At 40.9% G+C, this 72,089-nt stretch overlaps 1 protein-coding gene and 1 pseudogene across 1 annotated transcript in view; both read right to left on the reverse strand.

Annotated features, from left to right (window-relative positions):
* The window catches only part of NKAP (NFKB activating protein), a 21,150-nt gene extending 15,098 nt beyond the window's left edge, over window positions 1-6,052 (reverse strand). The window contains exons 1-2 of the mRNA XM_037028460.1: window positions 5,518-6,052; window positions 2,651-2,731 (exon numbers count right to left, since the gene is read on the reverse strand). Of these exons, the coding sequence (XP_036884355.1) occupies window positions 2,651-2,731; window positions 5,518-5,903 (467 nt within the window). The 5' untranslated portion in view covers window positions 5,904-6,052. The remainder of the gene's footprint in view (window positions 1-2,650; window positions 2,732-5,517) is intronic.
* An 11,508-nt stretch (window positions 6,053-17,560) lies between these two features.
* Window positions 17,561-57,696, reverse strand: LOC118974890 (eukaryotic peptide chain release factor subunit 1-like; annotated as a pseudogene).
* Window positions 57,697-72,089: the final 14,393 nt, after the last annotated feature.

Consider the following 72,089-nt stretch of genomic DNA (forward strand, 5'->3'; position numbering starts at 1 on the left):
CAGGGATATAATGTATAGCATAGGGAATAATGTAATACTATATATGGTACCAGATGGGCCCTAGATTTATTAGGGTGATCACTATGTAAGTTATGTAAATGTCTAATCATGGGATTGTATACCTGAAACTAATATAATATTGTATGTCAACTGTAATTTAAAAAGAAAAGAAAGAATCAGGAAAGTGATAAAATATGAACCACAGAGTATAAAAATATAGAGTTAAAAAGTTTCAGTAATGGCCCTAGCTGGTGTAGCTCAGTGGATTGAGTGCTGGCCTGCGAACCATAAGGGTCACCAGTTTGATTCCCAGTCAGGGCACATGCCTGGGTTGTGGGCCAGGTCCCCGGTGGGGGCCGCATGAGAGGCAACCACACATTGATGTTTCTCTCTCTCTTTCTCCTTTCCTTCCTCTCTCTCTAAAAAAATGAATGAATAAAATCTTTAAAAAAAGTTTCAGTAACAAATGATTTCCAAGAACTATTAAAAGCAAGATTTGGACTGCTTTTCTAAGAGTACTGTTTAAGGATTTACCACGTTCATGGTAATATAGTAATTGTTTACACTTGCATAATGCTTTAGAGTTTACAAAGTGCTGTTCAAACTGAAATAGGCATTTAAGATTTATATATTCAGAAGAAAGCACAGGATGAAAGTAAGGCAATGGGAGCCATATGGAAAGATGAAAGAAAGTGGGGATAAGAAGGCTGTGGGAAGATGTCACAATTTTATTCTACGTGTGTAAAGGGCACACGGCAGAGCAGCAACTGTTCTGCCTCCCCAGAGCAAGAAGAGCCTCACGCACCACAGTATAAACACATCTCATTCTGTTGTAGAGAATTCCGAAAATGAGTGTTATAAAAAGTTCTGTAACAGTTTAGACAAGGAGTTCTTATACCATATAATCTTTTCTCTGCAAATCACATTTGGAATAATTTATGTATTGCTTAGAAAATTAATTTTAGGGTTCTTTCCAACTCTAATTCTTTGAGGTCAGATTCTTCAAGCATTTTCCAAAGTTATTTATAAAAACAAGTTTCAGATAATAATGCTTTATCACCCTGTCACAAATTACAAGTTTACCACTCAAGCCCACTGTTTCAACTCAACCTAAAGTAGACACAGAAACAGAGGAGAAAGAAGCAGCAGCTTATCAACAGAACCAAAGAGAAAAAAAATAAGGAAAAGGAAAAAGGATTAAACCTTCAGATACTACTTGATATAGGGGAACTAAACAAACCCATATCAGTATGTTTATTGAAAAAAATTCCTTGGGGAACAGAACAGAAAGCCCAGAAATAAACCTACACATATGAGGGGGGACTGGGAAAAAAACCCTGGAAGAAAATTATGTATTTATTCTTACATGTTTAAACTTCAGACACCTTCAAAGTACTCTCCATTTGATGCAATATACCTACTGAGACATATTTTTTTCCTCACTGCTCAAAACAGTTTTTGAACTCATTGATTTTGATGCCTTTTAGTGCTTCTGCTGTTTTTTTGTTTCACCTCTTCCACATCAGCAAAACATTTCCCTTTGAGGACTTTTTCATCCCGGGAAACAAACCCCCCCAAAGTTGCTCAGGGACAGACTGGGTGAACAGGGAGGGCGGGGCACAGGAGTCATGCCATTTTTGGTCAAGAAATGCTGAACACTCAGCGGAGGGTGGGCAGGTGTGCTGGTAAATCACCCATCATGAAATGTGCAAATGCACTGAAAGAGCCTTCAAAAAAATTGACTGAAGCTGAAGGCAGCCTCTCACAACAATGCCAGCTGGTAAAACTGATACAAATGGGTTCCTAGAACATTTGACTAGTGGGAAAAGCCTGTACTACAAGGGTCCCACTCTCCAGAAGATAATTCCAGTTTGTTGGGGGCAGGTTCCCCTCATATATGGTCAATTAATTTACAACAAAGGAGCCAAGAATATACAGGGCAAGGCAAAAGTAGGTTTACAATTGTGAGTACACGAAAATCAGTTTATTCTTGTATTATTATTTATCGTTACATTACTTTCCATATGAATAACTATAAACCTACTTTTGCCCACCCTTGTATAAAAATATCAAATCATTATGCTGTATACCTGAAACCAATATAATGTATGTCAATTATACTGTAAAAAAATCCCTTCATAATGCTAACATCTGACATGCAAACTGCTACTGGATTGAGAAAAAAAATGATCAGAAATAGTATACAAGTACCTGTTTTAACACAGAACCCTTCTATGAACAAGAAATTAGCATTCTGTGAATAACAATTTAAGAAAACTATTAGCATGCTAAAATCTGCCAGCAACAGATATGTTCGATGTCTTTAAAACTGAAGGGGTAGCCCTGGCTGGTGTGGCTCAGTGGATTGAGCACAGGACTGTGAAGCAAAGGGTCACCGATTTGATTCCCAGTCAGGGCACATGCCTGGGTTGTGGGCTGTGCCCCCAGTTGAGGGCATGTGAGAGGCAACTGACCAATGTTTATCTCCCCCTCTTCTCTCTAAAAATAAATTTAAAAAAAACTTAAGGGGTAGAATAGCATTAATCACAAGAAAGGAGAAAAATGTGAGGTGTACTGAACAAAAATTTTGACACTAGACTCTGGAGTTAAACAAATGTTACATTTAAAAATGTATTTTTTATTCACTTACTCTGGTTCTGGATTCTTTGGAGAAAGTCCCCATACTTCAGGAGCTCCCAATTCTCCAATCCTTTCTCTCTCGCTTAATCTCCTAGAAGATATAGGCATGTGAATTATAACTCCAAGGATAAACTGTTTCCTAAACATATAATGAAATTCAAAGGAGTCAAGTCCTATTTTCCCTTACATTTTAAACTTTAAATTAATAAAAACTTGGCTTAGCCTTGGCTGGTATCGCTCAGTGGACTGAACTCTGGCCTGAAGGCCGGAGGGTCGCAGGTTTGATTCCTGGTCAGGGCACATACCTGGGTTGCAGGCCAAGTCCTCAGTTGCAGGTGTGTGAGAGGCAACTGACTGATGTTTCTCTCTCTTCCTCCCTCCCTTCCCTTTTTCTAAAAATAAATAAATTTATTAAAAAATAAAAATAAAAACGGCTTAAATGTGAAGTCAACAATTACGAACTGATGTTTTGATAGTACTATCAAATGGCACAGACTACAGACAGCTTGAGAGGCTGGGCCAGAAATGTAGCCTGGGAGGTTGTCAAGTGCATCCTCTCTGCCTCACGTGTGACATAGCTCCCAACTGCTCATTTCATCTTCTGCAATGTGTGAGTGACAGAAACAGTTTTACATTTGTAAATAACTTCTTTTGTTTATGCACATTTATGAAAATAGAGAGGTCAATACTTTTGTTTGGTCAAACCTTCTGTTTGTTGACATTCAAGAATTAATTAAGAAAATAGCCCTGGCTGGTGTGGCTCAATAGGCTGGGCATCATCCCATAAGGCAAAGGATCACTGGTTCAATTCCAGGTCAGAGCCTGGGTTGCAGGTCAGGTACATGGTTGGGAGCATGTGAAAAGCAACCGACTGATGTTCCTCTCATTAATGTTCCTCCCATTAATGTTTCTTTCCCTCTCTTTCTCCCTCCCTTCCCCTCTATCTAAAAATAAATTAAAAATAAATAAAATCTTAAAGAAATGATTAATGAAGAAAATAAAAATGAAGCATTAGAAGTAGAAAATAAAGAGAGCTCTGAAAAAGAAATTTTATATGACAAAAAATTGTACTCAATGAGATACAGGGTTTTTCTTTTTCCATTTAGTTCCTTTTTAGAAAGAAAGATTATATCTCTACTCTAAGAGGGGACACAGAAAAAATTGTTTTATGTTTGTGATTTCTTCCCTTAATTTTTCTATTACTCATAAACAAACAAACAAACAAACATAAAAACCTAAGGCTCCATTCCTCAAAGTTTAGCAGCTGTGACTCCATTTGGTTAAAAAAACTTACAAAATAAATATAATTCTTTATTTAGGGGAAGAGGTATTATAATTGTGCAGAGTCAGGTTTCCCACTTGAAGAAACAGTCTAAAAAGAGACATACTTATGACTGAACTTGGAATACTTACATACAGGAGGAAGAATGCTTGACAGGCTGTAAAGAGCAAGTACTCAAATTCAACCCCTGTTGCCATCTGTCATTTTAAGATAAATTATTTATCTTCTAAATGTACAAATGCAAATTTCATCCAAAAGTTCCAACATCTTTTGGTGACAATTGTCTAGCAAGAAGCTGCTGCTTTTTGACTGACACAGCACGAGGATAACTTTCGGAAAAACTTAAGTTGGAGAGGTAGGTCTCCAACCTAACTCAGGACCATTTTTACTGTTTCTGTTCCCAGGCAGGAAAACCTAATAATTAACACTGTAAGGACTATTTATTAGGTTCCAAGCACTAAATCATTACAACTATAAAAGCAATTGTGCTAATTTCATCCCCTTTTAAATACTGAAGAAATTAAGTTCAGGATAATTTACTTGAAGGATAAGTCACTTAAAGGATAAGTAAGTAACTTGCCCAAGGTCACACAACTATTAAGCAGCAAAGCGGGGCTTTGAATTCAGGCAGTCTGATTCCGAAGCCTGTCCTCTTTCTTCACTATGCTTTACTGGCTTCCCTCTCCTGGAAGAAAACAATTCATGGGGACATCTGCTGTTGACACCTTAACCTCAATGCCTGTAATACTTTTAAATGTCTTGTTTTTAACACATAGTGCATGCAAACCACTTAGTGCAGTGCCCAACACATAATTTAACACTCATTAAGCATTAGACATTAAGGCTTAGAAATAATTATAACCTGGTTCCTTTCTACTTCTTAAACTATTTATTTTTCCACTTCAATACTCATTCTCATTAGAGACCTGATCTCACCCTGACCTGACTTTTCATGGTCAAGATTGAGAACACTTTTAACAGGACCCTTCTCAATGTAGCCTAATCTAGAGTTGAGCAGATCACTTTTCCTGCATTCATTCAATTATCTTGTCATTAGAGGTTTTTCTCTTCTCCAATTTAAACCTTTAGTCTCAACCCTTCCCAACCGGCTACAAAATATCTCCACTTAACATATTCTGTTCAAACCTGTCTGATCGTTCAACAAGCAATGGTAGCGTTCCTACAGAGTGCTAAGCACTGTGAATTTTGTAATCAATACAGTAGGGTCCCTCCTTTCCATTAGAACTGTCTAGTGGGAAATAAAAACATGCTCAGGGACGATAACTACGTAACAAAGTAAATGCTTCCTATAGGATTCCCATAGGTCGGAGGCGCTCGACCATGTCCACTAGAAGCCAAGAGACAGAAGGGTGTAGCGGCAGACCAGGGCACCGTATTAAAGGGGCCTGAGGATGAGTGAAAACTTAAGGAAATCAAAGAGCAAATAAGGCATTGTAGTGGGTGCATTGAAGGAAGGAAAGAAAATGGGCGCAAGGCAGGCGGAGAGAGAAATGCAAATAGTCAGTAGGGATGAACTAGAAAATTGGACTTGGAAGGTAGGTGGGTGTAAGAGAGGGTGCACCCATCTCACTCACTTCTGCCGCAGGCTTTCCTCCCTCTCCTTGTCCAAGAGGCTAGGCCAAGGCTTGTCGTTCCCGTAGGGGCGTGAGTAGCCGCCATAATAGGCGGACGAGGAGGCAGAAGAGAAGGGGGTGCCCCGCGTCGCAGAGGGCCGCTCTCGAGAGCGTGACCGCGAGCGGGAGCGGTAGGGCTGGTTTCGGGAGCTCGGGCCGAGGCCACTCGACTGATGGCTGAGGCCATTCCGATCCCCAGACCGAGAACAAGAGTGCGAGCGAGAGCGGCGGCCCCGCGGGGATCGGGCGGATTTGCTAGGCTTAGGGCTCCTGGATGAACTGCGACGCTTCACCCTGGAGCCCGAGGCCTCCCTCTCCGGGCTGCGCGAACCAGACACCGGAGCCATCACTGCCGTTGGGTCCCCGAAGCCGGGGAGAAGGAGGCGCTCTTGACAGCCTGGGAAGATACCGGTTGCCGTGGCTCCCTGGAGGACCTGTCACCGCGCCATATCCCGAACCGAGGAAACCTTGGAAACAGTTCCGGGTACGTCGGCAAATACCTTCCCCTGACTTAGCTTGTCGCGCCGACAGGACGTGATGTGTGTAATGGTATAAAGAAGCCGGTGGGGCAACCTGGTCCGTGCGTTCTTCCGGTTCCCAGAGAGGTTGCTGAAGTCTAAACCGGACCGGAGTCCTCTTCATCCTCGATTTGGAATACCTGAATAGAAGGACGGGATGACAGGCCACAGGACACTTTTCACTGAGCGGCCGTACGAATAACATAGCCAATATAATTTTACATATCTGTTTGTGTACGTATTCGCCCCCGCGCGCACGCGTGTATACTGCAGACACACACACACACACACACACACACACACACACACAATTTTTCTTCCCAGTCCCAAGCAAAATAAGTAAAGTTCATCTTAATTGGTGGTTAGCTATGGTGTGTAAACTCCGTGCTGTCCAATTACCTTAGAGGGCACAAATTCTATGTTAATGACTTGAGCCTGATGCACTCCACTTAAGTTTGCAGCCTACAGAAAATTGAGTATTTATTCCCCAGACATCCATCTCCACCAGGGTACTCCAGCAAAAGGAGTTTGTAACACCCACGCCTGTCCAACCCCTTAAACTAGTCCCATCATATACCAGCTCAGCAATACATGGTTAATGATCATTATTTCTGTTCTTTTTACACTGTTTTCAAGTGAAACAGCATTGGAGCACTAGTTCTACTGACTTTAATTTTTGAAAGCATGGCGAGTTTGCTGTGGAAATTCTGAACCCATTCTATTAGCAGCTAGATGGCCTCTGGACCTTTCCTCCTAAGAAGTAACTTATCAGATAGTGAAAACTAATGCCATTAATTATTGGAAACCTCCTTTTCTTTTGGAATTTAAAGGGAAGATGTATTACATAATGTTAAATGGAAAAAGTGGACCACACTATTGGATACCTTTTTTTCCCCCATTTGGTGTATGGAGGTAGAATCTTATTTGGCGATAAAATAAACCATGAATTATTTACATTGGTCCTTCCACCGAAGACTAGATATTTTATTTAACCTCAATAATCTTATATCTGTATTGACTTTTTTCATATCAAAATTCAAGCTCTCAATGTCCCCAGTGTAATTAATTACTCATTTACTTTATCCCACAAAATACATGTAGCAGTGTCAATGTAAAAATATCAACAGTACCACCAATGAAAGAAGTACTGAAAAGAGTTGAAGATTTTATTCTTTAATTACTTTTACCCTTAGGGCATACCCCCACTAAGGATTGGTGATGATATTACTGTATCTTAAACTGAGATGAAATTATTTATCTCTACCTGGTTATGCCACTTGTGTAATTTAATATACAAGTTAATTTAATTTTACTTTCAATATTTAGGGACTAATTTTACTTATTTTTGTTGTATAATTACGTTGAATATCTTTTATGTAAAAACAATTGGTCTTGAGTGAGGACCAAGAAATAAAGTAAGAGAAGTTACATTATTTAGGATGGAGATTTGGGGAAATTTCTAATGAAGTTTTGAGTGGAAAACCTACACCTAACTTTTGTGATACCAGGCTGCACACTTTTACGTCAATTGCCCCTAAAAGTGAACTTTGCAACAGTGCTTGTTCTACCTGGCCCTTATCATGCACTTTAGTTTCAATGATAAAACCCTTACCCCTGCACCTCTGATTGGCACGATACTCTTCTTGTTCAGTTTTCTTGGAGCAGCCTGTGTTTCTCAAATAGGAAGTGTGTGGGGGGGCGGGGCGGGGCGGGATCAGAGCACACAGGCAGGTACAGGCAGGCATGGGCAGTCACAAAGGTGGGGCAGAGGTTGAGTTATGTGGAAACCCAACCCAGCCAAGACAAAAAAATCATTCATACTTACATGGATCCATTCTTTATAGTAGAGTTAAATAGTTTGTGTGTTATGGGCTATGATGTATTCAGTTTCCATTAACTACTTCCCTTTGAAATCTGAGTTGCTTGAGCAGATGCATGGCTTCACTCAGAGCACCAAGGGAGGGGTCTGGGTTGTGGAAATGGAGGTTGAGAAAGTGGGAATTGGGAAGACTCATTTGTAGTTTGTGTCTGTTTCAATTTGTAGGTGCTTTCCAATTATGCCAACAATTGTTTAAGAAGTTGCAAGACTAAAACAAAGTTTTATTTATTTTTTAAATAATTTTTTTATTTAATTCTTGTTCAAGTACAGCTTTCTGTCTTATATTCCCAACCCTGCCCACCCCCCGCCCCATGCTCCCCACCTCCCTCCCATTTCCACCCCCCACCCTTAGTTATTGTCCATGTGTCCTTTATACTTGTTCATGTGAGTCCATCCCCTTTTCCCCTATGATTCTCTCCCCTCTCCCCTCTGGACCCTGTTAGCCTGTTCCCTATTTCAGTGTCTTTGGTCATATTTTGCTTGCTTGTTTGTAAAACAAAGTTTTAAATTACTAATCTGTTTTGAAGGAGTTTATGGGCTCAAAACCTGAAGTACATACGTTAAAGCATAATTTTCCTCTCAGATATTTCTTGGTTGATACAAACTTGTGCTCTCTAGTAACTCTACTGGGGTGCTGATTTTGTTGGTTCCTCCAACATCTGAATTGATGCTCCATTTATAGGAAGGAGTTTGATTATATTAGGCCTCTAGATGTATGGAAAATTCTCAAACTTTTGGATCAGCCAATGTGAATTTCATATTGGAAATACCATGCCATAAATGGACAATTATTTCTAATTTAACCTCATTGGGAGGAGTTGCATCTGTCAACAGGTAGAAATGTGGATGTAGCTTGGAATGTTCTGATGACCAAAAATAACACAGGATGAAATGGAATGATGTCACCCTTCCAGGATATATTTTAGCTAAGGAGCCTCTGTGTGGGTATACATGCACATGCACACAAAAATATAAAGAGAGGAAAGAGTGACTAATGCATCAGGCACCTAGAGGATAAGATGTTGATCAACTATACTAGTGGTGAATGTGAGGAGGCTTATCCTCAACATCTGAGGGAGTGGAGAATGCAGAAGTGGCAAAACTTGGCAAATAATCCAGATCCCAAAGCAAGCCAATGGTTGTGGTGTCACAAATTCCAAATAAAATTGAACAACTATCAATTTGCATCTATGTGTGAAGGAGGAGAAAAGGGAAAGGGTGATGAATACAGCTAAAGAAGATACAGCCCACTTTTCTGCATTGCTTAACTCCAATTCACTGACGTTCTTTATCTGTGGCACTTCAGTACAAAACTATTGTTGTGATTATATAAAAGATAAATGTGCTGCACCTTTACCTTTTGTTTAAGGGTGGATGTTAATATGGAACTGTGGCGTTTCAGTTCCTCAGGTTGTAGCCTTCCTCTCATCTTCATCTTTCTCCTTTTCTACTTCTCCTTTCCTCCTTATGCTTTAAAAATGCAAGAAAAGGAGTTCCTCAAAATGCAATTTTGCAAAAATGTAACCAACACTATACGAAGTACTTTTATATCTATTATCAGATAAAACACACCCATAAACCAAAAACCAAGAAAAGGCACATTGAAAACATCAGATTCAAGTGAGTGGATATGAGAGCAATGTTTATGCTTTGACCTTGTCTTGTGGTGGGTTTTTTTGTCTTTTTTTTTTTACAAAAAAATAATAGACCTTATTTTTAGAGCAGTTTTAAGTTTACAGAAAAGTTGAGTAGAAAGTACAGGGTTCTTATATACTCCTTCTCTTCCCCTGCCTTCCACTCCTCCCCCACAGTTTCCCCTATTATTAATATTTTATATTAGTATATTTTTGTTACAATCAATGAACCAATATTGATAAATGATAATTAACTGAAATCTATGGTTTACATTAGGGTTCACTCTTTGTGTTGTGCTTTCTATGGCTTTTGTGAAATGCATGATGTCGTGTATCTACTATTACCATATCATACAGAATAGTTTCACTGCCTTAAAAAAATCCGTTGTGCTCCACCTATTAATCCTTTCTTTTTTTGCCTTCTTCCACTTTTACTTCTCTCCAAACTCCTACTAACCACTGATATTTTTACCGTCCCTACAGTTGTTCCTTTTCCACAATGACATATAGTTGGAACCAAGCTGCCTTCTTCCACTTAGCAATATGTATTTAAGGTTCCTCCATGTCTTGTTGTGGCTTGATAGGCCATTTCTTTTTATCACTGAATAATATTCTGTTGTATGGATGCATCATAGTTTATCTCTTTATCTATTGAAGGGCCTCTTAGTTACTTACAGGTTTTGGTGATTACGAGTTACTATAAACATTCATGTGCATGTATTTGTGTAGTTGTTCCAGCACCATTTGTTGAAAAGACTGTCCTTTCTCTATTGAATTGCCTTTGCTCACTTGGCAAAGATCAGTTAACTATATTTATGTGAGTCTATTGCTGAGCTCTCTATTCTGCACCACTTACCAATTTGTTTACTCTTTAGGCAATGCCATAGTATTTTGATTACTGTAGCTTTATATTGGGTCTTGAAGTTAGGCAGTGTCAGTCTTCTGATTTTGTTCTTTTTCACTGTTAATTTGGATACTTTTGGTCTTTTGCTTTTCCATATAAACTTTAAGGTCAGTTTCTCAATTTTTACAAAGTAGCTGGCTGGAATATGATTGGGATTGTACTCAATCTATAGGTTAAATTGGAATGAACTGACATCTTGACAATATCAAGTCTTCCTATCCACTAACATAGAATTATCTTTCCATTTATTCAGATCTTCATTAATTTCTTATTTTATTTTTTTAAGATTTTATTTATTTATCTTTATAGGGGAAGGGAAGGAGAGAGGGAGAGAAACATCAATGTACAGTTGCCTCTCATGTGTCCCCTGCCGGGAACTGGCCTGCAACTCAGGCATGTGCCCTGACTGGGAATCAAACCGCAGTCTTTTGGTTCTCAGGCCTGGGCTCAATCCACTGAGCTACACCAGCCAGGGCTTAATTTCTTATATTAGAGTTTTGTAATTTTTCATATATAGACATTGGGATATTGCACATATTTTGTTAGGTTTATAACTAAGTATTTCAGTTTTTGGTGCTAACATAAATGGGGTGTTTTAAATTTCAAATTCCAGTTGCTTGTTGCTGATATATAGGAAAGTGATTGACTTTTGTGTATTTACCTATGTCCTGCAGTCTTGTCATAGTCATTTATTAGTTCTAGAAGGTTTTTTTGTCACTTCTTTGAAAATTTCTACCTAGACAATCATTTCACTGTGAACAAAGACAGATTTATTTCTTCCTTACATATCTGTATACCTTTTATTTTACTTTTTCTTATTGCATTAGCTAGGACTTCTAGTATGATGTTCAATAGGAGTGATTAGAGGGGACATCCTTGTTTTGTTCACCTAGATGGTGAAAGCATCTAGTTTCTCATCATCAAGTATGACTATAGTTGTAGGCTTTTAAATAAATGTCATTTATCATGTTGAGGAACTTCCACTCCTAGTTTGCAGTAAGTTTTTCACATGAATTAGTGTTGGATTTTGTCAAATTATTTTCTACATCTGTTGATATGCTTGTATGATTTTTCTTCTTTAACCTGTTAATGTGATAGATTACATTAATTGACTTTTGAGTGTGAACCAGCCTTGCATACTTGGGATAAATTCCAGCTGGCCATTGTGTCTAACTCTTCCATACACTATTGGATTGGATCTGCTGGTATTTTGTTGAGGATTTTTGTATCTTTGGTCATGAGAGATACTGGTCTTTGGTTTTACTTTCTTGAAAGTATTGTCTGGTTTTGGTATGAGTTTAGTGTTGACCTAATAGTATTAGTTAGGAACTGTTCTCTCTGCATTGATTTTCTAAAAAGGATTGTAAAGAATTAGTGTCATTTCTGCCCTGGCTGGTGTGGCTCAGTGGGTTGAGTGCCAGCCCGAAAACCAAAGGGTGGCCGGTTGGATTTCCAGTCACGGTGCATGCATAGGTTGTGGGCCAGGTGCCCAGTTGGGGGTGCATGGAGGCAACCACACATTAAAGTTTCTCTCCCTCTCTTTCTCCCTCCCTTCTCCTCTGTCTAAAAATAAACAAATGTATTAATTAGAAAAAAGAATTGGTGTCATTTCTTTTTTAAGTGTTTGGTAGAATTCTCCAGTGAACCCATCTATGCCTTGTGTCTTCTGTTTTAGAAGATTATTAATTATTGACCCAATTTTAAATATAGGCATAGGCCTATTCAAATAGTTCATTTCTCTGCATGAGCACTGGTAGATTATGTTTGTCAACGAATTCCTTAGAAGGAATTGCTTCTAAGTTATCAAAATTGTGTCCATAGAGTTGTTTGTAGGGGACCTGTTTGTCTTGGCCTGGCAAATGTGACTCAGCTCTGTATGGAAAACCTACCGATGCAAAGTGGTGGGCAGGAGCCAGATCTTCAAACCGAGTTTTCCCGTGGGAATCAGGCCTAGAAAATATTTACAGACTATTATGGCTTGCTCTTGTTAAAACTCCCTCACCCTGGTCTAGAGCAACAAATGTATATTGTTTATCCTCAAGGTAACTTCCAAAGCCTGTGTGAGCTCTCCCAAGGACAGAGCTAATCAGCTCATTGCCATCCCCCTCTGCATGTTTTTTTATTTCCTTGAATGTACCTAAAATGTAGACAATAATGTTCTACGTGATACATAATAAATCTTTCTCTGATGTAAGACCTGAGAAAAACAATAAAAGCCTGTCTAGGCAAGGGTCGGGGCGCTCCCCTCTTGAGGGAGTGGCCGAGGCACCCATAGGCACTCTCCCCTTGAGAGAGTAGTCATGTCTGTTCCCTTTTTCCAAACAGGATTGTTGTCACCTGTGCATTGATTCTCGTTGTCAGCCACAACAGTCAGACTCTGCTGGACAGGGTCTGCAATAGTTGTTCATGGTACTTTATTATCCTTTTAGTGTCCATGGGATTAATAGTGATGCTTCCTATTTCATTTCTGATATTAGCAATTTATGTCTTCTCTATTTTCATCTTGGTTAGCCTGCAGAGGGATTTATCACTTTTACTGATATTTTCAAAGAACCAGCTTTTGGGTTTTTTTTTTAGCTTTTTTTTCTTTTAAAGATTTTATTTATTTATCTTTAGAGAGGAAGGGAAGGAGAGAAGGAGAGAAATATCAATGTATGGTTGCCTCTCGTGAGTCCCCTGCCGGGAACTGGCCTGCAACCCAGGCATGTGCCCTGACTGGGAATCGAACCGGGGTCGTGTAGTTCGCAGGCCCGCGCTCAATCCACTGAGCTATACGAGCCAGGGCAGTTGGCTTAATCCACTTTGACTATCTGAGTCTTTTAATTGACACATTTAGACCATTCACATTTAAAATGATTATTGATATGGTTGAATTAATATCTAACATTTTGTAATTGTTTTCTATTCATTGTCATTGTTCTTGGTTTCTATATTGTCTTCCACTCCTTTTCTGCCTTCCTGGTTTTAATTGAGCTTTTTATCAGTTTTTCTCCTCTCCTAGCATATCATTGTACTTAAAAACATTTTACTAGTTGCCCTAGAGTTTGCTATATATATTTACAATAAATCTAAGTCCACTTTCAAATAATACTATCACTTTATTGGTAATACAAATACCTTATGCACAGTATCCCCAATTCCTCTCTTCTGTCCTTTATAATATTGCTGTCATTCATTCCACTTACCCATATATTATAATCACTGAATACATTTTTGCTATTATTTTAAACAAACTGCTATCTGCAAGATCAATTAAGAATATTAAAAATAAAATATTTTATTTTACCGTCATTTATTATTTCCCTAATGTCCTTCCTTTCTTTATGTAGTTCTGAATTTCTGATCTATATCATTTTCCTTTTCCTTAAAGCACATCTTTTAACATTTCTTGCAAGTCAGGTATACTGGTGATAAATTACCTCACTTTTTGTTTATCTGAGGTCTTTATTTCTCCTCATTTTTGAAGGATTTTTGATGGATGCAGAATTCTAGGTAAGCGGTATTTTTTTCCAACACGTTACATATTCCACTTCACTCTTTTCTTGCATATTTTCTGAACAGAATTCTAATGTGATTCTTATTCTTGCTCCTCCATAGGTTTTATTTTTCATCTGGCCTCTTTCCAGATTTTCTCTTTGATTTTGATTTTCTACAGTTGAATATGATATGCCCCAGTGTAGATTTTAAAAAATTATCCTGCTTGATGTTCTTTGAACATCCTAGATTTGTTGTTGGTGTCTGCCATTAATTTGGAAGAATTCTCCACCAGTGTTAGTTTAAATATTTCTTCCATTACTTTTTCTCATCCTTATCCCCCTGGTATTCCCATTACATGCATATATATTACACCTTTTGTAATTGTCTGTAGTTCTTGGACATTATGTTTTATCTTTTCATTTTGAAAAATTTCTTTTGTCATATTGGGGAATTTTATTGTCATATCTTCTAGCTCATTAATATCACCTACTTTGTCCAATCTGTTAACAAGCCCATCAAAAACATTCTTCATTTATGTTATAGTGTTTTTGATTTCTAGCATTTCCTTTTGATTCTTTCTTAGAGTTTTTATCTCTTGGTTTGCATTACTCATCTGTTCTTGCATGTTGTTCACTTTTTCATTAGAGCCCTCAGCGTATTGATCATAGTTATTTTAAATTCCAGATCAAATACCATATTTTGCTGTGTATATTGCACATTGTTCTGCCCAAATGTTTGAGGGAAAAATAAGGATGCACATTATACATGGGTAGTACTAATTCCATATCTATATAAATGGTTTTAATTCTTTTATTTATGCTTATGCATTAAAAGTGTAACTCTAGAAAGTAATAATGATATTTGTATGGAAAACAATCCCTTGGAATATGATCATCGGTTTTGTCAAACTTTTAAAATTGAATTAAAAAAATAAAACAAAATATTTTTTGCTGAAAGTTTGGGTCAAAAACATGGGTGTGCATTATATGTAGCAAAACATGGTTGTTTCAAAATGTCTGCCATATTTGAGTCTGGTTCTGATGCTTGCTTTGTCTTTACAGAATATGTTTTTTAAAAATAGATTAAGCATGCTTTATACCTTTTTTGTTGAAAGGCTGACATGCTGTATTGGGTGAAAGAACCACAGTAGATTGTTTTTAGTATGCGGTTTTATGTTTACCTGGGTAGGATTAGGCTGTGTTTACTGTTTGCCATAGTTGTACGTGCCAGAGGCTAAAATTTCCTTTAGTGTTTTTTTTTTTGCCTCTCCTATCATCTTTGAGTTTCTCTAGGTAGATGTTTGTTCTTATATAGGATCTGAGGCCTGTGTACTTCTTTTAGCTGTCACCCACTGTTATTACACAGGTCCACTATTGATGTGGTGGTACGGCTGAGGGGAAGAGAAGCATTCTATAGTCCTATGATTAGCTGTTACTCTTTTAGTGAGCTTGTCTCCCTGGGTTGTGACCTTTACAAGTGCTTCTCAGCTTCCCTACACTTCCTTTTAGCTGAGACTGAAAGCTAGAAGGGGCTAGAGTTGGGTATTTCCCTCCCCGCTGGTCAGCTAGGCTTTGGTAAAACTCAAGTCATTTAGGCTCTAGTAAACTGGTTTCCTGCCCTTCAGGACAAGTCTTGGTTGAGGAAAACAGTGCTCTGGACATATTTCAGAAAGGTTGCTTTGCCCCTCCCCCTGCTGTTAAGAAGGAGGGGTTTCCCCCCCCCAATTGTTATGGTGACGGTGATGACTTGGTTGGGCTCCTAGAGGCAAAACTCATGAAAGGGTGGAGTCCCCTTAAGGAAAGCCCTTAGTTTTAACTCTCAAAGTAGTCCATATTCAAGGTACAGCTTGTAGAAATTTGTCAGATTACAGTTTGTGTTCCTACTCATCCTGGCACCAACTGTGGGTTTCTGCTATTAGACTTCTGGTACATTGTGTTTTTCTTTATATGTCTGTCTCTCTAGTTTTCAGGGCAACAGTTTGCTCTGTGACCACATTTCTATGATGGATCAAAGGAGCTGTTTTTAGTTCATTTTATTTATTGCTGTGAAGATGAGAATGCCTTCCATACACTTTTAAAAAAGAGATTATATATATCTATGTGTGTGTATATTTAATCATCACCTGAACATATATTTATGAATGAGAAAGAGAGAGAAAAAGAGAGAGAAACATGGATGTGAGAGGGAGAGACATTGATTGGTTGTCTCCCATATGCACCCTGACTGGGGATGGAACCTGCAGCCTAGGTATGTGCTCTGACTGGGAATTGAACCCACAACACTTGGGTGCATGGGATGATATTCCAATCAGCTGAGCCACCCTGCTGGGGTGCCTCCCATACTCTTCACAAGTTGAACTGGAAACTGAAAGTCTTTGCCTTGGTTTTTAAAGTGTGAGGGTTTGATAGTCCCACAATATTGTGTGTTCACATACTGGTTACCATTCACACAGAGAAAAGGATATTGTATGTGTGTGTTTTTAAATAACAGCTTAGTTCTGACTGGTATAGCTCAGTGGATTGAGCATGAGGCTGTGAACCAAAGGGTCACTGGCTTGATTCTCAGTCAGGGCACATTCGTGGGTTGCAGACCAGGTCCCTAGTGGGGGCCACGTGAGAGGCAACTACACATTGATGTTTCTCTCCCTCTCTTTCTCCCTCCCTTCCCCTCTGTCTAAAAATAAATAAATAAAACCTTTAAAAAATAACAGCTCAATCACATTTTAAATATGTTGTTATTATTTTTGCTTCCACTTAAATTGCATGTTTTATTTCTCCCATCCCTAGCAATAGCACAGAAGCCCCATCATACCTTTCCAAAACTAGTTTTTAGTAGTCTAGGATTATGGCAACCATTGTCAAAGCAACTGATGCTAAGGGCTCCTAAATCCTGGCACAAATGTGCCTGCAAAACAGATGGAAGGAAACAGTGCACTGACCCAAATGCTTCATGTGGCAGCTTGACTTGACAATGCAATTTGCATCCTTAAAACTGACAGTCTGGAGAGGGTAAGGGTAGTGTGAGGGAGAGCGTGAAATTGAAATTGTCTATTATGAGCTCACCCTTTCCACATTAAGTAAGAGACCAAGAGAGAAGTGTTTCCAACATTTCACCACATATATTTCTTCCTATGCAGTTGAAGCTGAGAGTGCCATGTAAATGGGTCACTGCAAAATGCAGCAATTTAATTTTTTTCCAGTCAAGAAACAGACCAGCATGATCTCATTTCTATTAACTTTTGAAGATTTACAGTGGTTAAAGTATTTTTGCTCCTATATGAAGGTTTAAAAATCAGTTAGTTCATAATACAAGAGCAACCATTTTCGCCATTGAGTAAAAGTAAAAACTGAGATTCTTGTTTAAATTAGTCCAAAGTGGTATTTAGGAACTCAGTTGCAGGCTGCTGTGCTGACACCATTACAAACAAAAGTATATGGTTGGGCCAGGTTTTGTTTTGGTTCTCTTTTCAGTATCCACTGCTCATGGATGAATTTCTGGAAATGTTCCAATTGTGAGGCAGGGATCTGTTTGGATTTCACCATGGGTGCACTCCTTGGGTTGAATGCTGGAGGGGAGAGGCACATTTTGCTAGCTACCTAGTAGTCATCAAGGTAAAAAATTTGTCATCTCCTCCTTGGTATTCCATTCCCTGGAAATCTACTAGGTACTGCAAGATACCTGTAATACCACCAAATCTTTTTGTTACTGTAAAACAGTCCATTGGAGTGCCAGGGAAGTCTCTGCCCATTGGCTACAATGGAAGCGGGGGGAGAGTCTTATAACAAGCAGAAATCTAGAGATATGAATGGATAGGGCCTGAGCATGCATGGAAAGCTAAAAAGATAAATGGATAGGGCCTGAGTGCACCAAAAGCTAGAAAAATAATTGGATTTTATAAGAGCCTTCCCCTTCCTGACCCTATAAGAACTGCGAGCTTGAGCAGGAGGATTGCAATGGTCCTTGACACAGGAGTCCACCACTCTCCCAGGTTGGGTGGCATCTGAATAAACCTATTTCCTTTTGCACCAGCACCTGCCTCACAAGTTTGGCTTTTTGTGGCAACAGGCAGCTGAACCTTCATTTGTCTGCTTGGTAACACTTTCACATCTTTCTTTTTTTTATAATTTAATTTTTAAAAAATTTTATTTATTTATTTATCTTTAGAGGGGAAGGAGAGAGGGAGAGAGACATCAATGTATGGTTGCCTTTCGCGCGTCCCCTGCTGGGAGCTGGCCTGCAGGGAACTGGCGTGCAACCCAGGCATGTGCCCTGACTGGGAATTGAACCGCAATCCTCTGGTTCGCAGGCCTGTGCTCAATCCACTGAGCTACACCAGCCAGGGCCACTTTCACATCTTTCGATCCTTGTGACGTATGTGTAACAATTTCCAATGTGGCTCCAATTTTTAAATAGTTGTAAGCAAACTATTCCAGCAGGGACATTCTCTTAATTATTTTATGTTCTTGTCCTGCCTCTGTCTGTGAAGTGAGATTTATCTTTCTCTTGTTCTGGAGTTAGAAAGTTTTCTCCTCTTCTGTGCCTTGGCAATGAAGAACATATTTCATTATATCTAGATTTTCATAGACTACTAGAATTTCTACAGCTCTGATTTCTAAAGCCCTTTGTGTATCTTCAACTCCAAAACAGTGCTTGCCAGTGTCATGACTGATGTCATCAAAGTATCATCCTATTAATTTCTTCTCTTGAATGAATTTCACGTTGAAGAGGACTCCAGTAAATAACTCGATAGCTTCATTGAATCAATTTTTGTCACCATAGGATATATCAAGTAATTAAAAAATCTTTGATTGCAATATTTGAGCAAACATATCAGATTGATTTAGTTCAGTTTTAAAATCAGCTGCTCCAGCTAAAATGAGACCAGCCGCATTCACTTTGTCCCTGGAAATAAACAGCTGCAAGTTTTCCATTTTTATTTTTATTTTTTATTTTTTATTTTTTTAAAATTTTATTTATTTATCTTTAGAAGGGAAGGGAAGGAAAGGAGAGAGGGAGAGAAATATCAATGTATGGTTGCTTCTCGTGCGTGCCCTGCTGGGAACTGGTCCCTGCTGGGAACTGGCCTGCAACCCAGGCATGTTCTCTGACTGGGAATCGAACCTCGATCTTTTGGTTCACAGGCCCATGCTCAATCCACTGAGCTATACCAGCCAGGGCCAGTTTTCCATTTTTTAAAAATATTTTATTTATTTATTTTTAGAGAGAGGGTAAGGGAGGGAGAAAGAAAAGGAGAGAAACATCAGTGTGTGGTTGACTTGCACATGGCCCCTACTGGGGACCTGACCCACATCCCAGGCATGTGCCCTGACTGGGAATCAAACTGATGACCCTTTGGCTCACAGCCTGCACTTACTTTTTCATTTTTAAACTGGCAAAACACAAGGCTGTCTGACCTCATTTACCATGTTTTTTTTTTTTTTTAGATCCACAGTAGATTTGTGCAGAACTTCTCTTGTGTTTCCTTGAAGTATGCCAAAAAGTGCACCACTACCATCTATTACAGTGAAGTCAAACTTGTTATCATCTGAAAGTAGTGCTGTAAGGGCTTACATATGGAATTTGTGTTTACATAAATACAACAATATATTAATTGGTTTGAAAGGTTCAAAGTTACTGTTGACTTTCTTTTCTTGTCCTTCTTCTGTTACAATTGTACCATGGTAAACCAGGTCACTTGGAAGTACTTTGTTATAAAGTTTGAGTCTTTGTCGTACAGATATAATGGCTCCCAGGACTGAAAGGTGGTTTGCTTGTGACTTAATGTTAGATGCAGTCCCAAACTCATCTGCCAACATTTTTGCCACTTATGAAATCTGGTCTTTGGGAAAAATGATCAATGATATCTTGCTTGTGCCATTGCCATGGGCTGCCTCCAAGGTCTTAATCAGCTTCTTTTATTAGCTTTATTTTTATTGTTTACACTATTACAAGTGTCCCCATTCCCCTCCTCCTTTGCCCACTTCCCCTCTGGCCATCACCACACTGTTGTCTGTGCTTGTAGGTTATACATGTATATTCTTTAGCTAATGCCTTCACCTTATTTCATCCAGTTCCCCTCTTCCCTCTGACAGCTGTCAGTATGTTCCATATATCCATGCCTTTGTTTCCATTTTGTTCATTAGTTTATTTTGTTCATTATATTCCTTATATAAGTGAGGTCATGTGGTATTTGTCTTTCACTGACTGGCTTATTTCACTTAGCATAATCATCTCCGGGTCTATCCATGCTGTCACAAAAGGCAAGAGTTCCTTCTTTTTTTATGGCCTAGGGATATTCCATTGTGTAAATGTACCACAGCATTTTCATCCACTCATCTACTGATGGGTGCTTGAGCTGTTTTCAGATCTTACCTATTGTGTATAATGCTGCTATTGTAACAGGGAATAAAAACTTTTCCCTAGCTGGTATGACTCATTGGATTGAGCGCCAGTGTGTGAACCAAAGGGTCACAGGTTTGATTCCCAGTCAGGGCACATGCCTGGGTTGTGGGCCAGGTCCCCAGTAGGGGGGTGTGAGAAGCAACCACACGTTGATGTTTCTTTCCCTCTTTTCTTCTTCCCTTCCTCTCTCTCTAAAAATACAATAAATAAACAAAATAAACTTTATACTACTATGACTTACCACAAAATGGAATTAGAATAAAATGTACTAACAAACTGATAAAAAGAACTCACATACTGACAGTTGCCTTAATAAATGTATTGCAGGCATCAGCAGTTCCTATTCCTGCTTGTACAAGAAATCACCTTGACCACAACTTCAGGTAATACAGATTACCCAAGTACAGGAATTTGGCTGGCACTGACCAGTTCCAGTATGCTGACATTAAATATCCATATCAGGACCAGCAAGGATGCTGCCTGCACGTCCACAGATTCTCTGCTTGATCTTTTTGTTCTGCTTTTCCTCTCCCTTCCTATAAAAACCACTTCCTGCACTGAGATGTTAAGATGAGCTTTGAGATGAGAGCCCCACATCTTCCAGGTTGCTGCACCTGAATAAAACCTCTTTCCTTTTTCATCAGCACCTGTTTCATGATTTTGGCTTTTGTTGCAGGGGGCAGCCAAACCTTGGTTTCAGTTACACTGTGAACACAGGTGTGCATATGTTCTTTCCAGTTTATGTTTCAGAATTCTTAGGATATATTTCCAGGAGCAGGATCACTGGATCAAAAGGCAGTTCCATTCTTAATATTTTGAGGAAATTCCCTACTGTCTTACACAGTGGCTGCACTAGTCTGCATTTCCACCAACAGAGCATGAGGGTTCCCTTTCCTCCACAGCCTCTCCAACCCTTGTTGTTTGTTGATTTATTCATGATGGCCATTCTGACAGTTGTGAGGTGATATCTCATTGTTGTTTTAATTTACATCTCTCTAATAGCTAGAGATGTTGTGCATCTTTTCATATGTCTATGGGTCACTGTATGTCCTCTTTGGAGAAATGTCTATTCAGATCTTTTTCCAATTGTTTAAATGGATTGTCTCCCTGGTGTTGAGTTGTATAAGTTCTTTATATATTTTTAAAATAACCCATTATCAGATTATCACTGGCAAATATCTCCTCGTTCTTGTCAACAGCACTGGGTCATCTGCTATCTTGTTGCCTCCTCCTCCCTAAGGGCCCAGTCCTGGACAATAATGGCTGTTTCTCGCCAGTGGTGACTCCTTGGTGCAGCTCTGATGTAGGACACTGGCTCCCAGTCTTCCAGCAGCTGCATTTGTTGTGATCCACTCACCTAGGGCCTGTGACATCACTTAGTCCACATCTAAAAAAGATCAATCACTTTTATTTTTTCCTTTGCTTATTGTATTGTATGTATCTGATAAGTTTTACACTTGATCTTAGCCAAAAGGCCTAGAAACGATCTGTATGTATCTTACAAGTTTTATGTTGCCTTAAATCCCAAGATAGAGAATAAAAGGATGAATGAATAACAAAAAAGACAGTTTAAAGCAGAGAAAAAAGAATCCATTTAATTGGTACAGGTACAAGAATAAATGAAAAAGACTTGGTTCCTACCCAATGGTTTAGTATACTTAATTTTTATCCGGAAATATTGAATGGAGGTATGTTAAAGTGGACCCTTAGTTTAATAAAATATCCAAGATATGGGGTTATTTTGGTTAATGGAATATTATGAACTGAGAATGAACATACAACCTATGTTTTTGTTTATTTCCACCTTTTCTATTGAAGAGAAATATAAAAACATGCACTAGTATATATTTTCTCTCAAATACAAAGAATTTATTTAAGCGATTTGAATATTTGATTCAATGAATTTCATTATAGCCACTTGTCAGCTGCGTGTCTTGGGTATATTATTTAACCTCTCTCTGTTTGAGTTTCCTCATCTGCAAAAAGAATAATGGTAATTTATGCATATTGCTTAGCACAGTACTTGTTACGCAGTAAGTCCTCAGAAAATTGTAGCTGTTGTTATTGTCATTGTTCATTGTTACAAATGTAGAACTCCCAGCAGGAAACTGCAGGTACTTACTGTGAAGGTAAGGGACACAAAAATTCCATCACAAAACAGTTAGGTTTCATTGGAAGGCCATGGTTTATGACCTTTCTTGACAAATAAGTGATCCACACTTCAAGCATATAAAATTTCAGGGTGGAGGGAGACAACAACTGGGCAGGCTAAGTTGAAAAAGGAGGAGTGAAAGGAGGAAAAGACAAGAGAGAAAGAGAAAAGACCTTAATAAATTGGATAGGTGAAAAGGGGGGAACAAGAACAGAACAAGGAAAGATGTAGGGTCAGAAGTGAACATGGGAGGTTTTGGGGATCTGCTGTGAAGTTGTAGTGTCTCAGAGTTAGCATTCTGAAAATCAAGTTTCATTGTCAGAAGACTGTACTTAGAAAAGACAGACAACTGAATGTGTGCTGACCTCTGGAACTTTCTAGGAAAATAAAAAAATAAAAAGTCAACAAAAGAAGAACTCTTCCCTGGCAATTTGCCCTTTCCTAGAATAAATCTGCAATTATATGAGCCAAAATTCCTACATAGTGTGATTATATTTAATTGAGATGTGATGTATAATATTAGAAGACTACCAGTGGTGAGGGAGAATAAATCATGCTTGTACAAAGGGCCCTGAAATGTCAAAGGAATATTAAGAGTTTTTTGAAAGCCATTTGTCTATTGCCTGTGAATTAAGGTCTTCCCATGGTTCTCAGGGAAAAGAATGGTGAAAAGAAGCAAAGTGAGTCTAATGGACCTCAATTTCTTGCCTTGGATTTGGTTGCTACTCTTGGATGGTTACCTAATGACTCGTGAAGCTCTCTTTCCTTACCTCTTCACACTCCTGTCTTGATCAGGATGGCGGTCAGCTTTTTTGTTTCTTGTTTTGAGTCAATGGACAGAACATTCTTTTAAGCTGAAGGTTAAGTAGAATTTTGGAACTACAGAATGTATTCACCCAATGGAAGAAAAGGTTTGGCCACAGAGACCCCCGAAGTCTAAATCTCTATGTTAAATAAATAGCAGAAGGACCAATTTAACACCTTGCAGTATTTCTGTATAACTCCCTTTTGGAATTGAGGTTTTGCTGTGGTGGGTGGATTCATAGAATTCATTAGATATTCTTGGACATTTTTGTGATTAAAATGAAAAAAAAAGGAACTATCTGGATGTTTATTGGGGGTCTTGGAATTGGAGATCTAGGCCAGGGCCAATTACATTATGAGACTCCCCTCCCTGTTTTGGCTTTTCCTCCTTTCTTAGCAATATTTCAATCCTGGTGCAATACGTTAAGGTGACAAGTTGAGTTAATAGGAGGGTATGCCAGAGAGAAAAAGAGAAAAGACAGCTCTATTGCTTGACCTTGTGATGGGAGGTGTGGAAGGAGCTGTAAGGAACTCATTTGCAAGTGGACCTGAGTTCTGTTTTTCCTTTCTCTTATAAAGCCCAGCTGGCCAAAGCGATCATTTTGTGTCCCATGACTACCACCCAGAGGAAATGCTGAACAACCAGCCCCAGTTACCATCCAGCTCACTAAACATGATCCACAGCTCTAGTCCAAGCTGTTGGATTTCTTTCTCCCCTAGGTCTCCACAGCCTCCTTTTCCAATTCCTATTTAAAATCATCCTTTGGTTCCTCATTTGTCTCCCTTGTTCAAGGGAGGAGTGGATGGAGACTCTTCCTTGTTCCCTACCTTGCCTCCATTTCCATCCCCCCAGACAATGATCCTTGGGCCTGGAATAGAAGAAAATTGTACTTCAAGTCTATAATTCTCACAACTGTACTTCAAACTTACAATTCCCCAATTGTCTAGGGATTGTGGTTTGGATGGGTTTAGGTATATCAAGTATGTACCCAAGCCTTAATGCCACCACTTTAATCTTGTGTCCTCTGATATTGAAAGTAAAATCACATGTAGGAAACATCTTTTGTATTTCTACAGTCTAAAATATTGGGAATTCAGGCAGTCACCTTAAGACCCACCCTTTGTGTGGCCAGGGTGGGGAGGATACAGATCATTACAGGTGAAAATTATATTTATATCATTGTGCTTAGGGTCCTTCTCCCATAGTTCCATGCTGATATCTGAGAAGGAGAGAGTGTGGCATTGCTCAAGGCAAACCATAAATTATCAATTTCAAATTGAATATTTATTGTTGAACAATTTCCAAACAAATAACCTGCTTTCCAAAAAAAAAAAGCCAGTTCAACACAATCAGAGCTAATTTTTGCTCATGGGTCACACCATTGGTTGGCAGACTTGGCTTCACAAGGAGAGTAGGAGAAATGAGGGCTATGTTAGTCAAAGCACAATTGACCTTTTGTGAGGAGAGTACAAATTGCTTCACTTACTGAAGGCCTGAACTTACGGACACTAGGAGACTGAATGCCTTCAGGGGAGGTTGATTACTTTTCCTAAAGATAAAATGGCTCAGAAATGAGGCTTTTGTGGGAGCTTTGAGTTTTTCAGCCCTTTGAAGGAAAAAGTTTTGGGCAGGATACAGGTGTACTACTGAGGAGCTGAACCTGGGATGATGTGCACTGTCCATAGCTGGAAGAACCAGGGCTCAGGGGAGGGCATAGCTGCCAAGAGGCTCTCTTCTCCAGGATGAACTTTATGTGCTTTCTTGGGCTGGCCACTCTGTACTTTAAGCCTTCATGCCAAATCTCTAAAATGAAGGGAGTGGACTACATGACCTCAAAAGCTCCTTTCAGTATGGAGAGACTACTGTGGTTTCTTCCTGTAAGCTTAGTACAGAAGAGAAAGACACTTTGCTTAGAAGAGCCACGTGGCAAAATGGGACTGGTTCTCTGTGGTTGCCAGCCTTTTGCTGCAGAGCCCATGAACATTTGTATCACTTGCCAAATGTGGATAACTTGTCTGAGGGTTCCACAAAGGAAAGTGAGAATATGCCTCTTAAGAAAGATGATCTGCTTGAGGCAAGGATTCACTCCAAATAGAACACCCTACTACCTTGGTTTAATAAGAGGAGGGGCCTGACTGGTGTGGCTCAGTGGATTGAGCACCAGACTATGAAGCAGAAGGTCGCTGGTTCGATTCCCAGTCAGGGCACATGCCTACACGCCTGGGTTGCAGGCCAGGTTCCCCAGTGTGGGGAGTGCAAGAGGCAACCACACATTGATGTTTCTCTTTCTCTCTTTCTCTCTCCCTTCCCCTCTGTGTAAAAATAAATAAATAAATAAATAAAAATTTAAAAAAATAAGAGGAGAGAGCATAAGGCAAGTCTTAAATGAGAAATAAAAGTTATGGTGTGCAACATTCTTAGGTTGTAGGTTATGTTACCACCGTAACTGACTCCAGAGGTGTCCACTAAAATTTTTCAAAACCCCAGTCCATACCCTGGAATATGGGAAGTCAAATGAGACCAAAGGAACATATCAATCAGGAAGTCCAGTGATAGGCTCTATTTTTATTATATTTTATTGATTATGCTATTACAGTTGTCACAATTTTTCCCCTTTTGTCCCCCTCCACCCAACACCTCCACTCCCTCAAGCCATCCCCATTCCATTGTTCATGTCCATGCATCACGCATATAAGTTCTTTGGCTACTCCATTTTCTGTACTATATTTTACATCCCCAGGGCTATTCTGTACCTACCTATTTGTACTTCTTGTTTTTAAAGATTTTTAAAGAACAGAAAGCAAGTGTTGGTGAGAATTTGGAAGTAGTTGGAACCTTGTGCATTACTGGTGGGAATGTAAGTGGTGCAGCCACTTGGGAAAACAGTAAGATGGTTCCTCAAAAAATTAAACATAGAATTATCATATGATACAGCAATTGCACTTCTGGATATATACCCCAAACAACTGAGAGCAGGGACTTGGACAGATTTTTGTATGCAGATGCTTATAGCAGCATTATTCACAATAGTCAAAAGCTGGAGGCAACCCAAATGTCCATCAATGGATGGCTGGGTAAACAAAATGTGATATGTCCATAAGTGGAATATTATTCAGCCTCAAAAAGGATGAAATGACAACATGTGTTACAATATAGATGAATCTTGAAGACATTAAGCTAAGTGAAATTAGGCAGACAAAAGGACACAAAAGGACACAAAAGGACAAATATTGTATGATTCCATTTATATGAGATACCTAGAATAGTGAAATTTATAAAGAGAAAGGAAAATGGTAGTTCCCAGGGGCTGGAAGAAGTGTTATTGGGAAGTTATTGTTTAATGGGCATGGGGTTTCAGTTTGGGAAGATGGTGGTGATGATTGCACAAAAAATGTGAATGTACTTAATGCCACTAAACTGTACACTTAAAAATGGTTAAGATGGGCCCTGGCTGGTGTAGCTCAGTGGATTGAGCATGGGCCTGCGAATCAAAGGATCACAGTTCAATTCCCAGTCAGGGCACATGCCTGGGCTGCAGGCCAGTTCCCATCAGGGCATACGTGAGAGGCAACCATGCATTGATATTTCTCTCCCTCTCTCCTTCCCTTCCCGTCTAAAGATAAATAAATAAAATCTTTAAAAAATGGTTAGATGGTAAATTTTATGTTATATGTATTTTACCACAATAAAATATTAGTCTTAATTCTTGTGAGAATGATTTTGTTTACAGATATTGGCACTAGATGTCTAGTTATTTAGAGATAGGTAGAGATATCTAGAGTAAGTAGTTGAAGTTAGGAGCTTAAATGTAGGTTCTTCTGGATTCTAAACTCTTCCTCTTGGTGGATTAATCAGTTAATAATATAGATAGATAAGGGTACTTAACTAATGAATTGCCTAAAGAATATTAGTATAAGGAGTTGAAGCCTTGAATTGGAGAACATATCCTTCTTAATCTAACTTTATATTTCATGTTGAAAGAACTCATAAATCTAGAATAGTGGTAACTAGTTTACAGACAATATCTAAAGATAACTACTAATACTCATTGATGTCAGGAAGCTGAAAAAGACATTCTCCTCAAATATAAATTTGTTTTCTTTTGGAACAATGGGTTAGTACCATAGATGTGGCAGACCTAGATGATTAGTTAGCTATAGATAACTAGTGATAACTAAACCAATTCAAACTGGGAAGGTGAAGACCACACTCATCTTATGTCTATATTCTTATTCCTTCTTCTGATAATGAGTTAATTGTACAGTTTTCTAGTGGGATCTAGTAATTTGTTAACTAGAACTACCTAGAGTAAACCAGAAAAACGAGGTGTAGATGTTCAAGGGATTTCTGGGCTGACTGAGGGAAAATATATGCCCACAAGGTGGCCGTAGGACACAACTCTGTTTGGGGGAAGGCTTGACAGTTTCGAGGCTGGGAAAGTCCTTCACAACATGATTTGTCAAGAGACTAAGGCTCCTGGGTACCACCATTTGAAATGGGAGGGAGGCAAGTTAACTCCTGGGGGAGAAGGGCATCAGCAAAGTGCTTAAGTGTCTGAGTGATATCATTTAGCACCATGTTGGAGAGTATCCGGGTCAGAGGGCACCGAAGGGCATCAGTGACTTGTGGTCTCTATGGCCCAGGGTTTATCTTATGGTTAGCAGAGGTAACATATTGGGCACACTTTCATGGGGGGGGGGCTATATAAAGTAGCGGAGCTCTAAATGGCTAAAAATATGGTTATTTCAGTTATGTAAAAAGTGATTGGATATGTAAACATTTGAGTTTGTCTCTAGCAAGCTTTCGAGGTAATAGGTCTCAGCCTGCAGGAAAGAAAGAAACTATTTAGGAGCTAACAGAGGCCATTTCTGGCTCACTTATATAAGTCGAAGTCACCAAGCTGAAAAACACTATCTTTTCAATACTAAATTCGTATTTCCTGTTGGAATAAAATATTAGTACTAGAGATAACTAGCAATACCTAGGCAACTACTTTACCAGAGTTAACTAGAGGTGACTAAGAAAATTGATGAATCCTGAGAGTTGTAAAATCACTCTTCTAAACACTCTCTCCTTATCTCTTGTTTGAATAATGAGTTAATATGATAGCTAATGGTACCTAAGTGACAAGTAGCAATATAAGATGATCATTACATGAGACCAGGAAGTAGAAAACAAGTTACTGGGTCAGTTTATAAGTCATACTTAGGTAACTTTTATCAGAAATATCTACATATAAGAAAATACACTGGTATATCAATGAGAGAGAAAACATCCGTCCTTTTCACATCCAAACTTTTATGTCTTTTTAGAATGTGGAAATAGTACCATAAATAACTACATTTACCATGTTTAGACATCTATAGATAACTAGATATTATTTAAATGACTAGGTGAATGCAGGGGAGCTTAAAACACATTTCTCAATTCATCTTTTATTATTGAAAGAATGTGTTGGTAATATAGGTCATTAATTACTGGTGATTGGATAACTCTTTAACTAGAGGCAACTGGAGAAAGCTAGAAGAGTAATTAAAACCAGGATGTTAAAAAGCAGATTTTTCTGAAATGCAACTTTCTTCTTGAAAAAGGATATTGGAAAGTCAGATAATTAGTAAGTCATAGAGTGGTAGAGAAATAGTGGTATCTATGTAAATATTCAACCAGAGATAACTAGGTATAACTGGAAAATTACTTGAAGCCCAAATGCTGAAAAACATATCTCATCTCCAAAATCTTTTTAAAAGGGAGAATGAATTAGTGCTTTAAATAATTAGTGGTATAGAGTTAATTATGGCTATCTAGAGATGTGAATCAATGGGTGTGAAAAACACAACTTTACCAACTATAAATCCTCATTTCTTGCTGGAAAAATTAGTTACTGGTACAAATTTTCATTGTACTTTTGCAAGTACTTAACCAGAAAAAACCAGAGATGTTAAGAATAACTAATTGGAGGGAGGAAGCTAAAAGCCAAGTTCTTTTTAACTCTAAATTCTCTTTACATGCTAGATCCATATATATCTAATAATGATTATTCTTTCATCAGTTAGGAACAAATGATGATGATCAGAATAATGAGTTGAAACCAGAAGGCTGAAGAAAAGTGGTTAAATGCAAGAATTTGCAGTAATTCTTCTCAATACCACACTCTTATCCACTGTGTGAATAATGAGTTAGTACCACAGATAGATACTTATACCCAGGAAACTAGTTAATTGGAAATAACTGAAGAGATATGTAGATGAATACAGGGAAAGAAAACATTTTTTTTTTACCACTAAGTTCCTATTTCTTGTTTGCATAATCAGTTGGTTCTATATAAGTAGTTGCACCTAGGTAACTACTGAACCGGGGACAACTTAAAATAGAAAAATGAGACAACTCCAGAAGCTGGAAAACACATTTTTTGCAATTCTACATCCCTATTTAAAAAATGAATTTGTAGTATTTGTCTAGTGATAACTAACTGGGTGGTAAAGTAGAATTAATTAGAAATAACTTGCCCTGGCTGGTGTAGCTCAGTGGATTGAGCATGGGCCTTCGAACTAAGGGATCACGGTTTGATCCCCAGTCAGGGCACATGCCTGGGTTGCAAGCCATCTCCTGGCAGGGGATGCATGAGAGGCAACCATACATTGATATTTCTCTGCCTCTCTCCTTCCCTTTCCCTCTAAAAATAAATGAATAAAAAAAGAAATAACTGGAGGAAATATTTAAAACACAATTTAAAAAATGACTTGCCACTCTGATTTCTTATTTCTTCTTATAATAATTGATTAATACTATAGATAGTTGGTGTACCTCTTTCATCAGTTAACTAGATGTAATGATTAATTAGAACAAGTAATACTGGAAACCTGGAAGTTGAAACAGTCTTGTAATACTATGTTCTAATTCCTTGCTGGAACAGTGCCTTAGACCTGTATTGCTTAGAACTGAGACTCTAGACTAGCACCTAAAAAATCCAGGTATCTAGGGATAACTAGAGATAATTAGAATGACTAGAGTAAGCCAGGAAGCTGAAGAACATTCTTCTGAATTCTAATGAGTCACATTTTTTTACTGGCATAATGCGTTATTACTAGAGCAAGACGACATGTCCACCATCCTAGAAGTGGCCAGTGTTTTTATTATCTCAAGTAGTGGAGAGAGAGATGTAAGCCTTAAAAGGATTTATATTAGCTATAGACAAAAGGGATGGTAGAAGCTGAAGTGGGGAAGTTCTGGGATAGATTCAGAGTCCAGGGAAGAAGTGTTTGCTCCCTGGATAGGTTGTGGGCAAGTTTGTAAATTCATGTGTAAATGAGAATTGAAAGCTCCTGGGATGTGGGGGGCACCTGACTGTATTCTCTCTTTGAATAGTCGCTGGAAATAGCCACCTGGAAGTTAATCCGAAATTCCAGTAGTTATACAAGAATATGAGAAGGCTTTTGTCACAGTTGGTCCACAAGCTAACTGTCTCTTTCTCTCACTCTCAGGCCCTGCTGTAATTTAGTTTAGAACATCTTGGAATTTTTTCTTGCCAGAAATATAGGAGAGGAAACAACATCAACATTTATGAAGTATTCTTGTCAAACTGTTTAACCTGAATTGATTTGATATGTTTGTAGATCTGCTCTGCGGTTGATTGGGAATACAGGGGATGCAGGAAGAAATTAAATGAAACCATAATAAAACAAAGAGTAATCCAGAAGTTGGGGCAATCTACAAGACAACGTTTCAAAAAGTCAATGTCATGGGAGGGGAAAGGGTGGGAAATGGATGTGTTATGGATTAAAAGAATTTGAAAAGATATAATATCTAAATGCAGCACAGATGTAGTGTGTGAATGAGATACCCATTTTTAAAATAGCTGCAAGACGTTTGGGGCAATTGAAAAAATTTGAATGTGGACAGTGATGACAGTGACGACAGTGTTATGATGACACTGTCATGATGACAGTGTTACATTATTGTTAATTTTTAAAGATGTGGTAATAGCATCGTGATTATGTAGGAACATTTCCTTTTTTAAGGAGATGGATAATGAAAGTATTTAGAGATATAAGTGTTATGACAACTGTAACTTATTTTCATAAGGTTCAGGAGATAGAAACAGTAAATATGTTATTTTAACATGTTTGAAATATAGGTGAAGGTGTGCTGGGGCATTATTTGTAGTATTCCTTCAACTTTCCTGTGTGTTTGAATGATTTGACAAAAAAATCAATTGGAGAAAAAAGACTATAGTAAATATTTCCAGACAGGGTACACGATCCCATCATAAAATCTATTTTCAAGAAAAGTATATAAACTGTCATTTGTAATACATTTAAGAGGATTCTCTAAATAAGTCCAAATCATTAGTGAAGCACTAGATTCGTGTTCTGTAAGTTATGCATCAACAAAAGTTAGTATTGTGCCTAGGGAAGTCTGTATATATACTGGTTAAAACAGGGAAAGGTAGGATCACTAAAATGCCTCTTAAGGGTCTTGTCATGACAGTGAACCCCAGCAAATCCAGCAGAAACATTGCATACAGCTAGCAAATGACCTTGAGCAGAGGACCCAGTTAAGCCACACCTAGACTCCAATGTAAGGAAACTTTGATAAAATAAACTTATGTTAGTTTCAGCAGTGACGTTTGTGATAATTTGCTACACAGCTACAGAAAATTAACACAGACTTTGCAGAAGGTGGAGCCAACATCCAGATATATGGATGTAAAAGGTATAAATTTCTCTATTGTTATCTAGATCTAGATCAGGGATGGCAAACAAGTTTCTTCTTCTCTTCCTGTGTCAAGTGATAACCTTCTGGATTGTCACATGGTAGATGGACACCAGAGATGTCCACATCCTAATCCCTGCATCCTGGGAATATGTTACATTATGTGCCAAATAGGGCTTCACAGGTATAATTAAGATCACAGACCTTGAAATAGGCTGATTATCCTGGATTAACTGAGTGGGCCCAAACTAATCACATGAGTTTTTAAAAAGAAAATAATTGGTTTTATTTATTTATTTATTTATTTATTAAAAATACTTTATTGATTATGTTATCACAGTTGTCCCAATTTTTCTCCCATTTCCCCCCTTCATTCAGTACCCCTAAGTCCTTCCAGCAATACCCCCCACCTTAGTTCATGTCCATGGGACACACATACAAGTTCTTTGGCTACTCCATTTTCTATACTGTTCTTAACAATCCCTGTCTATTCAGTACCTACCAATTTGTACTTTGTAATCCCTATACCTTTCCCCCAGTTTCCCCTTTCCTCTTCCCAACTGATAACCTTCCATGTGATCTGCATACCTATGATTCTGTCTCTGTTCTTCTTGTTTGCTTAGTTTGTTATTTAGATTCAATTGTTGATAGTTGTGAATTTATTGCCATTTTAATGTTTGCAGTTTTTAGCTTCTTTTTCTTAAATAAGTCCTTTTAACATTTCATGTAATAATGGCTGGTGATTATGAACTCCTTTAGTTTTACCTTGTCTGGAAAGCACTTTATCTGGCCTTCTATTCTAAATGTAGCATTGCTAGATAGCATTACAGTCTAGAATAATTTAGACTGTAGGTCCTTGCTTTTCATCACTTTAAGTAAATCATCTAGTTACTCTGGATTAATTACTGGAAATAGAAAAGTACTACAAATACTGCTGTTATTCTTAGACCAACAGCAAACCCCCAGCAAGAGTTTGACTATTATAGGGAAAGCTCACATTTGTCAAGTTAAGCCATCAAAGCATAAAGCACTTGGCCCTTTCTTCTTTAAATGTGGTCTGATCAATCTGGAAGGAAAATATAAGAGGATTTTCCACTGGAGGTATAATTTGTCTTTTCAGCAGTATAGCTGTGATTAGAAAGTGTTTTGCCTTTTTTTTCCCGACTAAACATACAAAAATATACCTCCTGGAGGACATTTTAAAAAAAACCCAATGCTTTAAAATTAACAATGAGTAAAAAAGAACAAAGGACTTTGTTATGTCAAACTAACCCTTTTGCCCATAACAATGATAAATTCTGGCAAAAATAAAGAAAACTATTTGCAGACATTAGAGAGTAATCTTAAGGAGGTAGAAAGTGGAGGGCATGCATCATGCCACTGGAAGAAGAGAAATATAGGTTACAACCACATCTAGAAGGTTTGTTCTACTGAAATAAGCCCCAGTCTGCATGGCATGGGCCAGTAGAAAGCTGCAGTCTTAATGGCCTTTGGTGTCAGAGAACAGCATACAGGATTGTTGAATTGACTGTAAATGTAGGGAAGAAACCAGGAAAAGATGGTTCCACAAGGAGTGGGAGGAGGGAAGTTCTCAAATCTGCATATAAACTTTCCTCAAATTCTTGACAGACTCTTGAATTGAGAGTACATGTGTGGTGTTAAAATCTAAGGGGAACAGAGGCAAAGCAACAACTGGAAGGCTGGAAGATCTGAGCCAGAATTTCAACTGTGCCCACCACAGTGGAGACAGAAATAGGAATCGAATTCAACCCAGATAGACTAGACAAGACATCGGGGTTACCACTGAACCCATGAAAAGGTCACACTTTAGGAGTAAAAGGTGTATTCTGAACTAAGAGATTCTCCCTAAGATGAAAGGTAAAACTAAATAGACCTGTCCTTAAAGAGGATAGAATCTGTCAATAATTTAACTACTTGCTAGGACAAAATTCAACATGGTTTAGAGTAAACTAATAGAAAATCCAGATTCACAGTGTCCACAGTAGTCAATGAATGAATGAATGATTAAATAATGAAAGTAAAAAAACCCCAAAATTCTCCTAAATTGATCTGTACATTTAATGTAATTCCTATAAAATTCCAGCAATGTTTGTAGCAGATATGCTCAAGCATATTCTAATATTTATATGAAAAAGAAATTGACTCAGAAGAGCTAGAACAGTTTTTAAAAAGAATGATGAAGAATCATTTACCAGATATTAAGTTCTGTTATATACCTATTGCAAGTTAAAAAGTGTAGTACTGACAGAAGGATAGAAACAAAGATCTATAGAAAAGAATAATGAGGACAGACATAGACCAGCACAAATACGCTTAACTGATTTTTGTCAAAGCTGCTAAAGCAATTCAATGGAGGAAAGATAGACTTTTAAACATATGATATTGGAGCAACTGGACATCCACAGGTAAAAATCTGAACTTTGAACTAAAACTCACATCTTGTAGGACAATCAACTCAAAATGAATCATGGCTTAAATGTAAAATTTTAAATTCTAAAGCTTTAGAAAAAACACAAGAGAAAATATTTGAAACATAAGCCTATAAAATGAGATAAAAATGTGATCCATAAAAGAAAAAATTGATAACTTGAATTTCACAAAAATTAAAAGCCATCTGCTTTGTGAAAATCCTTTAAAGAGGATGGAAGACAACCTACAGTTTGGAGAGAATGTATTTTTTAGTATAATTTATTGATTATGCTGTTACAGTTGTCCCAATTCTTTCCCTTTGCCCCTCTCCACCCAGTACTCCCTTTCTCTCCAGCAACCCCCCTCCTTAGTTCATGTTCATGGGTCATACATATAAGTTCTTTGGCTTCTCTATTTCCTATACTATTCTCAACCTCCCCCTGTCTATTTTGTTCCTACCAATTATGCTTCTTGATTCCTGCACCATTTCTCCTTTTCTGCCACCTCCCAGCCGATAACCCTCTAAATGATCCCTATAACTGTGATTCTGTTTCTGTTCTGGTTGTTTGCTTAGTTTGTTTTTGTTTTTATATTTTAGATTCAGTTGTTGATACTTGAGAATTTGTTGTCGTTTTACTGTTCATTGTTTTTATCTTCTTCTTTTTCTTAAATAAGTCCCTTTAACCTTTCATGTAATAATGGCTTGGTGATGATGAACTCCTTTAGCTTTACCTTGTCTGCGAAGCACTTTATTTGCCCTTCCATTCTAAATGATAGTTTTGCTGGATAGAGTAATAATCTATGTTGTAGGTCCTGGCTTTTCATCACTTGGAATACTTCTTGTCAGCCCCTTCTTATCTGTAAGGATTCTCTTGAGAAATCAGCTGACAGTCTGATGGGGACTCCTTTGCAGGTAACTCTCTGCTTTTCTCTTGCTGCTTTTAAGAGACTCTCTTTAGCTTTAAACCTTGGCATTTGTGTCTTGGTTTGGCCCTCTTCAGGTCCAATTTGATGGGGACTTTCTGTGCTTCATGGACTTGCATCTCTATTTCCTTCACCAAATTAGGGAAGTTTTCTTTTGTTACTTTTTCAAATAGATTTCCAATTTCTTGCTCTTTTTCTTCTCCTTTTGGATCTTCTGCGACATGAATGTTGGCCCACTTGAAGTTGTTCCAGAGGCTACTTATACTACCTTCATTTTTTTTGAAAAATTTCTTAAAGATTTTATTTATTTATTTTTAGAGAGAAGGGAAGGGAGAGAGAAAGAAAGGGAGAGAAACATAGATATGTGGTTACTTCTTGCATGCCCCCAACTGGGGGCCCAGCCTGCAACCCAGGCATGTGCCCTGACTGGGAATTGAACTGGTGACTCTTTGGTTTGCAGGCCAGCACTCAATTCACTGAGCCACGCCAGCCAGGGCTATTTTCCTGAAATATTTAATTCTGTAAAACTAAATTTTGAAATGTGGCTATCTTGTTCCTTCACATCATTTCCAGTGTCATAAAGGAGTAAATGCATTATTTTATATGTGTATTTGTGTCTATGCCTGTTCATATTTGCATGTGTAGTGGTGCATATGCATTTAGAGTTGTCATTTGCAATCAATTCACTTTTACATTTTCCACGATTTTATATTACTCATAGAATTGGCACATGATAAACACATCAGTGTTTTTTTTTTTACAGATACTCCATTTTAAATACTGATAGTAATAATTACACTAACAGCATTGGTTATTACTTGTGTGGTGGGGTGGGGGGTTTAGTTGATGAATTAAATTCAGACTATGCAGATGACCTGCTGAATGAGGAGGCACAGGCCACCCACAAGGGGTCAGCAGGGAGCTCACATTTTGGGGAAGTAAAAACTTCACAGTTATTTTGAAAGATGGTGCAGTTTCAATACACTCACACAAAGGCAGTAAAGTCACATGACTTCTTACTTACTGGTCCCAGAAGTAAGGTAAGAATGAGCTGAGATAAGGGCATTCCTCTGTCCCAGGTCACCAGCCCGGGAGAGAGCAAAGTAACAAGAACCTATTACTCATAAGGCAGTTGGGACACCGTCACTCATTTTCCTTGGCTTCAACTCTCTAAATAGTTATTTTTAAAGGTGCCCTGGGAAAAGCAAGGCAGGAACTTTTGGTGGGAATCCTAAGCTCAGGTTCTTAATTATATGACAAAACTTTGGGTGTGAGCAGGGTTGTCATACTGTTAAGATGCCTAGGCAACAATTCTAAATAGCTCTTTTCTCCTCATGGTACTGTACCTCCAGGCCTGGTGTTAGACACTATGAGCATCAAGTCTTTTACTCCTCACAGCAACAGTATGTAGTAGCTGTTGGTCCTATCCTCACCTTTCTACCTTTTCCAACCATGAAGTATTATACATCTCAGCTGCGTTAAGGAGTTAAAATCAGGTAAAATCAAATCAAAGTATGAAGTCAACAAATCTTTTTTTCCTTTTTCTCTTTTTTTATTTAATTCTTGTTCAAGTACAGTTTTCTGTCTTGTATTCCCATCCCTGACCCCCCAGTGCTCCCCACCTCCCTCCCATTTCCGCCCCCCACCTTAGTTATTGTCCATGTGTCCTTTATACTTGTCCATGTGAGTCCTTCTGAAGTCAACAAATCTTTACAACACAATTATTTGATAAAGTGGAATGCCAAGTATGAAAGAGGGACATTTTAAAGATTATGAAGCAATAACCAAATCAGAAAGAAAACAGGACCACAGAATTAAGAAAAAGAGGAAACCCAGTGGGTGTAGCTCAGTGGATTGAGTGTGGGCCTGCAAACCAAAAGATCACGGTTTGATTCCCAGTCAGGGCACATGCCTGGGTTGCAGGCCAGTTCCCAGCAAGGGACTCAAGAGAGGCAACCATACATTGATGTTTCTCTCCTTCTATCCTTCCCTTCCCCTCTAAAGATAAATAAATAAAATCTTTTTTAAAAAAGAAAGAAAAAAGAAAAAGAGGAAACAAGAGAATAGGGGAAATGTTTGCAATGAATGATAGCTAAGTCCTAGCTATTTAAAATTGTTTTAGAAATTATTAAACTGTGGCAGAATATCACCAAATGTCCCAGTATCCAAAGGGGAAGAGGATAAACATTGTAGGACAAAAATCACAGAGAAGACAGCACTCAAAAAAGTTGTAAACCTCATTATGTAACAAGCAAGTACAAATCCAACAAATGCTACTTTAAACCTATTTAACAAACAAAAATAAATTTTAAATAATAAAACATAATATTTGTGAGGCTGTGAGAAAATCTATTAGTTGTACGTGGCCATAATAATAGTCAACATTTACTGTGCCCACCTTCCTCATAACATTTCTATGCAAGAGAACTATTTTTTCTCCCATTTCATATATCAGATGACTGTGGCTCAGAAAAAGACAGGTACATAGTCCACCATCACACAGCTAGTATGGACAGAGCCAGCTGAATACAGCTTTGTGGGAATCAAAATGCCCATGTTCTTAACCAAAACCAGGCACTGCCCCTCACATCAATATGTAACAAAATGAAGAAGTTTTACTTCTTCACTTACATATTTCAGGCCTGGAATATTTTCCTAAAAATTTAAAAGAAAAAAAGCTATATGTACAAATATGTTCATTCATTCAAATGATATCTGCTGATCTCTCATTTTGTAGCAGGAAAACAACCTTATACAAATTATAAGACATAAATGTAGATATTAAGATGAAAACTGTGGTAAAATGTTTGAAAGCATTTGTGAAATAATGTTGAATGGGAAAACGACGCCATGCAATCAGGTATTGAAAACATTTGTTCACTGAGCGAGGTCTAAGAGCTGAACTGGGTCAGAAAAGTTATGTGATAGGGGAAAATTCGTTTAAAAATAGGGTATATTTTGTTTAACATAATATATCTAAAACATTCTGTTAGCGTGTAAATGATATACAAATGCAAATAAAATATCTTACTTTTTTGCACTAAGGTTTTGAAACTGCATGTGTATTTCACAATTATGGTGCATCTTCTCCATGTGCCTAAAGTACTGAGTTAGCAAGTGACAGATCTAGAATTTATTTATTTATTTATTTATGCTTTTAAAATAAACTTCTTTAATTTAATTTTTGTTCAAGTAAAGTTTTCTGTCTTTTATTCCCATCCCAGCCCACCCCCCCAGTGCTCCCTACCTCCCTCCCATTTCCACCCCTCTTTGTTTTTGTCCATGTGTCCTTTATACTTGTTCCTGCAAATCCTTCCCCTTTTCCCCCTGAAATTCCCTCCCCTCTCCCCTCTGGTCACTGTCCCCCTGTTCTCTATTTCAGTGTCTTTGGTTATATTTTGCTTGCTTGTTTGTTTTGTTCTTTAGCTTCCTGTTAAAGGTGAGATCATATGGTATTTGTCTTTCAATACATGATATCAAACTGTATTACAGATCTAGAATTTAAATGTAGGGCACTTGGCTCCAACACTGTTGCCTTACTCACATGCATGTTGTCTACTAATGAGGCACACTTTAGAGTACATTTAAGAAACACTTGGATATTGTTAGGCAACATATTAAATCTTAATCACTATCAAATTCAGTCAGTGTAACCCTGTAATTCTCTGAGGCACAGACAGAAGATTTTTTCCAAGTTCCTGCTGAACCTTTTCTTGGAGTCAACTTTCTCTGGGGCTTGCTGTCTAATCTAGGACTCCAGGTCAGCTTTATGTTAAAGCCCTTCCAAGGGAATGCCTCAGGCATGATTTCTCTCTGTGATGGGTACAAATGGTACAGCTGATCTGTTCACTTTACTTAGACTGGTGGAAGAAAAGAAGCATGGCCTTCCTTACCAGACTGGCCTAGTCCTGCTCACCAGAATTGTGCTGGGTTCTTGGGTGCCTGGCTGTTTCCTGTACGTTATGATCAGTTTGGAAGGGGAAGAAAACTACACAGTTGCCTGTGAGTGGCTTTTCCACCAGAAAGAAATCTTTTCCTATTACTTTTAATGTGGAATTTTATTATTTCCATACTTGAACTGAATAATTCTTTGTCAACTATTACAACTCTGGATACGATACTGTAGTTTGGACAAAGACTGCTTTTGAAAAGAGGGAGTCTTCTTATTTTTTCTGTTACTAATTAGTGCTTATATTTTATAGATATAAACTCATTATTTCTACCTTTTAACACTTGGTCTCTGCTTAGCATTCTGTTGCTGTAAAACCACACCAAAATTTGGAGGTTTAAACAGTCATTTTATTTAGTTTACGATTTTGTGGGTTTAGGAATTTATACACTACTAATCCCACTTGGCACACAAAATCAGGAACACAGAGAATCCACATCTTTATCTGATGTGAATACATAAACTTGTATTTTACGTATTCTGAAAATACTGAATATACAATATTTATATTCAGAAAATACATAAACTTGCCTTAAAAACACAATGCACTGACTTTCTTCATTTCTTCAATTCATTTGATGGACAGTTGCTAAACTTCTCTTGAAGATATGCTTTGAAAATAAAACTGTACTTGAGCAAGAATTAAATAAAAAAATTAATAAATAATTGGAATCTGGCAGAAAAACACTTTAGAAACTGTCATAGAATGCACATAGCTTGGAAGACAGGGAATACAAAATGAATGCTGAAGATAGGGACTCATAGGAAGTCAAAGCCAAGCCAGAGGAAAGCACAGGTGGAGGAGGCAAGCACGGCATGGGCGACGTCGGGGTTCTGGGCTGCAACGGCGCCAGAGGATCCAACTCCAGTGGGCTCCAGAACAAAAATGTCTTTGTCAGATCCATCCAAGATTCTAACAACGGAGTGACCCATGGCAATAGGGGACACACTTGAGAATTAAAGCCCTCTGATGCCTCCAACACATGGCCCTTCTATTCTTTAACCCAATTTTCAGTTGGAGGAAAAAAGGGTTGGTTTAGTATATTGACCAGTTAGGGCCATAACAGAAAAACACAACATGCAAAAAAAATCTGTATGTTATTGAGCATTTTTAAATTTTCTTTTTTCTGTTTTTGTTTTGAAAGTCTGAGTTTTTTTTATTTAGTTACCTTTAGAGAGAGGAGAAGTGAGGGAGAAAGCCAGAAATATCAGTGTGCGAGAGAAATACATCAATCGGTTGCTTCTCCCACACCCCCTCCTGGGGACTTGGCCTGCAACCCAGGCATGTGCACTGACTGGAAATCGAACTGGTGACCTTTCAGGTTGCAGACCGGTGTTCAGTCTACTGAGCCACACCAGCCAGGGCTAAATTTTATCTCTACTGTATTTTTTCATTACCATTTATCCCCCTTATACCTTCTTCCCCCTTCCCCCACTCCCCTCTTCCTCCCCCGGCAATCACTACACTGTTGTCCATGTCCACGAGTCCTTTTTCTTTTTTGCTCGATCCCCTGCTTCAGAGTGAGATTTTAAATCATAATGGGAAAAGCTATTCCTTAATTGCTAAAATATCTTTAAAAATAAATAAAGTAGAATAAAATATTTAGGAAAGTCAATACCATTCCCCCCAACGTCAGCTCCCCCTTAGTGAGCGTGAACAATGTGCCAAGCTCTGGACTAGGCTTATTGGTTTGTTTCTATCCTCCCACCTTTAATATTCTTTAACTACTTTCCAGGCCTCGAATGCAAGAGCAGCTAGTGAATTGTGCTGCGTCTTTGCTGCTAGTGCTTTGCCTGGTAGTATCCTGACAGCTGTCCAGCTGCTCTGCTCACTCCTCAGTAGAGGTCGTATCACCCTGGGGAAGGGCAGGGAGCTAGCTGAGCATGGTAAAAATGCAACCCCTTTCAAAGTCGTACTGAGGGAACCAGCCCCCTATTTCAAAAGCCCATCTTCATCCTGAAGTAACTAATCAAGAGGAGCCCATTGAATTTTTAGACATGTTTCCTTCAAGGATGACTATGAGGAAATATTCATCCTAGGACACTTATCGGGAGCTAAAACAGTGGTCCAGCAATGGAGCCAAGTGGGTTTATCACTTGTCTTGCTAGAAAACGAGAGTTGCCGAAGCTCTGGACACCGCCTTAATATTTTATTTAGCACTTATTTATTTATTTACTTCCTTATTTCATCCTCACTCGAGGACATTTTTCATGGCTCTTAGAGAGAGGAAGGGAAAAAGAGAGAATCGTTGATTAGTTGCCTCCTGTATGTGCCCTGACTGGGGATTGAACCCACAACCTAGATATGTGCCCTGACCAGTAATTGAATCCACAACCTTTTGGTGTATGAGACGAGTCTCTGACCAACTGAGCCACACTGACCAGGGTGATATTTTAGTCTTTAATGCTAAGGAAAGTTTGGCCAAACCAGGTTCAAATTTATGAAAACTCAATTTCTGCCCAGCCAGTAGTTTGGAGGGAAGGATGCAGACCATTGCCAATTCTGCATGTGTCAACCTTCCCCCACCTGCCAACCATCCTGGATTCGGGGTAAAGTCAGTCAATACTGATCTAGCTACCGCATCAGGATTCCAGATGGAAGGCGATGTTGCCTGGGGTGGAGAAGCACTCTAGGTCCCTGCCACCTTTACTCCTCAACGAGGAGATCCCAATTCTATCACCAATTCCTAAGGCAGGGGAGTGGAGCTGGGCATTTTAGAACAAGGTTAGCAAGTGGCATCCCTATGTTTACTGCAGCATTATTTGCAATAGTCAAGGTATGGAAATAACCTAAGTGTACATCCGTGGATGAATGGATAAAGAAAAAAATAGTTATATCATATATATGGTATATGTATGGTGTGTAACACACACACAAACACACACACATATATATATATGATGGAATGTTATGCAGCCATAAAAAGGAATGAACTCTTGACATTTGTGACATGACAACATGGATGGACCTTGAGGGCATTATATTAAGTGAAGTAAGTCAGAGAAAGACAAATGCTGTATGATCCCATGCGTGGAATCTAAACAAACAAAAAATAACTGAGCTGATATATATGGAAACAGATTTGTGGTTGCCAGAATGGGTAGCTTCTGGGAGAAATGGGTGAATAAAGTCAAAACCTACAAATGTTCAGTTACAAAATAAATGTCACAGGGATGTAATGTACAGCGTGGTGACTATAGTTAATTATACTGTACTGAATATTTGAAAGTTGCTAAGAGAAGAACTTTTATTTTTTACCTTCATTTAAAAAAATTCTAAATCATGAAAAAACTTTTCAATTGAAGTTGACACACATCATTAATTTCAGGTGCACTGGCAGTGTTAGATATTATGTAACCTGCTAAGTGATTGTCCTGATAAATCTTTCACCCATCTGACACCAGGCATAGTTATTAGAATATTGTTGACTATATTCACTATGTTGTACTTTACATCCCCATGACTCTTCTGTAACAACCAATTTGTACTTCTTAATCCCTCCACCTTTTTCACCCATCTCCCCAAACCCTCTCTCATCTGGCAATGATCAAAATGTTCTCAGGATCTATGAGCTGGTGTCTGTTCTCCTTGTTTGTTTCTTTTGTTTTCCGGATTCACTTGATAGGTATGTATTTATTGACATTTTGTTGTTCATACTTTTTATTTTTTTCCTTCTTAAAGAAGATCCTATAACTCTTCATATAATACTGGTCTGATGGTGATGAACTCCTTTAGTTTCTTCTTGTTAGGGAAGCTCTTTATTTGTCCTTTGGTTCTAAATGATAACTGTACTGAGCAATCTTGGTTGTAGGTCCTTGCTTTTCATCACTCTGGATTCTTGCCAATCCCTTCTGGCTGCAAAGTTTCTGTTGAGAAATCAGCTCATAGTCTTACGGGAGCTCTCTTGTAGGTAACTAACTGATTTTCTCTTGCTGCTTTTAAGATTCTCTCCTTGTCTTTAACCTTTGGCATTGTAATTATGATGTGTCTTGGTGTGGGTCTCTTTGGGTTCATCTTGTTTGAGACTCTGTGTGTCTCCTGCACTTGTATGTCTATTTCCTTCCCCATGTTAGGATGTCTATTTCCTTTACCGTATTAGGCAAGTGTTTTGTCACAGTTGTTTTTTTTTTGAGAAGTGTTTCCTTTTTAAATTTTTTATTTAATTCTTGTTCAAGTACAATTTTCTGTCTTATATTCCCAGCCCTGCCCCCCCCCAGTGCTCCCCACCTCCCTCCCATTTCCACCCCCCACCTTAGTTATTGTCCATGTGTCCTTTATACTTGTTCATGTGAGTCCTTCCCCTTTTCCCCTGTGATTCTCTCCACTCTCCCCTCTGGACCCTGTCAGCCTGTTTTCTATTTCAGTGTCTTTGGTCATATTTTGCTTGTTTCTTTGTTCTGTTGTTTAGATTCCCGTTAAAGGTGAGATGATATGGTATTTGTCTTTCACCGCCTGGCTTATTTCACTCAGCATAATGCTTTCCGGTTCCATCCATGATGTTGCAAAGGGTAGGAGCTCCTTCTTTCTTTCTGCTGCATAGAATTCCATTGTGTTAATGTACCATAGCTTTTTGATCCAATCATTTACCGATGGGCATCTAGGTGGCTTCCAACTCTTGGCTATTGTAAATTGTGCTGCTGTGAACATCGGGGTGCATAGGTTCTTTAGGGTTGGTGTTTCAGTGTTCTTAGGATATACTCCTAAGAGTGGAATTCCTGGGTCAAAAGGCACGTTCATTTTTAGTTTTCTTAGAAAATTCCATACTGTTTTCCATAGTGGTTGTACCAGTCTGCAATCCCACCAAGGGTGAACTAGGGTCCCCTTTTCCCCACAACCTCTCCAACATTTGTTGCTTGTTGCTTTGTTTATGATGGCCATTCTGACCAGTGTAAGCTGGTATCTCATTGTGGTTTTAATTTGCATCTCTCTGATAGCTAGCGATATTGAGCATCTTTTCATGTGTCTCTGGATCCTCTGTATGTCCTCCTTGGAGAAGTGTCTGTTCAAATCCTTTGCCCATTTTTAAATTGGGTTGCTTGTCTTCTTTGTGTGGAGTCGTGTGAGTTCTTTGTATATTTTGGAGATTAAACCTTTGACTGAGGTATCATTGGCAAATATGTTTTCCCAAACTGTTGGTCCTCTTTTTATCTTGATACTGTTTTCTTTAGCCATGCAGAAGCTTTTTATTTTGATGAGATCCCATTTGTTTATTCTTTCCTTTATGTCCCTTGCTCTAGGGGACGTATCAGTAAACATATTGCTGCGTGGAATATCTGAGATTTTCCTGCCAATGCTCTCCTCTAGGGCTTTAATGGTTTCACGGCTTATATTTAAGTCTTTTATCCATCTTGAATTTATTTTGGTGTATGGTGTAAGTTGGTGCTCGAGTTTCATTTTTTTGCATGTAGCTGTCCAGTTCTCCCAACACCATTTTTTGAAGAGGCTATATTTTCTCCATTTTATGTTCCTGCCCCCTCTGTCAAATATTAATTGACTGTAGAGAGTTGGGTTTATTTCTGGGCTCTCTGTTCTATTCCATTGGTCTATGTGTGTATTTTTATGCCAGTACCAGGCTGTTTTGATTCCAGTGGCCTTGTAATACAGTTTGATATCAGGTATTATGATCCCTCCTACTTTGTTCTTCTTTCTCAAAATTGCAGCTGCTATTCGGGGTCTTTTATGGTTCCATGTAAATTTTTGAAGTGTCTGTTCTATGTCTGTGAAATAATGCCATTGGTCCTTTAATAGGTATTGCATTGAATCTGTAAATGGCTTTGGGTAGTATGGACATTTGGATGAAGTTAATTCTTCCAATTCATGAACACGGTATATGTTTCCATTTGTTTGTGTCTTCCTTGATTTCTTTCTTCAGTGTTGTGTAGTTTTCTGCATACAGGTCTTTGACCTCCTTGGTTAGGTTTATTCCCAGATATTTTATTTTTGTTTTTGCTATATCGAATGGGATTTTTCTTGTTTTCTGCTTCTGCTATTTCATTGTTGGTATACCAAAATGCCTTTGATTTCTGGATATTGACTTTGTAACCCGCTGTTTTGCCAAATTCATTTATTAGTTCAAGCAGATTTTTGGCAGAGGCTATAGGATTTTCCAGGTACACTATCATTTCATCTGTGAACAATGCCAGTTTTGTTTCCTCTTTTCCAATTTGGATGCCTTTTATGTCATTTTCTTGTCCGATTGCTGTGGCTAAAACTTCCAATGCTGTATTGAGTAGAAGTGGTCAAAGTGGACAACCCTATCTTGTTCCTGATCTTAGTGGAAAAGCTTTTAGTTTTTCCCATTGAGTATGATGTTGACCCATGGACCCATTGAGTATGATGTTGGCTTTAGGTCTTTCATATATGCCCTTTATTATATTGAGGAATGCTCCCTCTATTCCCACTTTGCTGAGTACCTTTATCATAAATGGGTGTTGTACCTTATCAAAAGCTTTTTCTGCATCTATTGATATGACCATGTGATTTTTGTCTTTGCTTTTGTTTATGTGATGTATTACATTTACTGAGTTGTGAATATCGAACCATCCTTACATCCCTGAGATGAATCCCACTTGGTCATGGTGTATGATCTCTTTGATGTATTGTTGGATGGGATTTGCCAATATTTTATTGAGGGTTTTAGTGTCTGTGTTCATCAGCGATATTGGCCTGAAGTTTTCTTTCTTTGTTGTGTCCCTATCTGGCTTTGGAATTAGGATGATGCCGGTTTCAAAAAAAGAGTTTGGGAGTTTTCCCTCCTTTTGGATTTTTTGGACTAGTCTGTGAAGAATAGGAGTTAGCTCGTCCTTAAAAGCTTTGTAGAATTCTCCTGTGAAACCATCTGGTCCAGGGCTTTTGTGTGATGGGAGTTTTTTGATTCCTGCTTCAATTTTATCTGCTGTTACTGGCCTGTTCAGGTTTTCTGTTTCTTTTTCGTTGAGTTTTGGAAGATGATATTTTTCTAGAAATTTGTCCATTTCACCTAGGTTTTCAAATTTCTTGGCATACAGTTCTGCATAGTAATTTCTTACAGTCCCTTCTATTTCTGTGGTATCAGTAGTAATCTCTCCTCTTTCATTTCTGATTGTGTTTATTTGGGTCCTCTCTCTTCTTTTCTTGATGAGCCTACTTAAAGGTTTGTCTATTTTGTTTATCTTTTCAAAAAACCAACTCCTGGATTCATTGATCCTTAGAATTGTGCTTTTAGTCTCTATGTCATTTAATTCTGCTCTGATCTCAGCTTTTTCCTTCCTTCTACTTGCGCTGGGCTGTCTTTGTTGTTGTTCCTCGAGTTCTTGCAGGCGTCAGGTTAGGTTGTTGGTTTGAAATGTTTCTGTCTTCTTTAGGTAAGCCTGTATTGCTATGAACTTCCCTCTCAGGACTGCCTTCACTGTGTCCCATAAGTTTTGGGTTGTTCTGAGTTCATTTTCATTTGTTTCCAGAATTTTTTGATTTCTTCCCTAATTTCAGTCTTGACCCATTCATTGTTTAATAGCATACCATTCAGTATCCTTGATTGTGGGCATTTTGGGTTTTTTCCTTTGGGGTTGGTTTCCAATTTCAGTCCCTTGTGATCAGAGAAAATGCTTGGTATGACTTCTATTTTCCTGAATTTGTTGAGACTTGTTTTGTGTCCTGTCATGTGGTCTATCTTAGAAAATGTCCCATGTGCATTTGAAAAGAATGTGTATTTATCTTCTTTAGGATGGAGGGCTCTATATATATCAGTTGGGTCCATTTCATCTAGGGTTTTGTTTGATGCTGCAATATCTTTGTTGATATTTTGTTTGGAAGATCTGTCCATTTGTGACAGTGGGGTGTGAAAATCCCCTACTATAATTGTGTTGCTGTCAATATCTCTCTTGAGGTCCTCTAGGATTTTCTTATATATTTGGGTGCTCCTGTGTTGGGTGCATATATATTTATGATGTTAATATCTTCTTGGTGGATTCTTCCCTTGAGTATTATGAAGTGACCTTCTGGGTCTCTCTTTATGACCTTTTTTTTTGAAGTCTATTTTGTCTGATATGAGAATTGCTACGCCGGTTTTTTTTTTTCTTGTCCATTTGCTTGGAAAATTTGTTTCCAGCCTTTCACGTTTACTCTGTGATGGTCTTTTGACCTGAGGTGGGTCTCTGGTAGGCAGCATATGTGTGGGTCATGCTTTCTTATCCATTCAGCTATTCTTTGTCCTTTAATTGGTGTGTTTAATCCATTTACGTTTAAGGTTATTATTGAAAGGTACTTATTCATTGCCATTTATGTACCTGTGTTCCTCTCTATCTCTCTCTTTTCCTTCCTTTCCTTAAATCAGCCCTTTTAGTAATTCTTGTAGAGCTGCTTGGTGGAGGTATATTCTTTTAGGCTTCTTTTGTCTTGGAAGCTGTTCATGTGGCCTTCTATCTTGATTGAGAGCCTTGCTGGGTAAAATAGCCTTGGTTGCAGGCCTCTGGTTCTCATTACTTGGAATATTTCTTGCTATTCTCTTCTTGCTTGGAGTTTCCATTGAGAAGTCAGTAGCCAGCCTTATTGGGGCTCCCTTGTATATTACTTCCTTTTCCTCCCTTGCTGCCTTTAAGATTCTCTCTTTGTCTTGGAGTTTTGCCATTTTAATGATGATGTGTCTTGCAGTGGGCCTCTTTGGGTTCCACCTGATTGGGACTTTCTGTGATTCCTGGATTTGTGTGACTTTTTCCCTGATCAAATTAGGAAAATTTTCTGTTATTCCTCTTTCAAATAGGTTTTCTATCCCTTGTTCTTCTTCTTCTACTCCTTCCAGTATCCCTAGTATACGGATATTATTATGTTTCATATTGTCTTGCATTTCTCTTAATCCCTCCTCACTTTTTCTGAGCCTCTTTTCCTTTAGTTGCTCTGTCTGGGAGTTTCTTTCTACTCTATCCTCTAACTCACTGATGCGGTCTTCTGCCTCATCGATTCTGCTTTTCATACCTTCTCATGTGTTCTTCAGTTCAGAAATTGTTTTCTTCATTTCCTCTTGGCCTTTGCTGATGGTTTCTATTTCCTCTTTCATCTTGATATAGTTTGCGGTGAGTTCATTGTAGCTCCCCTGTAGTTTCTGGTAGCTCGTTGTAAGCTCTTTGAATTTCCTGATAACCAGTGCTTTGAACTCAATATCTGATAGTTGACTTTCCTCCATTTCATCTAACATTCTTTTTGAGACTTCCTCCTTTTCCTTCATTTGGGGATTGTTTCTTTGTCTACCCATTGTTTGTGATACTCTTCTTGTTGGCCTCGGCTTCTTAAATTGATCTGTTCTGATTCCCTGGGTTTATGGTGTGAACTTCTGTGGTAGAATACCTGTGAGATTCAGTGGTGCAGTCTCCTGCAGGTATCTTGGTGTTCTTTGCTTCCACCTACTCCTTTTTGTGTGTGCATGTGTGATCAGTTGGAGGGGGAGGCAAAATGGTTTATGATTGCAGAAGAGTATTTTATGTTGTTTACAGTCACAGTTGGTAGAGAAGAAATAGACAATCTTTAGGCTATGTATAGAGTTAACCATGCTCTTCGACCCAGCTTGCCACTTTTAAGAAAGAATGGGCGGAAGATACGTCTCTTGTTGGGAAGGGAAGGCTTGTGAGTTGTATCTAGAAAGCAGTGTGGTTGCGGGTGGTCAGATTTTGAGGTAAGGTGAGAGTACAGGTTAGTAACTAGGTGTAGCATGTGAGCAAATAGAGTTAATCACTACAGTAATAGAATTCAGGAACCTGTAAGATGGTCTAAGGTCCGAGAGATCTGTTCTGAAGTATTTACCATTGTACAGAACAGCTATTATTTACAATAATATTAGAGCAACATTCACATGACAGACTCTATGTGATCTGTCTGAATGGGGGTTACAGAGCTTGGGTAGTATGCCAAAGGAAAGCAAGTGGCGTGAAGTATAGAAAATTAGCAATACACTGTGGAGGAAAGAACAGGGGAAACCTGTCAAATAGTACGATGTAACCATCCAGGAGTAAGAAACCTGTACAGAAGGAGGAGGAATACAGAGATATTATTAAAATAAAAAAGAAGTGAGAATAATGAAAAAATAATAATACACCTATGCAACAACTTGAGGCTTCTCTGCTATAGCAAAGTGAAATTTGTCTCTGTGTCACTATTGTTGAGATGCCCCCTCTTTAGGTCCCACTATGGTCCTTTCACAGTTCCCAATTATTTGTGTCTCTTGTGGGTAAAAGGAAAGTAAGCAACAAACAAACAAACAGTCCAACACACACACACACACACACACACAAAAGTCAGGAGAAAGGAGGAATAAGTGTAAAGTTTGGGAAGAAAGGAAGAAGGACTAAAATCAGACAAAAAGAGAAATGAGGGACAAAGTATTAAAAGATAGAGCAACAATAAAATTTTAAAAATATAAGATTACTTAGAAAAGAAGTGGCTAAAAAAAAATCTTCCTTTGTTGGTTTCAAACTGTCCCAACCAGTTTTTCTGGTTACAGCAGGACCTCTCTGTGGGCCGGGATGCTGGCACGCACGCTTGCGCACGCACGCAAGGCAGGCTGCTGGATTGGGATGTGGGCGCCCGCACCCCCAGCAGGCTGCCTGGGTCCCGTGGTATCTGGCACTGTCCTTCCCAGTCCTGTGGCGGGACACAAGAGCTCCCGCCCCTCCCCTGGATGGCTGCTGGGCTGGTTGGGCCATGAGGCAAGTTGCTGTCCCAGAACACCTCAGTTCACTTTCCAATAAAGAGTTCTCCACAAAACCTGCCTCTCAGCCCAGCCAAATCCCCAAAAGACCGGCAACAACAGTGTCCTTCTCAATTCCCCCGGGCTGGTGGGCTGGTGACCACAGAGTCTGCAGTTGAACACGGCCCTCTGCCCTGGTTACCCTTTATGTAAACTTGAGCAGACAGGTCTCTGCCCGGTATTGCCCAGCCTTGCCTAGACGGGGAGGGAAGGAGTCAGTTCTCTCCCACAGACCCTGTAGCAGGCTCATGGCTCCCACAGAGTCTGTTGTAGACCTGCTGGGTGCCGGGCTTCCAGAGTTCCCTCCCCAGCAGGCACCCCGGCACTGGCCTCAGACCAGGGCCTCTGCCTCCCGGCCACGGTGGCAGCACCCACACCATCAAGCCCCAGCCAAGATCCCCGCTGCTTCCCATTGCCTGCTGCCTCTTATTGTCTGCACTCAAGTATCAGGCCAGGGGTGCAGCCGCCTTTGTCCTCACTTGCCTTGTGGAGTCCTCACTGACCTACAGCTCTCTGGCCCCTACGTCACACTCTCTGGTCTCTTATTTTCATAAATGCTGGGGAATTGTTGGTTGATTATGCTGTTCCTCAGTAGATCCGCCTGGATTTTCTACCACGTGTATGGGAGCTGGGTTCCCTCCATGCTACTCTGTCCCCATCTTGTCACACTTTTTTCAAATAGGTTTTCAATTCCTTGCGCTCTCTCTTCTTCTGGTACCCCCTGCTGTGAATGTTGGTTGTTCTAAAAGATCCTTACACTATATTCATTTGGGTGGGGGGTGTCTTTTTTTCTTTTCTGTTGTGCCAATTGGGTGTTTTTTGCTTCCTTACAACCCAAATTGCTGATTTGATTCTCAGCTTCATCTACTCTACTGTTGATTTCCTGTAACATTCAGAGCTGTCCGACTTTTTGGCATCTCTGGGCCACACTGGAAGAAGAAGAGTTGTCTTGGGCCACACATTAAATACATTGCAACACGTCATCACAAAGAAATGTCATAAAGTTTTAAGTCAATTTACCGTTTTGTGTTGGTGCGTATTCATAGCCATCCTGGGATGCGTGCAGCCTATGGGCCGCAGGTTGTACACCCCTGCAAATTACTCTTCATTTCAGTTATTGTGTCTGTCATTTCTGACTGGTCCTTTTTTTATGCTGTTGAGGATCTCACTTAGTTGATTGAGCATTCTATAAGCTGTGTTTACAACTCTACATCTACTAGACTGCTCGCCTCCATTTTGTTTAGTCCTTTTTCTGGCATTTTGTTCCGTCCTTTCATTTTGGCCGTGTTTCCTTGTGTCCTCATTTTGGCAGCCTCTCTGTGGTTGTTTCTCCGAATTAGATAGCAGTGCTATGTCTCCCAGGCTTGGTAGAGTGGCCTAATGTAGCATGTATCCTGCAGGGTCCAATGGCACAACCTCCCCTATGACCCAAGCTGAGCACTCAAGGTAGCATCTGTCATGCAGGCTGAGTACACCCTCCCCTTGTAGTTGAGCCTTGATTGTTGTTTGCAGGTCAATGGGAGGGATTTACCCTGAGGCTGATAATCTGCAAGGACTGGCTGTGCCCATCAACCACTGTGGAGGATTGGCTGTATAGGAGCCCACCCACAGAGCAGGACTTAGCTTATGTGGGGCTCTGGTGTCTGCTGAGTATGCCCCTTCCTTGATTGTGTCATCTGTGGAGGTGGTTGAGTGGTGGTGCTTCAACGTGGTCTGAAGCTGTCCACCAGATGCACTGGTTCTGGAGCCTCCCAGGAGGTACAAGCCAAGGTCAACGGCCACCTATGTTCAGCTTGAGGCAACCTGGTATGAGTTACAGGGCAATCTGCAGGTGGCTGCTACTTGTGCTGGGCTTGGAGGTGCCCAGGTGAAGCCAAGCTGCAAACCAAGGCTGAGTGCTATCAGTGCTGGGGCTGGGGCCACTTAGCCCCAGAGAGGTACAGAGTGTGCTGAGGTTGGCTGCTGCTTGTTTGAGAGGTTTCAGGAAAATCTGGAGCATGAGCCAAGAGAGGCCATTCTTGTGGAAAAGCCACTGGAAACTGCTTGGCTGCGTCTGAAAGCTGGATGAGATGGGACCTCAGGGAATGACCAGGGTAGGGCAAACATTGTGAGACAGGTTCAGGATGGAGTCTCAGATATGGTGCCTGGCTACAGGCTTTGTGGGGGGAGGGCTCATCAAAGGAACAATGACCTCTGTCGACACTTCTATCTGAGAGAAAGCTGCCTCCTAGCTCTCGTCCCAATGTAGAACAATTCAGTTCTTCCCCATATGTCTCTGGTGCCTTTCAAACTGCTGCTCCAATGCTGGAGCTCAGAGGGAGTGAGCCCAGGTAAGTTGATGTAGGGTCCCTTTAAGAGGAACTCCCTGGGACTCCAGAACATCCCTGTCTCCCTCAGCTTCAATCCCCACTGGGTTTTTAAAAATATTTTATTTATTTACTTTTAGAGAGAGGGGAAGGGAAGGAGAAAGAGTAGAAGAGAAACATCAATGTGTGGCTGCCTCCCATGCGTCCCCCATCAGGGACCTGGCCCGCAACCCAGGCATGTGCCCTGACTGGGAATCAAACCAGCGACCCTTTGCTTCCCAGGCCCGTGCTCAATCCACTGAGCCACACCAGCCTGGGCATGTTTTTTTTTCTTTTTTATACCCAGAAGTTATGGAGACTTTTCTTCCTGGCTTTGAAGCCCTGGCCTAGGCGACCTGGTGTGGGACCTGGACACTTAGTTCCTCAGGCGGTCCTCTGAAGCCGATATCCCTCCCAATTTGTATCTGCCACATGTGGGCGTGGGACCGGCCATTCTGCGCTTCCACCCCTCCCACTGGTCTCAATGTGGCTTCTTTAATTCCATACTTGTAGGAACTACATCCAGCCAGATTTCAGGTGGTTCTGAGTGATGGTTGTTCTGTAGTTGTAGTTGTAGTTATGATGTGGTGGTGGGAGGCAGTGTGTCCCACACTTACCTATGTGGCCATCTTGTAAGAGAATTTTAAAAGTTCTCACCGTGAGAAAAACTTCTGGAACTAGATGGTGACTGTAACTAGACTTACTGTGGTGATCATTTATGTATATATAAATGGCCTGTCCAGAAGGTATCCAGCCAAGTAATATGAAAAATTGAGACATCTCCCTGGCTGGTGTAGCTCAGTAGAATGAGTGTGGGCTGCAAACCAAAGGGTCACTGGGTCGATTCCCAGTCAAAGCACATGCCTGGGTTGTGGGCCAGGTCCCCAGTAGGGGTCACATGAAAGGCAACCACACATTGATACTTCCCTCCCTCTCTTTCTCTTTCTCTTCCTCCTCTCTAAACATAAATAAAATCTTACAAAAAGCGTGCTCTTCATAAAAAATAGAGACATTTATTGAAGAACATACAAGATACAAGAAACATGGTACATGGGACAATGACGCCTCACTGGTGCCTTCAACATAGGCACCTTGGGACCTCATGCAGGTTTCCCCAGTCAGCTGCCCCATTATATTTTCCTGATTCTCACCAATGGTCTGAAATCGCTTCCCCTTCAAAGTGATTTTTGTTTTCGGAAAAGCCAGAAGTCACAAAGTGCCAAATCTGAGCTGTACAGGACTGGGTCACCTGGGTGATTTAATGTTTCACCAAAAAACTCTGCACAAGACATGATGCAGGAGCGGGTACATTGTTGTGATGAGGCTGCCAAAAAGCAGTTGCCCATCTATGAGGCCTTCTGAATCATGCGAATAGTTTCCATGCAGGAATGTTCAAGCTTAGCAGAGCCCCACAAGTTAGCAGAGCCCCGGTCCTCTCAAGCCCTGGTCAGCCATGACTGTGATCCCTGCCCTTGGCACTCAGTGGCCTGCCTGGTTGGGCTGCTTTGCAGGCAGCTCCCCAGCAGAAGGTCTGCAGCCAGATTCTGTCAGTGCACTCACACGCACTGTCGGCAGCAAAGCTAATAGGCCCATCTGATATTTCCTCCTTTACGTTTCTTCTCCATCTCACCCCAAATTATTCTTTGATGCAACGCAGATTTATGTATGGTCTCAGAGAATCACCTCTTGATCCGTTGACCTTCATACGTCAGCCATCACTGACTGAGGAAATGGAAAAGTATTTCAAATAACCCCAGGTGAGCATCCAGCCTGAACTAAGAGCCACCTTGCACTACCACCAAGTCCTGCACAACCCGTCTCTTCACAAGAGGGAAGAAAAGATCTCTTAGGGATTAGAAATTCCTCAACAGTATTCTGCCGCAGCCCGCTGCAGCAGACGTGATCACGAGGTGAGGCGAGAGACTTAAAAAATAATGGAGAGGACCATAGCTCTGCTGGCATATGGCGAATTTATTCAAGCAATAGCTGTCTTATATACAAACTGTTAAAGCCTAAAGCAAGACTGCAGGGAACTAGAAACAATGTTGTTTTTTCAAAGTTCGAGCACTCCCTTAAGCTACCAAGGGCAAGAAGTTCTCATAACCATCTGGGAACATGACACCTGCGCCAGAGCCTTGTTGTGTCTTTCAAGGCTGGGAACTAAAAGGTTAGGAAAGTGTCAAGGTACCCGCCGGCTCCAGGGACCAGAAACCAAGTTCATCCACCATTCTCACAGTGGAGAACTCTGTCCTTGGTCCCATTATGGCCTGGCGGGCCCCCACAGTATTCACTAAAGCATTTGGTAGTTTCTGAAATTTCACTGTGTGTGGCATCCCCAGGGCACACAGTTGACCCTATATTAATCTTGTCTAGCACTTAATACCTTTCTTAAGTTGGTGGAACTCTGCAATTGTTTTAGCTTATTTCCTGTTTTAGACACATGTCCAAAGTTGTGCTTCTCTGTTGCACCCCACCATAATGCACAACCAAGTATGTTAGCAGCGTTTGCAGGCTGACGTACCTGAGTATTCCACAAAATTAGCATTTAGGGCTGTCACTCTACACCGTTTTACCAAACCCTTAAAAAGAACCACAAGAGAAACAGGTACTTGGACTTGGGGACTGACCCCCCCAACATTTGTCTCACCTTAACTAAACAGATTTTAGTTGCTCATCTGTTGTGTTCTAATGTGTGAATTATTCCCTACCCAAGTCCCTAAATATTTATAAATTTACCTCTTCTACAATGAACTTATGCTTCTTTTTAAAATACTTTAGTATCCCCCTTTTTGCTTTAGCCCCAAGTGGCTAAAGTCAAAACGGGCAAGTTTATAAAACCTGGATCCTGGCTAGAAGTACTCCAGATGGAAAGCAGTCATTGTGAGGAATGCTGATGATGACACCTCCAACCACCCCTACAAGCCATGCTCTGGTGGCTGGAATTGACCACTATTGCCCCAATGTGACAACTCCCATGGGGAAGAAGAAAACTGCCAAGAGGAAAAAGGTCAAGTATTTTGTGAAAGTTTAAAACTACAGTCACATCATACCCACAAGGTACTCTGTGAATATCCCCTTGGACAAAACTGTTTTCGACAAGGACATTTTCAGAGGCAGTGCTCTGAAACCCAAGGCTCCACAGTAGGCCAAGTCAAATTTGAAGAGAGGTACAACAGTAACAAGAACAAACTATTCTTCCAGAAGCTGTGGGTTTAGATCTTTTTGTTCCAGTCATTAAAATTTTAAAAAATGCCCATATTTTTGTATAATTGCACTCCTTGGCTCATCAATATCAATAATTTCCACTTGATACTTAAACACAATGTGACCTCACATGGAAGTTTAATTTCAAGTATACCAGTATTAGCAGTTGAACTGTGTGTGTATGTAATATACACATATAAGTAAACATAGCTATAGCTTATAGAAATTCTTTTTCAATTGGAAACCATGTTCCCTCTGATAATAGGGAATTTCCAAAAGCTAGAGTTTATTTCTTAATAACTCAGACACCAAACTTGGATGGAAAAGGCAATAAAAACACAAACTTGAGACTGTCTTGGACAAAGATGTGTAAGTCCCCAAGCAGGTTTGAGAATGGCTGCCCAGCCCAATGGCTTTTTTCAGGTTTACTGACCTGCACTCTGGCCTCAGGCACATTCATTCGGGCCGCAATGTCCTGTCTGAGAGAGGAAAATCACAAATGTTTAGTATCCAGAGATGTGAATGTTATTTCATTCTTATTTAAATTGTGTTCAGGGAAATGTTACTGATTTATTTTATGTATCAATTGCTTTGGTAGGAAAACTTCACACTATTTCAAGATTTACAGTCAAATTAAATTGACAAAGCATTTTTAAAAATACAAGTCTCATGGGGACACAGTTCCAAAGAACACATGAAATTCTAACTATTGTTTCTGCTAGTGTTATCAACTCCAAAATGACTTACTCTCTGAGGAAATATCTTCACCAGCTTTCAACCATTGCTCTCACCCATTTTATGGATTAAATTACACCTTTAAAAGGCTTGGCTTTTCTATCTATCTATGTAAGAGTGATGCACAGGTTGGAATACATTGCTAGTAGATGGTAAAGGACAACACAAACTCTCTGCCCTTCATTCTTTGTGCTTATTTTTTAAAATTTTAATCACCATCCACCACCCCTGCTATTCTATAGTATGTACCTTGAGTCATGCTTTAGAGGCTATCTCCTGAAGAGCCACGTTTAAGGAGATGCAGAAAAATCACTACTCAAGATAAATAATTTTCAAATGAAGCACTTAAAAATATAAAAACCAAAGCCCAATTGATCTATGGTGAACAGATTTGTCAACATTTAAAATTAAGTTAGGAATTAGTTCTAATAAAAAGTTATTTAAAATAATAGGTACCTTCCTGATTCCCAGTTTGACTCATTTAAATACACCATGACTTTTTTACCTTGAGTCCCAAAAGGCATAACACCCCTCTCCCTCCCCACCTCAAGTGCAGGAGAGCGGCCACCACTCCTCCTCACAGCCTCCAGTCCTCAGTTTGCCTTTAGTTCAGGGGGAAAGAAGGACCTGTGAAAGGGTCCCAAAAGCCGCTGTGGCCCATCGCCACATGCTGGCTGGAAAGGGTGCCAAACCCCGGGAATCTGCTTACCTCATCACCAAGTCAGGGTGGGCGTTGCATTGGAAAATGCACTCCAACTCTTGCAGCTGTACCTCGGTGAACATGGCACGCTGGGCCACCTGCTGCCTGTTCCGTGGCCGTGGATGCTGGACCTCCCGTCCCCGCTCTCCTGGTTTTCGGCCACTATGGCCGCTGGCCTCCTGGTTTTCAACCTTAATGGTGTCGGCCGCACCTGAGCCACCCGGGCCACCGTTGCCGCCTTCTTTCGCTTTTTCTTCAGCTCCTATCACTTTTCCTTCTGCTGATGCTGCTCGGTGCTCAGGTTCTAGCTGCATATCCTTTTCCTCTTCTCCATCTCCGAACAGCGAGATCCCCACAGGCTTCACATCTGCAAAGGAAGAAACCAAAGAAGAATGATCAGGGTGTTATATAGCCTAGGCCATGGGAAGGATAAGGAAAATGGCTGCATCCTAGGGGTGTCCGGTCCACTCCCCTCTCCCAGAAAACATTAGTTTGTTAGACTTGGCTAAACTTCACGTCCTGACCAGCACGAACCATGCAGTTCTCCACCATTCTCATCCACTCCTAGGCTGAAGAAGCTAGCAGCACCCTGGCTCGGCTGGTCCTGGGGCTTCATGCTCTGAGTGCTGTCCATGAGGCGGTGGCTGCTGGACATACTATCACGCAACCTAGCTCCTTCAAGCTTCTTCTAGTGTTTAGTAACAACACTTCACCACCCAGTGCAGGGGGAGGGGTGCGCGTGCTGACATGCGCATGCGGTAGGGGGTTGGTGCGCATGCGGTGGGGGGTTGGACTGCAAAAGGGACTGTCTACTTGCAAGAAGGGCTCTCGTAGGGCGCATGCTTGAGAGCATAACTTCCACCCCCAAGATGCAATTTGGTCCTGACTTGGTGGAGCATCTATCTTTCAGTGGGGGAAGGGGCTATACTGGATCATGAAAACCGATTTCTTGAAGGTATGAGACACAGCTCATACTAGCTCCAGAGACGTTGCAGAAATGTTTACAAAGTAGCTACTACTACCCACCATGTACTTCACTCCTACTATGTGCCTGCTCAGGCCTAAGTGTTTCACAGCCAATCAAAGTAAAGAAAAATAGGAGGACAATCTACTACATCTCAGCTCTCTAATATATCTCTGCTCTCTTTTCACAAATTGTCCAAAAGTGAGAATAAGAAGTGAAACACCAATAATGCTGGTCTCAGTATTTGTCAGGAAGGGCTAAGGGTGGCTGAGTGTCCTACAGGTTTACAGCCAGAGAGAAAACTTGCAAGAGCTGACATTGGGCACAGCCAGCTGAACAGAAAGTTCCCTGTGTTTAGTGGATTACACATGCCAAGTAGGAAAACCAATGTCTGCTTGTTTGGAATGACCAGACTGAAGGCCAGAGGTGGTCTATAGGAGATATTTTTTTATCCCTAGAGACATACTACCTTTGTAATTATTCTGCAAGCCTGCAAAAATCTGTGAGTCATGAGCAGCCATACTTCAACAAACAGCCTCTGAAAAGAGGAATGCTACAACAAAGGTAGTAACAATTAGTTACAGAACAATGAAGGGTGAGCCCCCTCCACTAATGCTGGGGCTTCTGCAGCCACCTATGCTACCCTTTCCTCCTCTGTTCTTACCTCCTCCGCCGCCGCCCTTGTTTTTCCCACCTTTCCTTGGTGGCCCATTCCCACTGGTCTGGGTCTGGTATATATTTGTGTTTTATCGGTGAATGATACTTTTATGGCTACCATTTTCTAACAGTTCACCAAATATCTGTTTTGTGTATTAAATAAAAGTAGTAAGCCACTGACCCTCTAATGGAGGGCACATTCTTTGTAGTTTCAATAAAGTTGTGAATTCTCTGCACTTGCTCTGTGTGTTGCGTGGGCTTGTTAAATGTGGTGGAAGTCAACCAAGAAAATGCCATTGAAATGGAGCAGACCCAACATATCCCCCATCACCTCAGCCTCCCCAGCCACCTCCCCATCCCCCATCCCCCACCCCCATGCCCTGTCCACTGGGACCACATATGTACACCAAACAAGGCAGCGTGAGTCCCTAGGTAGAGAATGGTGTGTTTCAAGGCAGGCCTGAGGCTCATTCAGGGTGTCAGCTCAGGCACAGCAGAGGACTCCAAGGGATTCTTCCTAAAAGACTACTCACAGGGCTTTACGGAGAAGTGGGAGATGGGCATTCACCTGGTACTTTCCAAGTTCCCTTCACTCCTTCCTTTATGTGGAGGGGACGAGGGGACACAAACATTTCTAGAAAGAGGATCCTGCCTCTTCAAAGGTAACACCAGAGGAGGCTCCATCTAGGCCATCTCCAGGCCTTGCTCCCTTCCCCACCCCACCCCCAGACCTAGAGTGTTAGTATTGCTCCTTTCCCAGCTCAGACATGACAATCACATGTTCAAGTGTATTTTGTCACCTTTAACATCCTTCAGAGAACCCCACTGCCAGCTCTGACACACTTCCTGGCACAGGGCTCATACACAAAGAAGCCAACACAGGCTTATTGACTCAAGCACATACTGGTACAGAAAGACATAAGGCAAGTATTATTGCCAAAAGAAAATATCCCGTGTGCATGGCACACAGCCAGAGGACAATCTCTGTCTCCTCTCTTGGGCTCTCCTGAATAAAAAAGTATGAATTCTGACCGAAGGAGGAAACGTGAGACTGCATGGTGTACGGTCATCCTGAAGTTTTGTCACCACCTCAATTAATCCTCACAGCACCCCATTGCAATTGGTAGTTACAATTGCTGTCCCCATTTTAAAGGTGATTAAAGTCAGGCAGCATGAGAAGCAGTAGCTCNTACTTTTCCATTTCCTCAGTCAGTGATGGCTGACGTATGAAGGTCAGTGGATCAAGAGGTGATTCTCTGAGACCATACATAAACCTGAGTTGCATCAAAGAATAATTTGGGGTGAGATGGAGAAGAAACGTAAAGGAGGAAATATCAGATGGGCCTATTAGCTTTGCTGCCGACAGTGCGTGTGAGTGCACTGACAGAATCTGGCTGCAGACCTTCTGCTGGGGAGCTGCCTGCAAAGCAGCCCAACCAGGCAGGCCACTGAGTGCCAAGGGCAGGGATCACAGTCATGGCTGACCAGGGCTTGAGAGGACCGGGGCTCTGCTAACTTAGGGCAAATGCAGCTCACAGGAAAAGAAACAATTCAGTTTTGGTGACAAAGCTTTTAGTTTTTGCATGTTGAGTGTGATATTGACTGTACATTTCTCATGTATGGCCTTTATTATGTTGAGGTGTGCTCCTTTTACTCCTACTTTGCTGAGTGCTTTTTATCATAAATAGGCGCTGTACTTTATCACATGCTTTTTCAGCATCTATTGGTATGATCATGTGATTCTTGTCTTTGTTTGTTTATGTATTACATTTTTTGATTTGCAAATATTGTACCATCCTTGCATCCCTGGATGAACCCCACTTAATCATGGTGTATGATCTTTTTGATGTATTGCTGGATGTGGTTTGCCAATATTTTGCTGAGGATTTTAGCATCTATGTTCATCAGTGATATTGACTTGTAGTTTTTTTCTTTGTTGTATTTTTATCTGGTTTTGGGATTAGGATAGTGCTGGCCGCATAAGAAGAGTTTTGGAGTCTTCCCTCTTCTTAGAGTTTTTGAAATAGTCTCTGATGGATGGGGTTAGCTCTTCCTTAAAGGCTTTGTAGAATTCTCCTGTGAAACCATCTAGTCAAGGGCTTTTGTGTGATGGGAGTTTTTTGATTACTGCCTCAATTTCACTACCTGTTATTGGTCTGTTCAGGCTTTCTGCTTCTTCCTGATTCAGTTTTGGAAGATTATGTTTCTAGGATTTTATCCATTTCACTCAGGTTTTCAAATTTCTTGGCATACAGTAATATGCCAAGAAATTACTTGTTCATAGTAATTTCTTACAACCCTTTGTATTTCTGTGGTGTCGGTTGTAATTTCTCTTCATTTCTGATTTTATTTAATTGGCTTCTCTCACTTTTTTTCTTGATGAGTCTGGTTACAGGGTTGTTGATTTTTTTTAAGTTACTCTTTTTTTTAAGATTTCATTTATTTATTTTAGACCGAAGGGAAGGGAGAGAGAAAGAGAGGAAGAGAAACATCAATGTGTGGTTGCCTCTCACACACTCCCTACTGGACACATGACCTAGCCTGCAACCTAGGCATGTGCCCTCACTGGTAATCAAATCAGTGATCCTTTGGTTTGCAGGCTGGTGCCCAATCCATTGAGGTACACCAGCCAGGGACACATCAGCCAGGGCAAAGGCTTGTTAATTTTGTTTATCTTTTCAAAGAATCAGCTCCTAGATTTATTGATCTTTTAATTGTTCTTTTAGTTTCTATGTCAGTTCTGTTCTGATCTTGATTATTTGCTTCCTTGTACTTGCTCTGGGCTTTATTTGTTGTTCCTCCAGTTCTTGTAGGCTTGTTTGAAATGTTTCTGGGTTTTTTTTTTTTGTAGGCCTGTATTGTTATGAACTTCCCTCTCAGGACTGCCTTTGCTGTGTCCCATAGGTTTTGGGCTGTTGTGTGTTCATCTTCATTTGTTTCCAGAAATTTTTTGATTAATTCCTCGATCATATTGTTACCCCATTCATTGTTTAATGACATGTTATTCAGTCTCCATGAATTTGACTGTTTTTTTTTCCTTGAGGTTGGTTTCTAGTTTCAAGCCATTGTGGCCCAAGAAAATGCTTCATATGATTTCGATTTTCTTGAATTTGTTGAGGCTTGTTTTGTGTCTTATCATGTGGTCTATCTTTGAGATTAAAGGTTCTGTATATATGAATTAAGGCTATTTGATCTATTGCATCATTCAGTGCCACAAAGCTTTGTTGATATTTTTTTGGAAGATCTATCCATTGTTCACAGTGGAGTGATAAAATCCCCTACTATATGTGTGTTGCTGTTTATGTCTTTTTTGAATTCCTCCAAGATTTTCCTTATATATTTGGGTTCTCCTATGTTGGGTGCACATATGTTTACATTTGTCTCCTTGATGAATTTTCCACTTGAGCATTACATTTCTGTGTCTTTTTTTATGGCCTTTGTTTTGAAATCTATTTTGTCTGATATAAGTATTACAACCCTGGCTTTTTCCTCCTCTCCATTTGCTGGAATATTTTCTTCCAGCCCTCACTTTCAGTCTGTGTAGGGCTTTTGTTCTAAGGTGGGTCTCTTGTATACATGCAGGTCATGATTTCTTATCCATTCTACCTATGTCTTTTGATTGGAGCATTTAATCCATTTACATTTAAGGTTATTATTATTTTTAAATATATTTTATTGATTATGTCATTACAGTTGTCCTATTTCCCCCCTTCACTCCCCTCGACCCAGCACACTCCCTCCCCCACCATTCCCCACTTTAGTTTATGTCCATGTGTCACAAGTTCTTTAGATTCTATATTTCCCATACTATCCTTGCCCTCCCCCCATTTTCTATCTACCGTCTATGCTACTTATACTCTGCGCCTTCTCCCCCCCTTCTCTTCCTCCCACTCCCCTGTTGCTAACCCTCCATGTGATCTTCATTTCTATGGTTCCACTCCTGATCTAGCTGTCCTCTTAGTTTGCTTTTGTTTTAGGTGTGGTTGTAATAACTGAGTTTTCTGTCCTGTCACTGTTCTTATTTTTTATCTTCTTTTTCTTAGATAAGTCCCTTCAACATTTCATATAATAAGGGCTTGGTGATGATGAACTCCTTGAATTTGACCTTATCTGAAAAGCACGTTATGTGCCCTTCCATTCTAAATGAAAGCTTTGCTGGATACAGCAATCTTGGCTGTAGGTCTTTGGATTTCATGACTTGGAATACTTCTTTCCAGCCCCTTCTTGCCTGTAAGATCTCTTTTGAGAAATCCGCTGACAGTCTGATGGGAACTCCTTTGTAGGTGACTGTCCCCTTATCTCTTGCTGCTTCTAGGATTCTCTCCTTCATTTGAATCTTGGCTAATGTAATTATGATGTGCCTTGGTGTGTTCCTTCTTGGGTCCAACTTCTTTGGGACTCTCTGAGCTTCCTGGGTTTCCTGGAAGTTTATGGCCTTTGCCAGATTGGGGAAATTCTCCTTTATTATTTGTTCAAATAAGTTTTCCACTCATGGCTGTTCCTCTTCCCCTTCTGGTATGCCTATAATTCGGATGTTGGAATGTTTAAAGATATCCCGGAGGTTCCTAAGCCTCTCCTCATTTTTTTTTGAATTATTGTTTCTTCATTCTTTTCTGTTTGGTCATTTCTTTCTTACTTCTGGTCCACTCCCTTGGTTTGAGTCCCTGTTTCCTTTCCATCACCATTGGTTTCCTGTGTATTTCCCTTCATTTCAATCAGTTTAGCCTTCATATGTTCCTCTAATTTGTGACTAAAATCAACCAGTTCTGTGAGCATCCTGATCAGCAGTATTTTGAACTGTGTATCTGATAGGTTTGCTATCTCTTGGTCCTTAGAATTAATTATTGGCTCTGGGGCTTTGAGTTGTTCTTGAGACATAATGTTTTGGTCTGTTCCCGCCTATTATGTATGAGGGGCAGAGCCTTAGGTGTTCATCAGGGCAGGGCAACCCAGGTCACTGGGTTGTGACGCTGTATGTGGGGGCAGGGTCAGAGAGGGGCAATGGCGGTTCCCTCTGCTGCTTCCCGCAAGCCGCTGGGGCCTGTGTGGTCTGTCTCACTGCTCCCTCCTTTGCCTGGTTTATCTGTGTGCGAATGTGTGACCGCGGAGAGCCAGCTGCCTTGTGCCCTCACTGGGTCTGCTCATTGCCACCCCTCACCTTGGATCTGCCAACCACTGCCTGGGTCCGTCCAGCTGATCTTTCCTGCCCGACCCCGCTGCGCCAGCTGCTGGCTCTGCCTCTCTTACTGGTCTGGCTCAATGGTTCGTTGTTGTTGGACTTCTGTACCATTCAATTTTCTGTGTTTTTGTTGCGTTTTTGTTACTAAAACTTTATTGTCTTTAAACTTGGTTGTGCAAGGAGGCACAGTGTTTCCACCTATGCCTCCATCTTGGCTGGAAGTCTAAGGTTATTATTGATAGGTACTTATTCATTGCCATTTTCCCCTCTGTGTTCCTCTCTCTTTCATTCTTCTTCTTCATCTTCTTAAAGCAATGCCTTCAGCATGTCTTACAATGCTGCTTTGGTGCAGGTGTATTTTAGCCTTCTTTAGTCTCAGAAACTCCTTATTTTGCCATCTATTTTAAATGAGAGCCCTGCTGGGTAGAGTAGCCTTGGTTGCAGGCATTTTCTTTTCATTAATTGAAAGGTTTCTTGGTGTTCCCTTCTGGCTTGGAGTGTTTCTGTTGAGAAACCAGCTGGTAGGCCTAACGGGGCTCCCTTGTGTGTTACTTTCTGTGTCTCCCTTGCTGCCTTTAAGATTCTCTCTTTGTCTTTAAATATTTCCATTTTCATTATGATGTGTCTTAGAGTGGGCTTCTTTGGGTTCATCTAGTTTGGGACTCTCTGTGCCTCCTGGACTTGTGTGCCTGTTTCTCTCATCACATTAAGGAATTTTTTGCCCTGCTTGGTGTGGCTCAGTAGATTGAGTGCCAGCCTGCAAACCAAAGGGTCACTGGTTAGATCCCCAGTCAGGGCATATGCCTGGGTTGTGGGCCAGGTCCCCAGTAGGAGCTGCATGGGAGGCAACCACACATTGATGTTTTTCTCCGTCTCTTTGTCTCTCCCTTCCCCTCTCTAAAAATAAATAAATAAAATCTTTTTTATAAAAATGAAATTTGGGCCAAGTCTGTCTAAGCATTGATTACGTCAATATTCTAAAATATTAAGGTATTGTCCAGGGCTTCAGCTTTACTCATGTCCCAGCAACAGAAGTCACAAGTCCCTGTGCCCCCTATAACCAAGCCTCCCTCACAATACTATGTTTACCATTAGGAGGTTTAGATGATGAACAACCCTTTAGGCATCCTTAACTGAAAGTTTTGTCTAAACATCCCATGTACCCCTATGGATTCTTCACAGAACACTGAAGTGGGGCCTTTTGAAAATGGAGGCTGTTCCCTCAGCAGGATTTTAAAAGGCACTTTTTACCATGGCCTGCTTCCCCACAGGTCACAGAAATACAAAGCAAAACAATAACAGCAGGTACAGAGGGCCATTCCTCAGTTCCACCTACATCTAACAGGGGAAACAAATAAAAGTTAAGGTGGAGCAGAGAGAAAGCAATAAGGCAAGTCATGACCTGGTACATAGTTAGTGCATACTGTGGGTGGGATCATTCCTAAGGTGCTTCAGCTAGCAGGAAATAGCTCCTTCAGATGCAGTTCAAAATCTTAAGGGCATGGAGAGTTGCTTACTGTGTTTTCTTCAGGTATGACATTAAATGCTTAATGTCCTAAACTAATCCTTTTTTCTCTCTGATTTAAGGTTTGGTTTAAGAATAGGAGAAGACATCAGAGGGCGTTAAGGCAGAGAAGTGTGCACTCCTTGGCCCAGGGTAACCCTGCCGGCATTAATACGGGTGGACCCCACAGTGCCATCCTTAATCTGCAGCATGTTTGGATAGTCTGTCAGCAGCCGGCTTGGATATGGAATCCTCATCCACTGGGGCTGGGGCTTCTGCAGCCACCTATGCTACCCTTTCCTCCTCTGTTCTTACCTCCTCCGCCGCCGCCCTTGTTTTTCCCACCTTTCCTTGGTGGCCCATTCCCACTGGTCTGGGTCTGGTATATATTTGTGTTTTATCGGTGAATGATACTTTTATGGCTACCATTTTCTAACAGTTCACCAAATATCTGTTTTGTGTATTAAATAAAAGTAGTAAGCCACTGACCCTCTAATGGAGGGCACATTCTTTGTAGTTTCAATAAAGTTGTGAATTCTCTGCACTTGCTCTGTGTGTTGCGTGGGCTTGTTAAATGTGGTGGAAGTCAACCAAGAAAATGCCATTGAAATGGAGCAGACCCAACATATCCCCCATCACCTCAGCCTCCCCAGCCACCTCCCCATCCCCCATCCCCCACCCCCATGCCCTGTCCACTGGGACCACATATGTACACCAAACAAGGCAGCGTGAGTCCCTAGGTAGAGAATGGTGTGTTTCAAGGCAGGCCTGAGGCTCATTCAGGGTGTCAGCTCAGGCACAGCAGAGGACTCCAAGGGATTCTTCCTAAAAGACTACTCACAGGGCTTTACGGAGAAGTGGGAGATGGGCATTCACCTGGTACTTTCCAAGTTCCCTTCACTCCTTCCTTTATGTGGAGGGGACGAGGGGACACAAACATTTCTAGAAAGAGGATCCTGCCTCTTCAAAGGTAACACCAGAGGAGGCTCCATCTAGGCCATCTCCAGGCCTTGCTCCCTTCCCCACCCCACCCCCAGACCTAGAGTGTTAGTATTGCTCCTTTCCCAGCTCAGACATGACAATCACATGTTCAAGTGTATTTTGTCACCTTTAACATCCTTCAGAGAACCCCACTGCCAGCTCTGACACACTTCCTGGCACAGGGCTCATACACAAAGAAGCCAACACAGGCTTATTGACTCAAGCACATACTGGTACAGAAAGACATAAGGCAAGTATTATTGCCAAAAGAAAATATCCCGTGTGCATGGCACACAGCCAGAGGACAATCTCTGTCTCCTCTCTTGGGCTCTCCTGAATAAAAAAGTATGAATTCTGACCGAAGGAGGAAACGTGAGACTGCATGGTGTACGGTCATCCTGAAGTTTTGTCACCACCTCAATTAATCCTCACAGCACCCCATTGCAATTGGTAGTTACAATTGCTGTCCCCATTTTAAAGGTGATTAAAGTCAGGCAGCATGAGAAGCAGTAGCTCACCAGGTGACCCAGGTAAGAAGTGGCAAGCAAAGGGAAGAATCCAATGCCAGAAGTCTGGCCCCGGGGCTCTTGCGCTCATAAATCCATCTCATCAGACCATGATTACCGGATACTTTTGCTTAGAGTGGGGCCACATTTGAATTAAAAAATAAAAATTTAATTTACCGTTAGGAGTTTAAATAAATACTGGCATGGCCGGTACAGGGGCAGGGCAACACACAGCCAGGTTGTGTGAGTGACTGCTTGTTTAGATAACAGTGGAGCATACCCCCTGGGTGTCGCAGATGTCCTAGCTATTCTTAAGGCAGACCAGGAGACAAACCCTGGTATGTCTCACACTCAGTGACGGATCCGAGACTGAAAACTCATCACTGAGGACCTAACCAAGAGAAGGGGGAGGCCTGCACAATCTCCAAGAGCCATGGTTAAAGTCAGAGAGAGGCTGTGGGATTGCCACCCCTTGGCATTGCTTTCAAAGTGGAGCGGCCAACATCAAAGTAAGAAGTTTTTGCACAGCCACAGGGAACCATCAGCAAAACGAAAAGACAACTTACTGAGTGGGAAAAAAAATATTCTCAAATGATACATTCAATAAGGGGTCGATACCCCAAATATATGAGGAACGCATTCAAACTAACAGCCCCAAATCCAACGATCCAATTAACAAATGGGCAGAGGGTGTGAATAGACATTTCTCCAGAGAGGACCTAGAGCTGGCCAACATATGAGGCATATGAAAAGGTGCTCAACACCACTAGTCATCAGGGAAACGCAAATCGAAACCACAAGGAGGTGTCACTTCACAGCTGTCAGGATGGCTATGATCAAAAAGTCAACAAAAAGCAAGTGTTGTCGAGGATATAGAGAAACGGGGACCCTTGCGCACTTTGGTGGGATTGTAAATTAGCACAGCCACTAAGGAAAACAGTATGGAGGGTCATGAAAAAAATTGAAAATAGACTACCATGTGGCCCAGCAACTCCACTTCTGGGCACATGTCCAAAGAAATCAAAAACACTAATTCAAAAAGATGTATGCACCCATACGTTCATTACAGCATCATTTACAATAGGCAAGATACAGAAGCTACCCAGGTGTCCACTGAGAGACGGGTGGATGAAAACGAATGAAATCTTGCCATTCACGACAACACGGATGGACCTAGAGGGTATATTATGCTGAGTGAAATAAGTCAGACAGAGAAAAACAAATACTGTGTGATTTCACTTATATGTGGAACCTAAGAGCAAAACAAAACAAACGAATAAGCAAAACAAACCAGAAACAGACCCATAGGTATAGAGAACAAGCTGATGGTTGCCAAAGTGGAGGGGGTAGGGAGGGGTGAAATGAAAAAGAAAAGTGAATAAATAAAACAGGGTGGGAGGGGACAGGACCAGATTTCTGAAAACCAGTAGCTGATAATATCCACCATTTATTTCACTCCTACTATGTGCCAGCTCAGGCCTAAGTGTTTCGCAGCCAATCAAAATAAAGAAAAAAGTCAAAAAGAAGTAAGAGGACACTCTAATATAGCGCAGCAAGGATAGCTCTGCTCTCTCTTCACAAATTGTCCAAAAGTGAGAATGAGAAATGAAACACCAATAATGCTGGTCTCAGTATTTGTCAGGAAGGGCTAAGGGTGGCTGAGTGCCCTTACAGGTTTACACCCAGAGAGAAAACGTGCAAGAGCTGACACCGGGCACAGCCAGCTGAAGAGAAAGTTCTCTGTGTTTAGTGGATTACAGACGCCGAGTAGGAAAAGCAATGACTGCTTGTTTGGAATGACCAGACTGAAGGCCGGAGGAGGGCTATGGGAGTTCCTTTACCCCTGGAGACACACTACCTTTGTGATCAGTCTTCAGGCCTGAAGAATGTCTGTCTGTCTGTGAGTCACAAACAGTCTTACCGCCACCAAAGTTTTTAGCCTCTGAAAAGAGGAATGCTACACCAATCCTCACAACAGTACCCCGTGCCATACTGACTGTGAATCGGGGAAACTTTCATGCCCCTTTCAAGCATTGTTCTGGCCCTGTGTCCCACACTACACTCCTGTATAGAGCTCAGTCCAGGAAACAAGGATCTAACGGCAGTGACAAAAGCATACACACACGACACACACAGATGCACAGAGGGATCTTACCCTGAGGACACACACACACACACACACACACAGATTCTGTCAGTCATCTTCTTCTAGCTGATTCCTTAGCCATTGTCCACAAACAAAGTGGGGCGGGGGGCACTTATCTGAGATGCACAGTCGGAGATGTTCCCAAATCCCATACATCTAAAGGCCCACAAAAAGGTTTAGCTTCTTTCATAAAATGATGCTGAACGCAGTGGTGTTTGCGACAGTAGACATAGGATAAATCACATATGATACCAAGCATAGGGCCCATTCTTAGAAGCAATTGGCAATGTCCCGGATAATAACACCCGTGGAGAATCTACAAAGCACATCTTGAAGGGAGAACCATGGAGCCCCCAGTGAGGCCTGTATCACTTCCTTTTTGGAAATGAATATAGTGCTTGTTAATTTTTTAAATATATGTGTGTTGATTTTAGAGAGAGAGGAAGGGATAATGGGAGAGAGAGAGAGAGAGAGAGAGAGAAAGAGAAACAGACATCCAAGGTATGAGAGAAACATCAATCGGTTGCCTCTTGAATGCACCCTCACCCGGATCAAACCCAAAACCTGGGCATGTCCTGACCACGAATCAAACCCTCTAATTTCTGCTGCACAGGATGTCACTCCACCCGACTAAGTCACACCAGCCAGGGCCAATTTCATTTGTTTTTCCTCAGCAAGTGAACAGGATGATACTTCTAGAATAAGTGAGGGAGGGGGAAAGGAGGAGGCAGCAGGGGCAACAGGTGGAAATTCACCTGGCATCCCAGCCAGAGCCCAGGCCAGGGAACCCTGAGCTTGCACGGAGGACGTGCAACCAGAGTTTGGAGAGGCACGAAGAAGAGGACGCACACTCCATTGTGGTGTCCAGAGCCTGTGCAATGCAAGCGTTCTTGGGCACACTAAGCACTGGGCTGGGCTCTACACTTGCACACTGACATGGATGCTTGACTAAAATTCTGGGGTCCTTGAACTTTCTCCAGGGGTGCATTGGGTTTCTTGCAGAGCACATCTGATCCAGAATACTGTGCAAATGCACAGCCAAGGTCCAGCCCCTTGGCATCCAGGTAAGCACAGGCTGCTCTGCCCTCGGGGTCCTTGCAGAAACTCAGAGCGAGAAGGCCCCATAGGTAATCACTTGAGCTTAATTACTAGCCCGTGGCCTGCAGGGGACCAAAGGTTGGACCATGACACAATAGCCAATCTTTTCCACAAGGGCCCCTGTGGTTATGTGAGATCTCGCACCCCTCCCCCACTTTTCCTCCACTGTTGGCCCTTGCCCCCCCCCCCCCGCCGCCCCCAAATCGGCTTGCTCAGTTTAGCATGGCCCCTTCCCTCAGGGTAGACACACTGCTAAAGTGGGGAGTAGTAAATGGAGCTTTAAATTAGAACCCCGATTCTGCCACCCATGGCCACTACCAGCACGGTTCCCCCCACTCTCAGCTCCCCTGACCCCCCTGCATAGTACCCCTATCTTTTTCTTTTTTAAAAAAGATTCTGCATATTTTGTTTTATTTTTAAATGTCTTTTAAAAGATTTTATTTATTTATTTATCTTTAGAGGGGAAGGAGAGAGGTAGAGAAACATCAATGTATGGTGGCCTTTCGTGCATCCCCTGCTGGGAGTTGGCCTGCAGGGAACTTGCCTGCAACCCAGGCATGTACCCTGACTGGGAATCGAACCACGATCCTCTGGTTCACAGGCCTGTGCTCAATCCACTGAGCTATACTAGCCAGGACCGTAGCACCCCTATCTTATGGCCACACCCCAGCTGCTTTCCCGCCTAGGCAACTCCCACTCACAACGAGGGGGGGGGGGAGGGCGGGGGGAGGTAGGGGTGGGGGAGGGGCGGGGGCGGGGGGGGGGAGGAGAGGAGGGGTGAGGGCGGGGCAGGGGTGGGAGGGGGCAGGGGTGGGGGCGGGCAGGGGGCGGGCAGGGGCGGGGGAAAGGGAGAGAAAGCCAATAGAAATCGTCTAAAGTGGAGCCCGTAGGCATTGAACTTACCTCAGACGGGTCTTAACCCGTACCAGGCGCCAAAAAGAGGATCAGCCTCCATTCCCAGCCTGCACGTTTCGGGGAGGCGCTAGACTTCGGCAGCTCTGTAGCCATGGATCCTCCGCCTGTGGTCGGCTACTACGACCCCAGCTTGTACAGCCTATGGGACATTTCCTACGAAGTGGAAATAAATTCTGGATCTGTGCAAGGTGCAGCACCAGAAACCACAGAAGAAGGCCACGTTGAGGAAGGAGATCTGATCCTCATGGATGACATCGACTGTGAAGGTGACATCAACCACAAGGGCGACCATGAAGGGGACAACGACCAGAAAGGCAACATCGGCCACGAAGGCGACATGGACCACAATGCCCACGGGAACCACGAAGTCGACAGGAACCACGAGGGCGGAGGTGGCGACCAGGAGCCCGGGCAGCAGCTGGCTGAGGCGGCCCACATGGCAGCTTCCACGGCTCCGGAGCAGGAGAACCTGCAGCCACGAATCCGTCGCGTGAAGTTCAGGCCAGACCAACGGCAGGAGCTGGAAAGCATTTTCAAGGACACTCAATACCCGGATTTGATCACAAGGTAAGTGGCGTGCCCCAAGAGACCCCCAGGTCTCCAGGAGGTTCCGGCTCATTTCTAAGCACGTCTGTCTCTTCCCCGAGCCTTCTCCTCCCCCGAGCCTTCTCCTTCCCCTTTGAAGCTCAAAAGGCCGCCTGTGCTCAGGGTTGGGGGAGGAGAATACCTTCTGCACACCAAGGGAAACATTTTCATACCGTCGTCACACCAATCAAGTATGGATACTGGTCAGTGGGCTTGTTTTTAAGGTGTGGTAAAATATACCTAAAGATAAAATTTGCTATCTTAACCGTTTTTCAGAAGCCTTACAGTTCCGAGGTGTTAAGTACACGCATACTGTGCAATCCACCCCCAGGGCTCTCTTCATCTTGTAAACCTAGTAGTGTACACCGTCAACAACTCGTGATACCCTCTCCCTGGAAACCACCTTTCTACTCTGTGTTTCTGTGCATTTCATTACTCTAGGTACCTCCTGTAAGTGGAGTCACACAGTGCTTTTTTTTTTCTTACCAGATTATCTCACTCAGTATAATGGCT

This window comes from Sturnira hondurensis, unplaced genomic scaffold (genome assembly GCF_014824575.4).
Source record: "Sturnira hondurensis isolate 20B ecotype Veracruz unplaced genomic scaffold, ASM1482457v3 Scaffold0019947, whole genome shotgun sequence".
Taxonomy (NCBI): Eukaryota; Metazoa; Chordata; class Mammalia; order Chiroptera; family Phyllostomidae; genus Sturnira; species Sturnira hondurensis.